Below are 63,786 nucleotides of genomic sequence, written 5' to 3'. Positions count from 1 at the left end.
TCGGTCCGGTGTAAGAACATAGCATTTTACCAGCACATACTGTACAGTACAGTGTGCTACTGTAAGGCACCCGAGTACATAACACTACTTGACTGCCTGTCTGTTGTGAACTTTAAGTATCAAACTGTGCCAAGCTGACTGAATCAGTCAGGTCCCCTAGATTAAGGATTTTTGTTCCAAACAATCTGAGAAGATATGAAGAAATATCTCATACAAGCTAAAAACTGACTACTACCACTCATTGTTTCTACACACACCATCATAAGTAGGCCATCCAAGAAAAGCTTGGAGGGCCCCCTTAAGGAATTCGTAATGGAGGGTTAATGTTCATAAATTTTTTCAATTAGCTTTCTCTGCTAAACTTATTGTTATATTATGTTTAATAAAATTTATCAAACATAACCTTTTGATTGTTTACTGTTTATAATAAATTTATTACTTGTTGCTCTATTCAATTTTGCAATTTTCTAGATCTTGAATGTTGAGAGGTCCCTGAGCCTATCCAATCTTACTAACAATAAGACTCTGGTATACCTGGTTGTGAGGGTTCCTTGGTATTTTGGTTACTTCCCATAAGACAAAGATTTTATCTCACAAGTAAGTGGTTTTACAAAACCACTTATTTGTAGAGATTTGTTTAAAACCTGTCAGGTCTAAAACCCAAATTGCTGCTCTTGCATGTACAGAACTGTGTATAATGTTTTATTGAAATTTTCAACTGTAAAAAAACAAAATTCTCTACATTTCTGTGGGGTGTGTCATTTTGTACCTTCTTATTTTTTAAAAGAAAGTAACTTTGAAAAAATTTTAGACCTATAATTATCCAATGTTTTTTTATTGGTATCATTTTTTTCATTGAAGTTTTACAAATTGTAGCCCAAATTTCCACTGTCGTCCATCTGTCTTTCCTTAATATCGAGAACGGAGTTAGATGAAAGATGAAACCAAATATGGGAGTCAGGTCTCCGGCCCCTAAGGTTAACTATATACAAACTTCAAATGCAAACCGGAAGTCACATTACTTCAATTCAAAACGTTTCCCCTAAAAGTAGTTTAGATGACCGGCACGATTCTACTGTTAAAGGAAAAGTATGATATACAGGGGTAAGACACTACTAATTTGAGTTGGAGAGCATATATTTTAAATTAAAAATTTCAGCACAGTATTGTGATGTCACAATAGATAAATGCTTGTTTTTACATATATTTTTGTTATTACTGGCAATTAACTTACAGTATTTCCTAATATAAATTATAGTGTAAAACATTTATCAGCACTTATAAATGTAGAAATTATTAGGATAAATCCATTTTATATATACTGTATATATAATTCTTTAATTTGATAAGACTGCCAGATAAAACTGCACTACAAATAAACGTAACCATTATTTATTAAAAATTTAAATTGTCCTTTTAAAAGTAGGGAGTCCAAGAGATCAACTGCATAAAAATATTAAAACATACAAAATACATAATTCGTTCCTATCTTAGCCTGAATTAAATAACTATACAGCTCTTAACAAAATATGTCTGTATAAACAATTAGAATTTTTTAAAATTTGACGTCCCTACATAATTTGATATGCCATACTTTGCTCCATCGATCAATATTCAACTTGCATCGTGTAATATAAAAAATTCATAAATAAGACACCTGAAAATTTTGTATAAATTTATGAAAATTTGCCATCCAGTTTGCCCATATGATGCTACAGTATGGGCAAACCTGATAGGTAAGGTTCACTGTACTGGTACCGGTACTGTCAGGCAGTCACGTGCTTCATATGCTGTCTTGCTTCCAACATTGCACTTACTTCCATTTATAATCATTGAGCTATCTTATGGGGTTGCCACGTGTCTTTTTGGTAGGACAGTCCTACACTTACAACAGATGTCCTACTTTCTACATTATGTTCAAAAACTTAAGTAGGACAGTGTTTTTGTTTTACAAATCTCACTCTATAAACTTTTTAAACAAGTTTGCAAAGAACATTCAATTAATTTCTGAACACATAAGATTTTGTGAACACAGTACAAAACGTGATCTTGTGTGACAGTGCTGGAGCAATGTCATTCAAAATAACATCACTGATTTAATTTGGCAAAAAAAGTAATTTACAGTTAAGTACTGTATTTGGGTATTTGCATTTTTTTTGTTTTGAACTATGCCACAGGTTGGTAACTTCTGTCTTTGGTCAATGCCCCAATGCAAATTTCACCTGTAAAATTTTATAAGGAACATTGATGATTTCCATCTTCATATACTCTCCACAAACAATTTGGTACAGAGCAAATTCTTCTCACAAACATCGTGAAATGAATGTTACCATGCAATGATACTTGATTTTGAATGCATTTACAGATGATGTATATTTATAACTTTATCGCATAGAACCAATCGCCTGTCTGCTTTCTCGATAATTAATTGAAAATATTTTCAGTGCTTCGAAATTTCAACATACACCTGATATCTCTTAGAAATTCTAGAAAAATATTCTTAACAGAACATATCCTGTACGACAGTTAAATGCATCTCGTAAAGGACATCTTGACACTTCACTTAAACAAGCAACTGGAAATAATTTTAAATATAAATCTCCTCGCTACTAACACTTAAAATCAGCATTAACCTTCAGAGAATTCAAACCAGTATTTATTCATCAATCCGCAACCGTGGTTAAATACTTTTACTTTGATTTACAATCTGATTTGACCGGTTACATAGAAAATTTGCAATCGTTTCAACACCAAAAAAACTTTTGCACTTAAAAACATGTTTTAAAAAATAATGACCCAGTAAGCAAGCATTAAAGGAGTAAAAACAAACTTCACAGAAACTTGGAGATTTTGTGCTGGAAAATAACTCCAATTTAAATACTACAATAGAATATTGTATAAAAACTTTTTTTTTATTGCACTTAAAATCTTGTGTATGCCAAGACACATCATTTCTTCAATGTGAACTTATAAAGAAAATTAGTTTCCACAAGCATTCCAAAAATATTTAATCACCAATAACATTTTTCATTTAACATCACAAAAATGAAGGCAATGTATTGTACTATACACACAGTTTATTTTCACTCCTTTAATATAGTAAGCAACTATTTATACCAATTAACTCTAAAATGAAGGCATTTTTTGAAAGATTCTAATTCAATTATATTTTACAATGGATAAAATTTCCTCCTACAATTTTAAATAATAATAATTATGAATAAATGTATAATAGAAATGCAAATAAACTGAATAAAATCCAGGTTTTAAGAATTTATTTTAATGAGTTTTTTTTTTCGTTCTTATATTCAAACATATCTGCAGGTATACTCACATTGAATTGTCTGAATGTTTTTTTTTCTTTTTTTTTTTACCAAAATAAGAATTTAAACACAATGTATACATGATTGAAATATAAACATAATATTTTACATACATCCACAAAATTAATTCATTATATATAAAATGTTATTTGCTTTCTTCTATAAAATATATACTTTTGTCAACGATAGAGAAAGCTTTCACTTAATCTTATTCAATATAATATTGTATTTCTGAATAAATTTGATTAAACTATTTTTATGCTTGTTGGATCCATGAGATTAACAGATGCGAATGAACGTCTTTTCATTCTCGAGTCTGCCGTTGCTATGGATTTTCTCATAATTTAGCAGAAAATAAATAAATAATACATAAATTTTTTTACCCAATTAATTTGGCATTTATTGTATTTGATAGATTCTGTACTCATTCCTATATTTTAACAGTAGAAAAAATATTTTCCATGTATTACTAATGTAATTTAAATATTCTATTAATATTTAAACACAAACCTTTCTATAGTAATTTACCTGAAATTCAATTACCAATAATTAACTTAGAACGACCACTTCAAAAATACTATTTTGAAGTCGTTATTCTTTCAATAATTGCTCATGTTATAATACAAAAACACTTCTATATCTTAAACATCAATAATAATATTTTTTTAGCAAAAAATTCTTAACTTATCCACTCAATCCTTGATATGGTAATGATAAGAATTTAAATAGTCAATCTCATTCTATTAATTTTTTATTTTTTCAAGTCAATAGAATAATTTATTTGGGTGCACGTGTAATATTCCTATCCCCAAAACTTTAAAGACAAGTTAAAAATATTAATCTGTAAAAATCTATTAACCATAAACTAAGAAATGATTTACTATTATTTTTTTCCATCACTTTGTTGTCTTACTTATGATCGGAACAGATAAAACTTTTTTGCCATTTCTAACTAGAAATTTAAAAATTTTAAAATACAATACCTGTAACTACCTTGTTATGAAATTCATAAACAGTAAAAAATGTAAAAAATTTTAATATAAAAGAAACCTTATAAAGTTTTTTTCAAAGTAAAATAAAGAAATTCACTTGGACTTTCAAACCTTTAATCATAGAAACTTGACAAAGTAAGAACTTCAATACAACCCACCCTTAGCTCCACAGTGTATATCACCTGGTGTTTCTGGTCTGCAGCATTGCTGACATACAACATCACAGTAGAAGTTCCAGATATAGTCTATCCCATATACAGAATATCTATTATTCGGATGTTACAAAGCAGTTTAATTGGATGAGAACATTCAAACTGTTTACCAGGTTTAAGAAAACCCTTATTTATTATCTTTAGATCACCGACATTAACTTTTTACTGTTCACGAGACACCACAGAGGTGCAATTGTGATAGCAATACTATCGAAAACAACTGAAGGGCTGATATTTGTATTTCTTGCCGTGTGGGAAAAGATCTGTTTGGAGACTTCTTCAAAATTTATTCAAATCATTTTATATTGGCACATCGCAACAAAGTTTTTGAAACATATTCTAACAGAAACCTCTTTATGAATGAAATGTATATAATGAAGAAAGAGAACCCTAAACGTCTAAAACAAGCATTCAAATTTATAGAGCAGGTTGTTCCTTAAACCTGTATTAATTAATATTCAAATGCATTAAAATATTAATTACATAGTGTTTGAATTATTGAACTGTGAAATATAGATAGATGCAGATAGATGATATAAATCCAATTCTACTCTGTCACTATTTAAATATATTTTTCAATTTGGTTATTATTTTTAAGGAACAGCCTGTGCAAGTTATTCAATTTTTCATTATTTTATCTTTCTTAAATTTTGACAATTTTTTTTTTGTTTTATTTAATGGAATGTGTTTCTAAGTGGAAGTAATGATTACCAAATTTGTCTGCAAATTGGTAAAAAGAAAAATCAAATTAATAAACAAATCAAAAATTATCAAACATTACAGTGATAATGCCAACTTCTTTTTTTTTTATAATTGTTTAGGTGCTATCTCTTGCACTAAAACTAAATGTATATTAACACCGAATTAATTCTGATTTATATAATTTTAATTAGCTGAATTTGAAACTCAGTTTTAAATTTTTTTTGCAACTATTGCAATCACAAATTTTTTACTTATTACTCTTTATATTTTTTTTTTAATATTTGAAAGCAAAACAAGTTAAAGCTTCCATCAGGCAATTAATTGTGGGAGAGGGAAGAGGAGCATCTTAACATTGCACATCCTGAAACTTGCACTCAGCTGATGTGTTTTGTCAGTAAAATAGGTTTTTTATTATTATTATTTTTTAATAATGTACGCTCTTAACAAGTGAAGCACCCAAATCTGTTTGCAAATGATGAGCAAGATAAACAAATGACAGCACAATGGCTGGAGATTGATGCTCCCCTATCCAAATATTACATTTAATGCTGGTGTTAATTGGCATTTTTGCACGTAATAATGGCTTCTTCTCCCACAGCTGCCAGAACTGTTACCTATAAAAAAAGAGAAAATAAATTTCAAGATCATTCCTATCTTCATTATAAAATTTTATAAAATGCTGTTTTTTTACTTTTAAAGCCAAAGTAGCATATGATATATACTCCCTTAAAGTTCATTCTAATCATATTATGTTAAATAATTTTCTGTTTTATTTTCTGTCAAGTCATCAATTATGCAATATCAAAATGTTATCACTTTCTGCAATATATCTAAAAGTATGCAATTGTCTAATATTTAATTTCATTTTTAACTTTTTTTTTAGTTTTTGTTACATTAAGTTATTTTCAAGTCATTAAAATTATTTAATTTTTGAATTAAATCCCAGAAAAGCATTATTTTTTGACATATATTGAAATTTTTAATAATATTTTACTTACAATAACAGTATTATCCTCTTTACCAAACTCCTCTCTGATTTTTTGTCCAAGATCGCCTTCAGGAATTCTTAAATCATCACGAGTATCTCCTTTGTCATTCATTAAAGTTGCAAAACCATCATCACTTATATCAATTAGCTATTGAAATGTTCAATTTATTTTTATTATTTTTATTTTCTGTTAATTTCTCTTAATAAAACAATTAAATACACATCAATAATTAGCACAATATAAATAATAATTTACCTGAAAGTCACAACGGCTTACATTTGGAACATCAATATTATGAGTAGAAGGACACAAATCTTCATATTTTTTGTTGGTAAAAATATCCAAACCTACCAAATGTACCTAAAATTTTTTATATAAAGTAACTATTAAACTTTATATTTGCATGATATATATCAAATATTACTAATAAATAAACATTTACAACTAAAAAATAGCAATTAATACATCAACAAGAACTTATTAGCATCATAATTACTTCTTAATAAAAAAGGAATGATAAGAGATACTTTATTTGAAACAGTTTGAATTTCAGATAATGTAATTTTTTAATGCTTTATGTATAAATAATTTTAATTTTTGTTAAATGACATATTGTAATATAGATGTAGCTCCAAAATAATTTTGCACTCACTGTTATATTTGTCATAAGAGAAATAAACAAGAAAATTTGATAACTTACTGATTTGTTTGTATAATACCAAGTTGTTTTTTAGTAGAGGAACCTTAAAAATATTATCTAATATTTGTAAATAATAATATTCAATGAATAGTTATGAAAATAGCTATTATAAATGTGAACTGAATCCAGTTTACTTGTGCAGTTGTTGTTTTTTGTATTATAAATGTATTTAATATGATTATTACATGCAATTTAACACTATTAAAATTATAAATAAATGTCTTGTTTTTGTATGCAACATTAGGTTTTTGTTCCTTTGTTTATAAATTTTGTATTTTCAATCAAAATTTCCTTTCTTCAAAATTTTTTAATGCTTTTAGAATATCTCAGTTTATTTTTACATGAATTTATGAAATGAGTAATGTTACATTTATAAATGTAAATTAATAAAGCTTTCATGAAGATCCAAAGTTTGCTATTTTGATTTTAAATGAAAACTTAAATTCATTTCTATTAAGTAGACTGCATACCTTAGCATGACCGTGCTTTCCAGTTTTTGAAGTGCTCATTTCCATAATTTTACAGGGACGTCCCTTTAACATAACAAATCCATTTTTACGAAGGGAAGAACACTGTACAGGATAAGTTGTTGAAGCACCTGCATTAGCTTCAGTATATTCCTCATCTCCTTCCATTTTTAAGAAGCTAGCTCTGAAAATAAAATATTTTATAATCAGTGTCAAATAAAAATTGAAACATTAATTTCCATGTTAGTTGTTTATGTAAATGATAAGACTATTTTGCATAAAAACAATCTAGCAACAAATCTATCAAATGAGAACTTTACTTATTTCTGCAAAGAAATCAACAAGCTAGAATATATCCTTACTATCTAGAGCAGTGTTCTGCAACTGTCACATGATGAAAGGTGTGATGTGAACTTTTACATATTCTGTTAATTTCAAATTTTATTTATATATTTATATCACAGTTGTTGTGTTTCTTATGCTTTTATTCCATTCTCTGTCGCAGCACTGATGAAATAAGATGATGTTTGTTTATTCTTTATTACAAGCAATAATAATAGGTTAATGGCATTACATAATTTTATTAATAGTATCATATCATACATTTTTGAGGGGAATAACATTTTGGTGTGCCATGTTGAGTCATGGGTGTGCCGCGAGTAGAAAAAGGTTGCAGAACACTAATCTAGAGCAATTCAATACTAATTAATTGTGTTGAGCAAGATCTAACTGGTCAATCCATAATTTGAACACTCATTACTCAAGGCAATCACTAAAAATTAAATCTCACATAAAGAGTATTACTATCTGTGAAAAAATTGCAAAATTAGTACTACATGCAAAGTAGAATTTCAAGCTTAGAGCATTTTTCTATTAAAATAATAATAAGATATAAAAGACTAGAAAATTACCAAAAAATAATTCCTTTATATATTATCATCAATAAAAATTAATTTTACTATCAAATGAAAATACACAATTTTATATTACATGCATATGCATATATTGACTTACACAATACATCCAAGTTCTTTTTTACGTAATTGGCTTATTATTCAGATTAGTGACAAGGTTTAATTTATTCCAGATGAATAATAACTTATTATTCAGATTCTGTAATTTAAACATAATTTAAACATAGTTTAAATGGTAACTTGGGCAATCAGCCCTAAGGGAATCAAGCATCACAAATAACCAATCAAAACATTTGTATGTGGTTTTAACTGTTATTTTGATGGCCAAAATATTCCAGAACTGAAAAAAAACTGTAGTAATCAAATTTATAAAAAAATTAGTTCTCAGTAATTCATGCAAAAAAGAAAAAATCTGACAAGAGCTCTTGTACACTTTCCCGGCACTCAAATACAACATTAAGGAGAAAATTGTCCTTGGGTCAATCTGTTACAAAGTTTTATTAGAAAATAAGTTTATAATAACTATTGTAAAAAGCAATAGCCTTACTTTTGGGAATAGGAGCAAATTTTTTTAAAAATTGTAAATGCTAATCTATATATATAAAAATGAATGTGTATGTCTGTCTGTCCTTCATGCATTACTACACCATTTATCCGATTGCCATGAAACTTTGGGAAGTTGTTTAATATACTCCCGTGAAGGTTTCTGGCATAGTACATTTATCCTACGATAGATGGCACGCGTGTATACGAGCATTTCATCGTGAGCATTTTAGCACAGTTAGGAGTTGAAACTTGAAATTTTGTACACAGTTAAACTGGATGCACGCATGCGGTGCGGCAAGGAAAAGCGGTGTTGCAAACGAATCTTCATCACACGGTGGCAATCTGCTTACATTTTGGTGCATGCGTTCAGTATTCAAGATGGCGAGCGGTACCGATATTGTCGCTATCCACATGTTTACAAAGTTTGTTTTGTACGGCTTGCTTTATTTAGTTAGAAGATTTTGTCGAAGATTCGAACAAAGATTTTGGATTAAAGATATTTTCTTGGATTGATAAAGAACTGATGAACAAAATAAGCTTATTCCTCGATAAAGAATACTATTTCAAGTAAGATTTGGTTGTTCTGTTCTTTGAATTAAATTATATATGATTATTTGTGTAGAATTTGTGTTAAATTTATTATCTTTTCTCTTTATTCTGATGTTAGTTATCTCGGTTAACAGCGTTGAACTTTCCGCCATTAAAACACCACGTGATTGTATTTTCTCACGTGACTACCAGACGAACTGTTATTGGCTGATAGAAACATGTCTTGGCAGCGGTTGCTGCAAAAGATAAAATTCAACCAATTTTTGCGGCACAAAATCGACTTCTGTGGCGAGAAAGTGGCATCATCCTGCCGCTTTTCCTTGCCGCGCCACATGTGTGCATCCAGCTTTAGGGTACGTCACGAGAACGCACACTAACAAAGGATTTTTTGAAATTGTTTTGGGCATTATTTTTAGTTGTTATTTTCTTTTCAGAAACTTTTTTGTCTTAAGAATGGAAACACCCAATAAACCCCAAAATATACTAAATTCAAAATTAACAACAATGAATATTTATTTACACAAGTGACTGACCCTATAATGCTTAAATAAGTAAATAGGGTAACACAGAATTACACTTGTAAGCAGATGAAAGACAACACACCCATTCAATGGTGTGGCATTGCTCCCAAAACCTACCTTCCTTGAAGCAAATTTTCTGGCATTCTTCTGATAAAGTATCAACTCATAAGAGGTGTCTTCTCTGCTTTTTATTTTTAATATTTGTGGAGATTTAATTAATTGTACGTCCCAAGCTGGAGGAAAAAATTTCTTTCATTGATTAATTGCTTTTTTGCTTGTACATAATTGATCTTGACTTGTTTTGGATACTTGAAATATATATTTATTACTAACTTCTTGTTTATAATCATTGTTGTTTATTTATATATTATTGTGGATTTTTGCTTTCCCATTAAGTTCAAGCCTACTACTTGATTAGAAGTAGTAGGCTACTAATTTTGTGTAATCCCACTTTTTTGTGTCACACAGTATGTTAAATAATGACAGACTTCTAGAAATGGTCCAAAAATTTACCAATGATTGCAAATTCAATATTTTCAGCTCTGAAGGTAGAAAGATGGTATGGAAAAAGCAGAATGATGAGATTAATCCAAACATTCAATTTCTACAGTGAAACATGGAGGTGGATCTGTCCTTGTATGAGTCTGCATGAGTGCTGCAAGGGTTAAAAATTTGCAATGTTGACTAAATCATGGACCACAAGTATTACTTAAATATTCTACACTTTTAACCTTCCTAGTAGTGAGAATAAAATGACAACTACAGTTTTATGCAGGTCAATGATCCAAAGACAATCTGGGTCTTTCTTTTGCTTTACATTTAAAAATGTGCTAGAAACTGAAATTTCACAACACAGCAGGAAATTTAAAATGTGGAAAGTGGGCAGAAAATAAACACATTTTCCGAAAACAAATACTTCAGGTTCTGCCAATCAAAAATCTGTCAACATATTCATCAACAAATTTTACAGCTCCATGTGTCAACAGCAGCTGCCAAGATTACCACCTCCTAGTTAGAATGCTGTTATCTACAGGAAAACAAGCATCAGGGACTGAGTTCATATCATATGCAATTTGTACATTATTGTTCTTCGATTTCCCAGTTTAAAAAAATATATTTGATATTATATTATATAACTGTATTGCTGTGTGTTAGATCTTTCTATAGGTTGCGTGTACCAACCTGAAATGCATTTGTCATTTTTTTGAAAAATAAAAGTGAGTTCCTAACTGAAAGTTTGGCTGTGAGTCCGTCTACCAAATTTTTTTGGATTACAGAGACGTATTATATAGAAAGTACATTTGATATCCTGAAAGCAGAAGAACATGAAGGTACTGCACATATAAAATTATAGAACATGTACAGAATGAACACACAAATTTAGACTCTGATGATGATGAGTCATACTAAAAATCTACACAAAAATTTGTTCAATCTAATGCATATGCTATAATTTCTAGTAGTAAAATTATGGAGAATAATTTTCTCCTCTTGTTGAAGATAAGTTTTCATTAACTTCAACTTCTTTAATCCAAAGACTGTTTAATAAAACAAATAAAATATTAAGTATACACAAAGTAGAACTTTGCCTCCATTTTCTTATTTATTTACTCACAGTTAACTGTATTTATAACACTTTTACTTTCTGAATATCAGTTTGTCAAGAATATAAATATATTTATTGGACTCAAGACAGTGACCTTTATTATGATATTGTAGCAAAAAGCACAAATAGAAACAGAATTGAATACAGAAATTGGAAATATATATTAAAAAATGTTTATTTTCACAGATACAAACAAAATTTTAAATCACTTAAGGTTGTGACACACTAGGCAATTTTTGTGGGAGACATGTTGCCAGGTGACAGAAAAACCTATTTCTCAGTCAGTGGGAGAGCAGTTATTGGGGAGTCAAATCACTAACTTTTGGGAGACAAAAAATGTTTTAACATGAAATAACATGCTACCTAGTATAGGATAAATGCAAAAAATATAATAATACTGCATTCTGTAAAGTCAAGGAAGATGCTACACATTTTTTAAAAATCACTGTATATTAAAAGCTAATTATTTAAAATCTGAACTAAATGAGTGAGATGATGCAGTGGGATCTTCCTATTGCAGTTTTTCACCTGATTATCTTAGCTCTTATCATGGCAACTGTATTTGTGGAATAAAAGAATAACTATACACAAGGCTCATAAAACTAACAGTGAAAATAAGAGCACACTAGTTATTTTATTTGAAAAAATTTGTAAGTGCTTTCTAGTTAAACATGAAGGTACAAATAAATATAACTATGGTGTAGAGATAGTAATAATAAGCATCTACAATCAGCTAATTTCTTATTTTTAATGGCTATATGTTAAAAACAAGAAAGAATAGTCCTTTCAAAAAGACTTGGACAAAACAAATCTAGCAACAAGTCGTGTAACTTTCCCCAGTAACAATATTTAAAACTGCATATGGCACCATCTGTTATATTTTATTTAAAAACTTTTTATATTATAAATTAATATAAAATGGCAAAAAGCTTAATTTTCAGGGTAGAGATGAGTTTTATAAAAAAAATTGTAAATGCTAATGATGAGTAAAATCTTTATTAAGTCCATTCCCAATTGAGATATGACTTTCCTCAATCATCCCCTTGACCTTACCACCAAAATTTAATAGCATCAATCCCCAAATACACAAACCTCCCTGCAAACAAACTTTCAGAAATTTTCAAAACAAGACAAAGGAGTTATTAAGCTTCAAAATAGATGAACAAAATTTAATTTTAAGAGAGTGATGAGTTTTATAAAAACATTGTAAATGCTAATTACCAGTAAAATCTTCATTAAACACAAAAATTTACATCTTCCTCTTAATTTCCAGCAATTACTGTTTCAAAAATGAATGTTTTTGGCCATATTCAGGGCCCTGTGTCAGGTTAAGCAGTATTAAACATGTATAAAATCATTAAGTCTAACTTCTCGAGATATGACATGATCCTCTATCTCCCCACCACCTCAACCTTCAACATACACACATCCACAGAACTTTCCCCCCCTTTTTTTTACTTTTTTGGGTTCAGCAGGTCTCAAAATATGGAGATTTGAAAAAACTCATGGGTCAAATCTGACACAATTTCCTTGTTATGTATACATAGCAGCAAGGAAAGTAAAACTGTTGGTCTGAAAGAGTAACAAAAGAGAAATGGTATGCAAATGAGAAGTGCAAAGGTAAAGCAAAGTGTGTAGTAAGTATGGTGCTGAACTATCTAAAATATCATTAGGAATACCATAACATGATATATTTATTCTTAATTGCTTAATTTAAGAAACTATGAAAAACATTTTTTCTACTAGATTATGTGTATTATTACAGAAACTGAAAAAGTATTTAATTTTCATCTATAAGAAATGACATATGTTAATTACTGAAGCGAATTGTCTGATTTATTGGACAACATATAATCATGTTTAACATATAAACAGAACCTGTAATAATTTAAACAATATTTCCCACTATAAAGGCCAATTCATAGTCCTCTTGTTAGATGTTGCAGTTCTGCTGATATAAGTTGTTGAACACTCTATTACAGAGTTCAACAGTTCATAGCATGTATGACAGTTAATAAACATTGACTCAACTAGATACTTGCTTATAGATGACGAAATCAAACATTCCTAATTCTGCAATGTACAGTACATATTCAAAATTAGCTGCTGTTTATCTTTTGTTAAATCAAGAATAATATCTTAAAGTGAATATATTTGAATTAAGAATTAAATATATAAGACAGATGTATCTATTATTCCAATAAGCAAATTGCTTGCAATTTTTTGTTCCTTGTAAAACTTCTTAATCTTTTTAAACCTCTTAATCCAATATTATATAAAACTGAATGATTTTCTACAGCTTTTGTTATATGCATCAATGAGATATGTGCAACTGGATACAAAAACAAACAATGGACTATGACAAATTAGAATTAGGTAAACTTCAGCAATGAGAGTAAATTCATATTCATTAAAGACAGTAAGTCTGTTTGGAAAAACAGAACTAAACTCTACTTTTAAAAAGCACTGAGAAGTACTATACCTTGCCATTGTCTTCATTTGAGACTTGCTTGACATCTTGAGGTTACAAAAATTTTTCTTCTCTATCAGTGTACAGCACAATTTAATTAATACAGATATTCTATTACAGTATAAAGATCTTTATCATGTTCCTCTTCTTGTATTTAAAAATTTCATTTTGTTTAGTAAAATAAGCCATCTAATTGAATTAATACAACTGTTGGTGTGACATCCAAGTATTTAATATACCTAACAAAATAAGATGTCCATGTTTTTGGTTTCAGGATTAGGTGAATCTACAAATGTGAGTACTGCCATTATTAGAAAGATTTTGTAGCATATTTTCAAATTAATCAGTAAAAGTAATTAAAGTAGAATTTTTATTTTCCTGTTTTAGCTGTGTATGATAAAAATTGGCATTTACACCACCACAAAAGTGCAAAAACAACTTCCAACCACTTAACACTACATTGATAAATAACAATCCACGAAACCTTTTTTTACGCGTGTAAATTGCAAATATGTAAAGTTTGCAATTTACACATTTGCACATTGGTACAATGCAATAAACCAGACTCCTGACCAAACTTCACTCCAGAGTTTCTTCAGAAGAGCAGATGTGCCCTTTTGAACAAGAAACAAAAGCTAAACTAATGCTAAGGTAAAATGCTTATGTACAAAAAAATAAGCAATAAAAAATATCAGTGGATTATTTAATAAACAATAAGTTATAACAACAAATATATACAAATACAGGTATACATCACCTTACGTCGGTAATTGGTTCCAGGAGAACGACTTAAGTCAAATTTATTTGTCTCCAAATCTACTTGTCACTAGGCTAAACCATAAATTGCCAATTCCGGTTCTGTATTTTATTTATTAATGCATTTTTAATAATGTTTGGTTAATAAGGATCTATTTTAAGCTTACAAACAAATAAATTTTAGTTTTTAATATAGTACAGAAAAAAGTAATTTAAATTTACGAATGCATGTAGGCCTACTGTAAATACAGTACATACTTGTAAATGTATATATTTTAATATGATTTTATGTGCTTTAAATGCTTTTCTAGTGATATTACGACTTCAATATTTGTGGCGGACAGACGTAAGTCGAATAAAATGACTTAAACTTGATTTTTATTTTTCCATATACTTTTTTGACAAACGACGTATAATCGGGAACGACGTAACTCGAGGTATACCTGTATTATGCTAGTAATAAATTTTAAAAAAAACCATGTATTAATAATTAGTACGTCAACATAACAACAGAAATTAATAATAATAATAGTAACAACAACAAAAAACCAAAATTGCAGTTTGTTTTCTAGTAGTGCTAGTCAAAAAAACCTCTTCTGAAACTAGCCATGTTATGAATGTTTATTTGTACCCATCAGTAGTGATATGGACAGTTGATGCTAACTCATTTACATTTTCCATCAAGCCTATTATCAGTTCTCTGCTGGCAGCAACTTTAGTCTCCATAATTATTTATTTAATATTTTAGTATGTTTCTCTTCAATATGAATTTGTTTTGTTACTATTATTTCCCCTCTTCCTACATTATCTATTTAATGGTATCCAGCGTGACAGATAGCATGTGGTGAGTTTTGTTTAACTTCATTTTTTCGGTTTTCAAGTCAGACGTGTGAGATAGTAGCCTACTAAACATTCTCCAAAATAAACATAACTAAATATAGAATTATCAACTGAAAATTAAATAAATTTACAATGAAGATTGACTTGTGTTGTGTGTATGAACTATATAGTGTTCAAAAATGACAAAAATATAGAATTGTTAAATAATGATAATTGTATTTTCATACACAGGCCTGTTTTTGATAACTCTCAAGTCAAATTCTCATCAGCAAAGGTTTGAAACCACTACTTTGGATTATCCTCCAACATGTTGTACCATGTCAAAACTGTACACAATTCAAAAATAGAATTCAAATGTGTCATTTTTAACAAGCTACTTTTTTATATTAATCAATCAATCATTCAAACAGTTTTAATATGGGGTATCTTAGTAAATAAAGTATAACAAATATTTACAGTTATTATTACTGTAATATACAGAGTCTTTAAATTCTTAGTATGTATGTATTAAAAATATGGTAAATTCAAATTACATTATTTCTCTAAGTTATTTCACTCTTACATTACTGGCTTTAATAAAATGGCCACTTCTTATTAAAGCCAAATTATATCAGGTAATATTACTACTACTATTATTAATTAAATGCTAAGTAATTTGGCACTAGATGCAGGCATTAGGCACCATCTCTTGCTAAATTTAATAATTATAATTAAATTAATTTTATAATTAATTTAGAAGGTTCTTAAAGAAAAGAATTGACTTGAAGCAAGACTGAAACCTGCAATCCCACTTACCGTGCAGTCATGTTGCCCCAGTTACACCTACAGCCTATAACTCCCACTATGGTATTCAGCTGGCAACTGCTTCTACCTTGGCTTGGCATATATATACACAAATATTAACCAGTGCATATGCTAGCCTAAAAATTTGGAGTCACAGTGACTCACTAGGGTTTGTAAATGTAAGTCAATTTAAGTAATCCATGAGTCACATCAGTCAGTTTTGATAAACACATTTATTGTGTACTTTGTACAACATTACAAGCTGATATATATTGCTGATATTTCAACAGAACTGGTACATAATTGTGTTATTTTTCACAATTTTAGCCCTTTTGTCGCAAAAGTGAAAGCTTGCCCAGAATTCACCCACAATTGCATTGGGCATTTATAAAAATGTACGTATGGCTAAGCTGTCATTTTTCACCTAGAATTTAGAAATCTAGGCATGTGTGCCCAACCGACAGCCCTGATAAAACTCACACCCTTCAAGCCTGCTTACCTGTTGACAAGGTTACAATTTTGCAGAGTCAATCTGATAAACCTATACTCGTTCTACTTGTGACCACCTTATCCTTTACCAAATGGAATCAGCCCAACTTTGACTAGATTGGCCTATCAGGTTTGGATGGTTATATTTTGCTACTTTTCATCCAATTGTTTTCAGTAGTTCCCGAAACTTACTTTCCATTTGAAATGATCTTATGAATACAACGATATACCACTTTGTTTTCTTGATGTTCCATGCTGAATTTATGCCTGATTTGTACTTTTATGCTAGGTTGAATTTGCCACTTCCATCTATTTGTCCATATACCAATATCTCACATTTGTTTTGTTATGTCCACATTTTGGATTTTTTTCACTTTAAATATAACTTCATTTTATACCTCTTTTTGTAAAAGCTTTCAAAAAAAAAAAAAACACACACACACACACACACACACACACATTCCAAAAACTAAATAATCAATTCTCCACAACTGTCTCATCAACACAATTTCTCAAACTGAACTAATTTGCACATTAGGATGTAACATTAAACGGTATGTTTGAATTCTTAAAAAATCTAGTAATGAGTTGCATAACTTTCCTGGCTTTTATGAGATTTTATTTTAAAAATAACATTTGTATTATTAATTAAAAATAAATAAAATTATATGTGGTGTCATCTGTTATGAGATTTTGTTATTTATAAAAACTTTTGCTATTTTATAATAATTAAAAATATATAAAGACTTAATTATACAGGTAGAAATGAGTTTTATAAAACACCATAATGCTAACAACAAGTAATATCTTTATTAAGTCTGATCCCTTGTGAGATATTTCATGTGACCACCCTCTATCTCTCCATTCCCTTGACGTTTCACAATCAAAATTTAATAGCATCAATGCCTCTTACATACAAACTACCATGCCAAATTTCATTTATCTTCACCCCATCCTGAAATATTAAGCAAAATAGGTGCCAAAACACACATCCAGAATTTTCCCTCTTTTTTTTGTTTTGGGTTTAGAAGGTTCAAAACTTGGAGATTTGCAAAAAAAACTCGAGAGTCAAATTTGACACAAATTCCATTACTTTTCCTTGTTATGTATATGTTACTGTGAAAGACTGAAATTAGAGAATTCGATATTCTCCGGTGAATGTCGACACATACAAAATACGTCGGTGAAAGACCGAATATTTTGTTATATTATTATACATTCGAACAATCGCCGGTGTATGTCGATAAGCACAGATAAGCTTTGGTGAAGGTCGAAACGACACCCAAGAAGCCGATGTCGACGGAGAGGCGACAGTCTGTCGCCAAATTCTTCATCGTTTCCTTCTGCTCAAATTGGTGATACCATATGAATACAAGTCCCTGATGTTGACCATGGCCGTACAGATGCCCAAAATGTGTTGGCAGTTGTTGTTAGAATAGAAGACTCCGACTTTTATAAATTAGCAAACAAAAATGATACCCTCAAGCAGCTTTATACCCGTAATCAGTTTGTAATTTGTAAAGAAAATTTTCCTTAGGTAAGATTTCTTCTCAAGAAATATCGCTGAGAGAAGCAGCTGCAGCTAATTTGAAAAGTGGAGGGAAAGGCTATACACGCTGTCATTGCAAAAAAAAGTGTTCCATGAATAAATGCAGTTGTAAAAGCAAGGGACTCTTGTGCAATTCAAAATGCCATAACAGTTTAAGTTGTTGCAATAAATAAGATTGTATAATGTTAATCACATAATTTATATGTAAGTTTATTATTGTATTATTTTCTTTAATGATATAGAATGTACTGTTCGTTTTAGGTTCAACAGTTTATTTACATGTACTATTACTTAAGCTTTCTCCTATTTTGACATACTAAAAAGTTGCATTTTTGTCTTAACGTAATAAAAATATTTTTATTCAACATTCACCATCAGCGCATTCTGAATGTCGACATTTGCCGGTGTAAGTGAGAAATAACAATATTTAGCAAATATTTCGGACATACACGAAACGACTGTGTGAATGTTGACATTCACCGGAGAATGTTGACATTCACCAGATTTCGGTCATTCACAGTAACATATACATAACAGCCACGAAAGTAAAAGTTATTCTGACTTTCTAAACAAAAAATATTCTAAAATGTTATTGAAATAAATTAATCTTAATTAAATCTTTGATTTGTATTAAATTTAGTTATTTCATTCAGTCATCCATTCAAACTCATCTACATGTTTCTTGACAACAGGGTGCAACAGTTATGTGAGAATGGAAAGCAACATGACAACATGCAGGAGGATAACCTACAAATACCAAGAGTTGTATCAAATTATATCATTTGAGCATAGTCTGATGTGTATTAATGAAGGTTTCTTGCCTGTTTTTTATGTTATTGAAATAAAATTACCCAATTTTGTTCATTTTGTAAGTCAAAGATTGATGTTCATTTGCAATTTCCCCTGCCCCAGATACAGTTGTGGCCAAAAGTAGAGCTACCCTTGACATATGTTTTAAAAATGCAACCTCTATTTTGTTCACCACCGATTACATCTATACTAATATTATAGAGGTAAAGTTTGTAAGTTTGTATGTAGCGGGTAATCTCTGAAACTACTCATCTGATTTCAAAAATTCTTTCACCAATATTTAGAATGGAACTTCAGGGTGAACATAGGCTGTATATTATTCCGTTAAACATTCATATAAATTAAAAGATATCATCTAGGGTTAAGGCTTTTATGTCCAACAGATGGCGCTACGAGTATGACGCCCTAAGTTTGCTTTTCTGTGAGGATGAACTAAAGCAGATCATCCTCTATCTATTTATCTATCTATCTATCTATATAAATAAAAATGTAATGTTTGTTTTGTTCATACCGATTCCTTTGAAATTTTGACACAACGCAGCATTCGAATACGCACATGTTTTTATATAATATACATGTCGAAATTCCCCACTGGGGGAGATGGACAGGATTAAGGCTTACTGTGAAGAACTTGGCTTCTATTATACTATTTTAGATGCAATTTTTTGCATTTTTGATTGCATTTTAATAGGGTATGTCAAGAGAATGTACACTAAGAAGGGATTTTTTGAAAAATTCCCACCCCCCACGGGGGAAGTGTTATACTTTTATAATAGATACATTTTGAGCCACAACAACGCGTGGCGGGGTCTGCTAGTAATTAATATTATAATAGTTAAAAAAAAAAAAAGTCAAAATACTCAATTATCTCAAACAGATTTTATTTTAAATCTGATTTACAAAAGTAAAAACAAATTTTTATATTTTACACTGTGACAAAAGTAGAGCTACCAAAGGAAGTATGCAGATTTGTTCAGTATTTTTAGGGCAAAATATTAGTGTTTTGTGGCGTAATCAGAGCTGATCACTGCATCACATTCCATTAATTTACTTATCTACATTCCATGAATCAACTAAGTTGTCAAGCAGTGATTTGGGAGTCTCATACTATGTTTTTTGAATGGTAGACAACAATTCATCCAGATTCAAATATGTACGCTGGCATATATGGCACTCAACTTTATTCCAAAGATTCTCTTTAGGATTTAGGTCTGACGATTAGGCTGGTCATGTCATAAGATTCACCCTTTTCTGTTAAAACCATTGCTTTACCAAACTTGCTGTGTTTTGAGTTTTTGTCCTGTTGGAAGATCCATTTCTTTGGCATTGAATGACATGCATGAGTAAGCATTTGATTCTGCAATATGTCCTGATAAACAGTTTGATCCATTATTCCATTAATTCTTGGACCAATTCCCTTTTCAGAGAAACATCCCCATACCATTATGCAGCCACCACCATGCTTTATTATAGGAACTATGTATTTTGGGTCATATCTCATGTTCACTGGTCATCTGACATATTGTTTACTTGGTCATCTGACATATCGTTTACTATCACTAGAGAAGACACTGAATTTAGATTCATCACTCCATAACACCTTGGACCATTTTTTGTTTGGTCCAAGTGATGTGTTCATATGCAAACTCTAATCTGAACTTGTTTTTTGTACAGATGAGTGGTTTCTTTGCTGGTCATCTCCCATGTAATCCAAAATTAGTCAAACATCTTCATACAGTCCTTAAGCTTAAATCTGGATTACCCACTTCATGTCAAATGTGAAGCAGTCAAACAAGGGTTGGCTGCACTTGTATGCCTGATCAAACAATCCAACTATGATGGTTTTTTGTGGTCTACCTGACTTTTTGGCAGAAACAATGGTCCCATATATTTGAAAACACTTCACCACTTTCGCAACAATAGTTTTATGAATATTAAAGATTTTACCAATTTTAGTAAAGGTCTTTTTTTTCTTCAAATGCATATCTACCATTCTTTATTTGATATCATTTGACAATTGTATTCCTCCAGACAACTTAGTTGATTCAATGGAACGTTGATCAGAAGCTCTGGTTAGGCCACAAAATACTAATATTTTGTTCTAAAAATACTGGAAAAATCTGCATACTTCCTTTACTGCTCTACTTTTGTCACAGTGTAAAATATAAAAATTTGTTTTTACTTTTGTAAATCAGACTTAAAATAAAATCTGTTTGAGATAATTGAGTATTTTGACTCATTTTTTTTTTGGTGCTCTTTTCCACTATACAGATATTTTTATTGATAATATACCAAAGGTTTTCCACTATCACAATATTAATTATGTAGTAGGTGGTAAACAAAATAGAGATCAACATTTTTAAAAAATATGTCAAGGATAGCTCTACTTTTGGCCACTACTGTATGTTGATTCCTAAGCACAAAAACTGTGGGATTTACCAGGGCTGTGAAGTCATAGCTGAGAGCAATTCTTGAGTAACTGGAGTTGGAGTCAATAGAATGGACCAACTCTAAACCATAACAGGTTATGGCTCTAAGTAGTAGTCTGATGATTCACACTGACCATGATGAAATGCCTTGTATGTTGCATGCAATCAATATAAAAAGTATATAATTAGTATATTTATTATTTATATTCTATATTGATATATAAATAAACAAAAATCAAGAGTGGCCATAAACTGAGAAATCAAAGTTGGAGTCAGAGTTACAGCATTTGTGAAAAAATTCAGCTCTAGGACTTACAATCATCTCTCATAATAGTTAATTTACTTCACTTTGAGAAAGTAAATTTAAATGAGACTGTTTTCTGAACACTTTTTTTTTACCATCCTGGTAGAAATAATTACAGATGTGTGTGTGGTTTGTTATATGGTAACAAAGCCACTAAAAAATAAATAATCAATTGTGCTTTCTTAAGCTGCAAAAAATTGTAGAATGAAAAAAATCAACACCAACAATTACAATTACTTCATTCAACTCTATATAAGATAAAAGTAAATCAGCAAGACTTCAGACTAAAATAAAATGCTATATCTACTATATATATAATACTTAGCTTAAAATCATTGTTTTTCTCATGAGAGGAGAGGAAGAGTTATAAAACAGAAATAGAAGCACCAGTAATTGTCATAAAAGTTTTGAACAAGTGAGCTAAGTGAAGGGAGTGGTCTGAGGAGAGAGTAAAGTGAGGGGTTAGTTCACTTACAGGAGATAGAGAGAAGAAAGTAAGTGGAGGTTGGTCCATGGGGAGGTGTCCCTTGTGGGGAATGAATTATCACAAAATTTTATGAACAGTCCTTATTGGAAACATGGGCCTAGTGAACAAAACAAACCACATAATAGGAATGTTTTTCTGTTGGACATAAAAAAAAAACATGATGTTCAACTGTGAAAAAAAAATTTATTTGTTCTGGAATCTGAAAGTTGTTCTACGTTCAATTTTGATGGAGAAAATATGAACGGAAAGTTTGTTTGATTTGAATAAAAACTATTTTTTTTCCAATGTGTGTGGAGGTACATTTCAAAACAGATCCAAATTTAATTTACATTATAAAAAGCAAGAATTACATATAAGATGAAGGTATACATATTGAAATTCTTATTCGGAATAGTCAATATTGGAACAAGTGGGCTAAGAGAGCAGAAATTGGGCCATCGTAGGCAGCCAGGACACCCCTTAGTAAGAATATATATAATTTTCTGTAATACTGAAAATTGGATACATTCATATATTATTTTTTCAATACTAGTCCACAAACTATAGCAACCGATACACCAGTAACTAAGAGACATGTCAAAAGAGTACTAACTAGAATTTTCAATAGATGATAATTAAAAACAACGGCAAGATTCTAGGACAAATGTAGCAAAATTTTGTTCCCCCCAAATTGTAGAGCCCCCCTGTGCAAGCATAAAAGTCAAAAGGACCATGCCTGTACAGGCGACCCTAAGCGAGATATAGCCCTCCAAAGATGCGCCTACATCACATCCGGTCACGTGACTCCGCGCCCAAAAGGGACGGCGTCACGTGGGCGAAATTTTTTTTTTTGTTTTCCCCATCTCAGTGTTGAAAAAAAATCATCAGCTCTCCCTTCCTTAGCCCCCAGCGCACGTCTCCCCCTGGCACGCGCCCGGCGCCCCGAGTATCCCACCTGCAGCCTTCTGGAGTCGCCATCTGTTGCCTGTAAATACAAATATCTATTTTATTACACCTCTTACCTCAGCCGGGGATCGAACCCCGATCCCGGCAGGCGCCGATCCACTTCTCTCCTCACCGGCCCGCCAGGTTGCTCTGCCAGAAACACTTCGGAACTCATACTTGAGCCGTGCTAGGCCGAGGAGCTCACTGCGCATGACGGGCCCTCCGGGTGGCCCCCCTCGGCCACACAGATTAAGCGCGCCACGCCACGCGGCCACCTCCCGCCGTTCAGGTGCAGCGGGCCCGTCACGCAGCCAATGGCCGGGCGTTCGTGGGTCACTTGACCTACTCCCAGCCCACCGAGATTTCATAAGCCTTCAGGCCGCCTTCGGGCATTTTCGGCCGGTGTTTGTTACCGCATTAGTTAGGAGTACAAGTCAGTAAATATTCAACAGTTGTGATATTCCAGTAAATATTTGATATTTGGATACTTATGGGTTAAGAGGAGGCCAGTTCAGTGGGGACGCACTTTCTAACCTAACCTAACCTATTCTAATAAATTAACATAATTATTACCAATTAATTACCGAAGGATACTTGTACCCGAACCCTGGATTATATGCGATTGTTCGAATAACATCGGGCGATCCCATCTTCGTCGTCGTCGACCTCCTGGACATAGCCGAGGAGGAGGAAGCGGCAGCGGTGACCGGCGGTCTTACCCCGGCTTCTCCTAAACAAGATCAGAAACGGGCCAGTCGTCGTCGGGTAGCGAGAAAAGGAGACTCTGCCGAAGGTGAGTGTATAATCTGTTTTGTTGGCTTTTTCCGTCGTCAGTTACAATGTGTTAGAGATAGGGAAATAGAAGTGCACTCAGTACAGAGCGGCAGCGGCAAAGAATTAGCGGCATTTTTGGGGGCCTATATCTCGTGAAGGGTCGCCCGTACGGGCATGGTTCCTTTGACTTTTTTGTTCCTATTGATATGCTCTACTGCTCTGTCAAAGTCCCAATTTGCTACATTTGTCCTAGAATTGTGCCAAAACAACTATATTTAACGATTCATATAACACACATTTCTCTCTAAAAAATCAAAATTTTAATTTCTATAGAACATTCAATACTACTGAGCACTCATTAAATAATAGATAAATAAAATAACATTTGAATTATTTTTTAATCATGTCCACATTTAAACATCCCTGATAGTAAAAAAGTTACACTTCATGCTTGACTAATATTACAAGAGAGCATTTTATAAAACGAAATACAGTAGAGAATCAATTATCAGGTACAATTTGGGACCGGGGTCGTTCGAATAACCAATCATTTACGATCAAAAAAATATATTAAACACAAAATTGTACTGTATATATTTTGTATCACACTTCTTACAAATACATACCTTATGTAATGTAGTACATTACAGTAGGCCTACAGTTTAGGTTGTCAGGGAGGGGGGAGTGCTGCAGCACCATGGCACTAGCAAAAATTTGAATTTGCCAACCAGAAAGCTTTCGGTTAACCAACATTTCAGTTATTACAACCGTATTACAAAAAATCTGAATTTCATATCACACGATAAAAGTCATTTGTCATTTTGCATTCAATTTTTTCTGCATAATAAACAGTTCAATTGCATCAAGAAAATTACCAATCCACTCATTATTTCCATTCTTATTATTCAATTTTTAATTTCATTAACCATAATTATAATTATTTCCATCATTTTTTTGTGTTTGGGATGGTTATTTTTATCCATAACTTTGTATTTTGTTATGTGATTCCTCATTGTAACTTTTAACAATCACAAAACTCCGCTGTAAGCACCTAAATGAATATAAAGGAGTTGTGTCTGTTGCTATTTTAAATCTGTATTTCGTTGTGTGCAATTACAATAGGAAACGGCTTCAATACGTCAAACTTACGTGTGCAGATAGAAACCAATCGAAATCTATTAGCGAATATAACAGAACGAGCAATTAAATATAGAAAACAAGAGAGGAAAAGCAAGAATGAAATGGCGGAATCTCACGTCAATGGCGGGATTACTTTACCAATGCCAATTTAATACTTAACACGTGCGTATCACCAATTTAAATAGCTATTTATTCAAATTAAACCATATATTATTATTTTATCAAAAGTAATACGTTAAATTTATTATCTTAAAGAAACTAAACAATATCTGTTATGTACTTACATGTGGACTCTCCGGGCGCAGAACGGAAAGCGACAACTACGCAAGCGCCCCACGAATAAGTGTTGCCAGTTTGATTCTTGTTTTAAAAAAAAAATTAATAATAATATAATTTTTTAATTTCTTAAATATTTTAAATCAATAAAATTTTAAACATTAAGTAAATGCACATATTTTTTTATTTACTGAAATAAATAAGTAGATATAAAATCAATAAAATCATATAATTCTAAGAACAATTTAACAATTAATAATGTATATGAATACATTTTTCAGACGCTATTGATTCGGCGTTATCTCATCAGTGCGATGATGTTTTATATAATATTTTTTTATGATCCAAATAATATAATTTTAAATTTTATAAACCGAAATGCTTGTAAAATCAGTTTGCGTGTTAATTATATTTTAATTTCCATTATACAGTTAATTGTTTTTTTTAATTATAATCTTACTGCGGTAATCGATTCGCTGCTAGAATTCCTACAGTTCTGCGGTAATCATTGCAGCGTAAAATTTTTACCGAGTACAATCGATCTCATTGCAGATTTATAAAAATTTAGTATAACTACAGTATTTATATATTTATAATTCAAGTTACCGGTACATATTAACTATATGAAAATTTCCTTTACGCATTAAGGAACTGAATAATAATTGTGATTAAAGTTGCTTTAAGAATTGTTCAAAGTTTATATGATAATTTTACAATGTATTTTTATTTTTTTATATATCATGCTTATTTTTTATTGTAGTTCTATACAAAAAAAAATGACCGGATGGCCGAGCGGTTAAAGTGTCAGTCTGGGGACTAATCCGGGTGGATCTAGAACCCCAGGAATTTTTGGGTGATGGTCTATCCCTGATATGATGGGTCTCGTCACTTACTGCCCAGCTGCCCTATTGTGGGCCTGCTGAACCTACGATGGGCTTGCTATAAAAGGCCTTCTTAGTGCCTACAGAGCAGGAAAAGTTTAAAAACGTAAGGTGAGGAAATATTGAATCTTTAAAAGGTTTTGTTTTCCTTTTATGTAATAATTTACTATATACGTAGTATAATACAATAATAGTTTCATTTAATTTAGTTAATTTAATTAAATAGTTTTAATTGATGCTGTAGCGGTGCCCGCAGACTATAAAAAAGAGGGCACATGGTGTAAGGGGCATCGTACATTATGCAAGAAGCTTCGAACTGATTCTATGTCGAATCAGCGCTTCCGCAAAGTGGCGCTGGTTGCAATCCAGGCGAAGTTTTGGTCAACATGCCACGAAGCTACATGTGTCAATGAACAAATATCGTTCGTTAGTTTTTTTATATTCGCAGAATATTCTAGAAGTCGTGATTTTCTGTTGTATTTTGATAATGGAATTTGAGGCCCCATCCTGGGGAGTAGGAAAAAAGCAACCCAAACGAAAAAGAGACACGTACCCCAATGTACTGGCGCCCCTGCGATGCTGGCACGAAATAAATTTCGAGAAATTCTAAACACTACTTAGCTTGCCTTATAAATGGAAATATAATGATGATATTTTTTATGCCAAAGTTAAATTTCTCTAAATCTTAGAGCAACCAGATATGACGATTGTGGACACGATATCATAGGTACAGTATAACAAATTACGAGGTATATATATATATTTTTTAAATAGCGTTATATGTTACTATATCATTGGATGAAAGTATAGAAGCTATGCAATAGTACACCATTTGTCGCTGTTACATAGTTTAATTTAAAAAATAATTATCTATATCTATAATCTAGACGGGTTGATAATAACAATCAGCGCAGAGCCCAAACGGTTAGGAGTTGAAAGTTGAAATTTGGTACACAGTTAGGGTACGTCACGAGAACGTACACCAAGAAGGGATTTTTCGAAATTCCCCTCCCCCGGAGGGGAGAGAGACAAGGTTAAGGCTTCAACAATGGAAGTGTTAAGAGAAAGCAACGTGCAAGATTTACAGGTGTGCAGATGCGGTTTTCTGCGTTTTTGCGGGAAATCGAACATATTTTTAGACCCATCTAAAAATTTTTTAATTAGTCTGGAAACAGGGGAACCTAATTCTTGCATTCTGTGAAAACGGGTAAGATTGGCTGTAATGTAATAACATTACATTACAGCCAATCTTAATAATCTTATATCTTAATAATCTTAATCTTCGCTATCATTACTTTTTGCCCAAACAACGCCGGGCTTATCTGCTAGTACATATAAATGAGGATGTTTGTTTGTTTGTTCGCTATACAGGCCTAGGCTGTCGGACAAATTGTACGAAACTCGGAAGTTACGTTCACATACCTCTAACTTAGATAATAATGTCTTACATCTCAACCTAAATTATTGATTGGATTTCTACCAAGTACAGTGGTGCCTCGTATAACGTACGTCTCGAATAGCGGACGCTGCGAATAACGGACTTTCTGTTTGACCGTTACGTGACTCGAGCAACGGACTTGCTGCGAACAACGGACTTTCCGACGAACAATGGACTTTTTTCGAACAAGTGCGAATGATGTTTCCACTCTTTTGCCGTTGCCAATGACAATCTGCTATTTTTAGGATATATTAGTATTATTAGAATGTATTATTAGTATATCTGAAGTAGAAATGTAATGTAATATATGTTGATGATTTAAATAAACATTAAATGTAATGTAATATATGTTGACGATTCAAATAAACGAAATGTAATTGTGTAGATGCCGAGGTGGCGGGACGAAAAGAGGTTGTAAAAAACGGAGCGAGAGTAGCTCGTAGAAGTGTTTAGTGCTCTTAATTAATAAAGAATTATTCGTATCATATAATATGGCAAGTTAAGTCATTTATAATGCATCATGGCTTCTAAAAAAACAGAAAGGTGATTTCAATTGAAACGAAGCAAGAAATCATCAGGAGTGAAAGTTGACAAAACCTTTCTTGTCGAATGGGGAGAGGTTCAGGAGTTTACCAACACTCATTATCCAAACAGAGCTGAGGCCAACAGGATCAATGATCTCTACGATGACACCTTTGTCCGTCATTTCCGACAGGTGTTAAAGAAGAAAGAGAAACAGACCACCTTGGTCATGTTTTTCAAGAAGCCAGCGGGCAAAAAACAAAGGATGGAACAAGAGAAGTTGACCCTGCAAGTTCCGGTAGCCTCTCCTGAATCTGACTCCGATTAAAAAACAATAAAAAAAGACCCGCTGCAATGTGTAAAAAGTCTGAATCTGTATGAATGTGTAAAGAAAGTGTTCTTCCACCTCCTCCTCACAACATCTGACTACCCGGCATAATTGGTGTCTGCTCCATTTTCATTTTTTATGGTACAGTACGGTTATTTTATGCTGCGGAACGAATTATATGTTTTAACATGTATTTCTATGGGAAAATGCGTTTCGTATAACGGACGTTTCACTTAACGGACGTGCACCTGGAACGGATTAAGTACGTTGTACGAGGCACCACTGTATATACCAATTAATTTCCGTCTACATTCATCTGCGTTACTTGAAGCGTCATCTATTGGCAAAACATTTAAGAAAATAGTAAATTAAATATAATTCTTACAAAAAATGATATAATTTTTTAAAATATATAGTATATTCAGTTAATTACTGAGAAAATGATATAGCGTAAAATAGGCGCTCCATTACGCCTTTACTGAGACAGATAGCACAAAGCACTTGCACTGCATGGAGTGTTTTGTCCCTGTACTTCATACCTTTCTTGGAAGCAGATTAAAGACGACAGTGGGAATTTATATGGAATTTATAATTTATTTCAAATTGCAGCCCAATAAATACCCTCCAGTAACCGAATGAATAAAACCACCCAACACCGGTAGTCGATCGTCACAACGGACTGATCACGTGCAGTTTTCTGCGTTTTCTTCACGTTAGTAACAGCTAAATAATGTCAGCTTTACATAAAAGTCTTTCCGGGATACATCCTCCTCGACAGATCGCTCACGTAACCAAATAAATCAAACTACTGTAATTCTAATAGTTTTTCTATAAATGCGATATTTACGAGGACGTGCTTAACTACTACGAAACTTGGATACCTGCTCCTCCCCTTGATTTTATCTCCCCTTATTAACTCATAAGCCCATTACCCCAAACTTCCTTCACCGATACTGCTGAAGGATGTTCTACCGTTTAGCCAAATTAATGTACATGCAATGATTTTAAGGCACAAAGTAGAACTCGAAGTCTTTTTCTGTACCGATATTTATTTTTCCTATTTATTATATGGTGACATTGCTTCATCCAAAACTTCCTGTAGTTATTGTCCTGTGAAATGTTCACTTTATTCACACGTTGAGTCTTATAGTAGATTCAGTCTTATGTAGTAGTCGTTGACTGTCCTCTGTTCCGGGAGGAGGTCAACGTCTACTTTTGGTGGAATTACTTCAACCCCCTTCCGCAACAATCCCTTCGTTCTATCGGACCAGAGGAATGGTGGCATTCGAATAGGAAAATTGCATAATACAAGATTACCGGCGAGCACAAAATACTTTTTAAGTGATTTTAGAGGGTGCCGAGTTGAAATATTTGGTCTACTATAGTATTACACAAATACTATAATACTGTATAACATTATAGTATTTTATTTAAATAACTACAAAGATTTACGTAAGGGTTTATCATATCGAGTGACTAATCTAAGACATTTTAAATTAAAATTTCTTTATTCCTCTACAATACACAGTTTAAAGAAATTTTAAAATATGTTCACTTGGCGTGATTAATCTTTACGTAAGATAATGTTTGTAGTTATATAAATCAAATAGGGGAAGGTGGTGCAAGATGGGGCCATGGGGTAAGACGGGGACGTCTGTTTATTCGTGCTTAACGCGCTTTCATCTAGCTGTTATTTGGGGAAATAAATGTCAACCTCAAAAAGGATCACGGGACGAGAGAACGTCCGAATCATTCTCTTTGTTTGGAATTAAGACAGTTTTCCACGTTTCGGCAATACTTCATCTAATTTTATGCTTGCTACAAAGTTTCTACAAAGTAAGCATCATTGTAAACTTTTACATTACCTTTTAGATGAAAATATTATGGTATTCGAAGTAACCTTTAAGACTGAAATTGTTTAGTTTTGAAATAAAGTTGACCCGTGTTCAGGGCCGGATCATCGCATAGACAAATAAGACAAATGTCTAGGGCCCTGTTTTTAGAAGGGACCGGTCAAACTCTATTTTGAAAAGATTTGTAAAAATAAGATAGTTTACTTTTCTGTTGGACAACGGTATAATACTGGTAAAACTGGTATAATATTATATTATTTAAATATTAACCAAAAAGGTTAAATTAAACAAGTAAAACGGCAAAACCGTATTTGGGACACGACTATGTCTTGGAGACAGTACTAAACGGAATCACTTTGACGCTCAAAGCGGATCTCGTTCTGATTCTCCAATCTTTGGCATCGCTGCTTTTGGGCGCGATCGTTCAAACTTCGCCGGCCACGACCACGAAGTCGTCCACGATACATTTTCAGTGAAATTAACCTATCCAATTTCGAAATTTCTCTCCGTTGCAACCCGTCGGTTTTGTCGATGCTTAACGAAAATTTCCCGTTGAAATAAATAATCGTGGCTATCGTATCGTCCGAAATTATTTTTTTTTATTTTGCACAAACAGCATACAGTTTAACTCGATTATAACGTCATCGGATGTAACGACAATCCTAATATAACGTCAAATTTTTATCGGTCCCACGATTTTACTATACTGTACTAGATAATGTTAAAAGAAACCTACTTGTAACGACATAAAACCCTGTTTTAATGTCATATTTGAAGCACTTCCAAATTTACAAAATTAGATTGCAAATTTTATTTAACAAAGAAAATACTACGTGTTCAGTCCTAGGGTCAGAGTTCACTTCCTAGAACGACTGTGGGCGGTACTCTCACCACCTGACTTCGGTTTGCCTGTTTGTACAGAGAGTCGCCATTTTGTATTTTACTTTGACTCGGTTCTCGGTCCCCCGAGTACCTACAAGTCTGGTTTGTTTTTTTATGCGCACATGATTTGGGCACTTAATACTCTGTGCCAAATTGCAACTCCTGACATCTACTGTACTCCTTCATACCTCTAAGCTGGTAACACAGCAGGCAGTACGGTTTTATAAACAAGACATAGTCTTGTTGACAATTAATATTTTAAGGTAATATTGTTATTGTATAACAACTTTTGTTAGACATTTGATAAAATAAATTTCAATTTTTTAAATTTATAAACAAACTGTTCAAACTTTTCTAGAAGAACTAAAAATTATTGTTGTGTATTAAATATTTTTTATTAATAAAAATTTAAGATTTGTTTTAGTTTTTTTATATTATTTAGTTTTTTTTATTTATTGTTTTATATTTTCTGTGTGCTTTATTTCTTGTGAGAGAGGGAGGGGGCCCGGTAAGAAGAAAATGTCTAGAGCCCCAAAGTGGGTTAATCCGGCCCTGCCCGTGTTTACAGTCAGTATGAAAAGTGCACATTGGGGCAAGATGGCCATGAATTCTGCCGCTAGAGGCACTGCAATACCGTGTGGTGCAGCAAACTAGTTTTAAATTCATTGTCATTGATAATTCTATATAATTTTTTCGAATATATAAAATAATAAGTTTAAAAATGATATTTTTATAAAAAATGAAATATTCTACTTTTAAATCATATCTAACTGTAATAAATTTATACAGTATATACTGTATTATTTTATTATTTATGTTTTTACGTTTTACTTTATTTGTGAAAACATTTTTTAATTTAAATACTATCTTAACAAGAAATAAAATGTGAGATAACAATCAAAATAAAAAATTTTTTCCACGGAAGAAAATATCGTCTGCTTACAAAATAGCGAAACTGAGCATGCGCGAAGTGAGAGTATCGTCTGTTAAAGTAAATACGAGTAAGTTCAAACTTTTATATTTATTTATTCGGAAAATAATAATAAATGTAGCCGCTGTAATAAATGGGCACATCGTTCTTGTGCCAATATCGAAGTAAACGACAGTTTACTTCGATATTGGCCCATTTTAATTTGTTTTTCTTGTATATAAAAATAATATTCCCATCTTACTCCACGGGTGGGGCAAGATGGCGCATTTGCGTATAATTTTAAAATGTTCAATTTTCTTGTTTTTAAAAACGTTTTTCAAAAATTAAATCTCGTATTATATATTACCAAATGTTGTAGTTGCTGAGAATAAAAAATTATTGTTCTTATTAAAGTGGTTGCCATCTTATGACTTTTCAAACCTTAACGTCCTCATCCTGCACCACCTTCCCCTATTATAATATCAATATAATATAATAGAAAGGTTAGCAGTACGAAATAAGCTAATAATCTTAATGTTTGTTCTTATATATAGACTGTTATATTATAATAGTCTATATAACAAGTTTATATCTTTACAAAAACCCTGCAGGATTTTGTCTCGAGTCAGAATTCAGAAAAGAAGCGATACTTTAAATCTTCCTAGATCGAAATATTGCTTATTATTCTGATGAACTAAATAAATATGATAAAGTTTATTAGAAATTGTAAATTCTTATATCTTCAATCTATATGAATAAGATTTTAAAATTTTTTGTTTTAAATAGAGAAAGATTGAGAGAAATAAAAAAATTTAATAATCAGTTAAATCATACATTAATTAAATTATATAATGATCAAAATAATTAATCACAAATAAATCAGAAATAATAATTAAATATTAATACGATAGAGGTAATAAAATGAATATAATTTTGTGTTCGTTTTTTGAGAATTTATATAATATTATTTGCATTAAAGTTTTTTGGTTTCTTGACAAGTACAAAATAATGCAACTTATCAAATCTCCAAGATTCTTCAGAGTTTGAATATTCTCTAGAAATCCTCTTTTGAAATGAGTCCAAGAGATTTCTGTGTCCTAATTTAAAAGTAATCAGACCTTTTTCCAAATCGTTCGATACAACTTTATTAGAATGAGAATATTCCTCAAACATTTCTAAATTTGCGAGATCATTTTTCACATTAGAAGGATTATCACGAAACATTTTGTTGGTGACATCCATAGGTTCAATCGGTAAATTCTGTTTGACAAAGTATTTCGTGACGTTTTCGGATTCCATTTCAGTGTTTCTGATTTGTAACTTCTCCATTTGGAAGGACTTATTTTTCGTCCACATACAAGAGTCGCTTCTTTCAGCTTTGCTTTCGACTCCATCTTTCTTTTCTGCACATTCTTCAATTTTTATGGTGAAAGATGATTGTGGATCATCTTCACTTTGGAAGAATTTCTGACGCTCTTTTAACTGGTCTATAGCCAGAACAAGTAATTCGTCACTTTTTTCAGACATAGTTACTTCATTTAATTTTAAATACTCTTGTTCATTAATTACCACTTCGTCTAGATTTTGAAGCAGTTGATAGTCACCTAATTTGTCTGCCTTCAATTTTATCATCTCTTTTTTAAAAAAAGCTCTAAGAATAATAAAGTTAAACTTCTCTGCACACAAAAAGTAGTAGCAGAGGAACATTAAAATGACGACAAATATCCAAACTAACATCAGTATAAATACACTTAAATATGGGTTAATTCTTTCAATATATTTTCTATCTTGAACAGTTTTATCAGACTTCGGGTGTCTTCTATTATTACGAGATAACGAGGCAATAGAATTTAACGTCTCTTCCTCATTTTTTACGTCCATAAATTTCTTCCAATTTTGAATCCAATTAAATGGTATTGATGACGATGGAAATGTTGCAGTTTTATCGACATCATCTCCCGAATATTCAATTTTCCTTTTGGGATATGATTCTATCATCCAGGAATGAGTTCTTTCCTGTAATTGAAAGAAAAATAATGTTGATTTATTTTATTTAAATTTAGATAATTTAACATTAATATATAATTAGCAAACACAATATTAGAAATACAGGCCTATTTATTCGAATGCCATAATTGTTTTTCATACAAACCTCGACATTTTTCTTCGTGAAATTCAACAATTTCGGTTTCAATGTCGAATAAATGTAATTTCTTCCAACTAGAGGTTCAATTTTGTCATCTTTAAATATATTCAAAAGTAAAGTCATATTGACTTCTGAATGAATCATCTTACGAGGATGATTTCTCTCAAATCCACGTCCTCCACTCAGCAAGCAAAAAACAATAATCATCTTCAGATAAATCTGAATCATCTTTATCCTAAATCAAAAGAAATTAATTTAGATCATATGACATAATTTATTGCTATTTAAATATTTATACATAAAAAACTATTATAGTTTCTTATGAATAAAATTTCTATAGTTTTATTCCTAAACGTATAGCCAATCGACATGATTAATGGGCGATTCCATATTCTGATTCCTTCAATTCAATTCAATTTTCAATTCAATTCTTTTATTAAACACCCTGTAGGTGCATTCTCAGTACCGTTTAATACATAGCTGAGAGATATATGCACGTTATTTATCAAAATATATTTCGCAGATGAAGAANACCGGTAGTTTTTGCAGGATTAAATTTCAGCTTATGTTTAATTCCCCATTGATGAATCTTTGCAAGAGTATCATTTCCACGTTTTTCCAAAATTGCTCTAGACCGCCCGCCAATCATTATTAAAACATCATCCGCGTAAGCTGTTGTTGCATCTTGCCCAAAGTTTTCATCAAAAAAGGCATTGAATGTTAGATTCCATAATAACGGACCACAAACAGATCCTTGGGGGCATCCACAGACAATTTCTCTTTCTGTCGTGTGTCCACCGTATTCAAGAATGGATTCTGATTCCTTATAATTATTTAACTGTAACGAATACAAATACAATCCATATCGAAACAAAAAGAAATATAATACAACCCATATCATGTTTATATTAGCGGAGTGATTGCATCGCGCATCTGCTAGTTAAAAATTTAACAGTGAAACATTCAGTAATTAATACTTTAATGAAGATTAAAATACTTACAATATTCAATTTAAATTAATGCAATATCAATAAATCAAGAAAAATCGCTTTCCGTAACGCAGTTACTCGACTTCCAATAACGCAGAGCAACAATAAACTAACAATATTTCGTATTGCTCAGAAATACATTATTTAACAATAATGAAAAATCAAATATTGTTGACTTTATTTGTTCCTTTTTTTTAAATTTAAAAGTCTGATTTAATGGTTTATGAGGTGTACTATTTATTTTTCTTGAATAAACATTTTTGATAGTATATGAAATTGCAACTAACCACAGTGGCCGATTTTTTACTCTTTCCTCCCTATGGGCACTAAGCGGGCCTCTTTTAGCAAGCCCATTATGGGTTCGGCCAGGTGGTGAGGGACGGAGCTCGACATATCCGAACGAACCACCCCCCCGAAAAATTTCTGGGGATTATTGGAATTCGCCTGCCACCTTCACCGCTCAGCCGCTGTGGCTGTCAAAAGCCACAGCGGCTGATCAAGCACTTAAGTGCCCCAACTGCAATCTAGTTTTCAAGTCACCTTTGTTCTAAATACTAAATAATGATATAAAACAAATATACTGGTGTTGCTTAATAAAAAGATTCTGATTAATCAATCGTTTTTAATATTCAATGACATATTCTAATAATCTACTAAAACGCATTGAATTTTACTGTTTTGTATGGATCCTTTTGCTGTTAAGTCTAATAACCAGTGATCAAAATGAATAATGCTTGCTGTATATAGCATAAACAATAATATAATACACGAATACGTACTTGATAACGTTTCCTGTATAAAAAAATCGACACTGAAAACATTAATATGCCAAACGCAAACAGCTAAGAACAATGTATTCGTTTGCAGTTTGCAAGGGATCAACCGCGCTTATTTGGCAGGATAATAGATACTGTAAACGCGCATATAAGTTTAGATATTATTTATTACTTAAGATATTTTCTCACGATTGAAGAGGAAATATCTGTGCCTGAGGTTCGTAGAATATATCTCTCTGAAGCTGCTATCTTTAGGAGCCCCAAACGTGCACTTTTTGCGCCTGTGCCCACTGACAACCTTGAGAAACTGCGTGATTGAGAATGGCTTTAGTCTTAGTCCTTTGCCCTTTCAGAGGGCGTGGTGATATTATGAATTGACGGCTTTAATTGTATCACTCCACTTTTCATGGTCTTGTGCTATCTTGATGGCCTCATGTGTTGTATGTCCTGTAATCGCCATTACTTGGTCTGCCCACCTATTTCGACATCTACCTCTAGGGCGTTTGCCATTAATCTTCCTTTCTGGAATTTGTTTCTCAAATCCATTTTTGCATCTGGAAATATGTCCCAAAAAGCGAAGGTAGGATTGGTGGATTATAGTGATAAGGCATGTTGTGATCAGTTGATTTAGGATGGAGTAATTTGTTTAATGCTCCCTCCAAGAGATTCTTAGCATTATTCTATGTCCACATCTCAACGGAATCAAGTTTCCTCCGTGAAGTGTCATTTATGGTCCAGGTTTCTGCGGCATACGTGGCAATCGGAAAAATTAGCGTTCTTATAGAGTTCTCTCTTCTTCTTAGCGTTTTTTGAGCTTTAGTTTATTAAAGTTAGAAATTGCAGAATCATTCTAAATTCTATACAATTTAAAGGTTGAATTGCGAGCAAGGTAAATTCTGCGCTTAATTTCATTATCACATCCTCTTTTCGTGAGAAGTGAACAAATTCATTGACTATCTAGCCCGCGATTTCCTTAGCCTGTGTCAAGGAACGATCGATTATCATGACTTTCGTTTTATTTCTGTTAATTAGTAATCCATGGTCCCTGCTCACGGTTTCAAATCTTTCCGTAATATATTCAAGTTCTGATTCACTGGTTGCTATAATAAGAGTATCATCAGCATATCTCAGGTTGTTAACTTTTCGGCTCCCATTGGAAATGCCTCCGTCTTAGTCATCTAATACCTTTCTTATTATAATTTCAGAATAAGCATTAAAGAGTAAAGGGGAGAGAATACATCCNCTTGTCGTATAATCGTTGTATTTGGTTATTTGTATTCGTTTGTTTGAGATTTATTAAATTTACTCTTGTTTTATTTTATAAGAATGTCTCCTCAATTTATTTCGAATCAGATCGCAAACGCGTGTTAATCCGCGTAAAATAAGATTGATTAACTGGTGTCGGGAACCTGACGAACTTCTGAACCTCGCAGTTCGGATCTGATTTTATACGCTCTCCTATGTAAACTTTTTACGATCGGATCTTACGATTCGAAACTCGGGGAACTATTCTCACGGAATAGGCCGATTAAGTGGTACTAACGAATTAGTGTACCCCCGGCTAATCTCACACTCTTAACTCTTGCAGAGTTGTTCTCGTATAAATTTCTGATCATCGAGATACTCCCATTTTCTGAAGAGAAAGCCTTAATTTGTGCCATTTTACACAGTCAAAGACTTAGCATAATTTGTCGGACGTTCAAGATTTGTTCACGGATTCCTGGGAATAGCTATGGGAAGAAAATCTTTTCCCTACACTGTTAGTTTCCTACCCCTTCAATCCTGATCGATAGATTAGGAAATTTCCGAGCGTGATAATGCCGATCGTGTACCCGTGACATTCCCGATGTATAACTTTTATATGAAAATGTCGGAGGACTATAAGCCATTCAGAAGTTTTGGCCGCGTATAGAATCGAGAGGCAGGTATTTTAATCTTACTACCATAGATCCAGTGCACGAATTTCCTGAAACTCCACACCAATACTAAAGCTTCCTTCTCTATCGTCACTCAACAAAATTTACTTAATATTGACAATGCTCATTTACGATTAGCCAATAACAGCGTAACATATATAGCACCGCGATTAGCAGTTACTATATCAAGAATCATCTGAAGATAGCATAGGCGAGGTCCCAAGATATTGTATGGGGTCCAGAGACAGTATTAATGTGGATATAGATTCGTGTTATTTGAAAAGAGATGAAAGTATAATGAATGCAAATTATATCAATTAGATTTCAAGAAAAGAATTCGATTAATAATATTTTTATTGGATCGTGTTTGCAATCTCCAGCATTTAATTTCCACCTCGTAGAATCAATTTTGCTGTTTATAAAGAAAATTCAACAAAAATAATTGTAAGTGATTACAAATGTACTTGCATTTTTTCTCAGCAACGTTATGTTAAGTGAGGACTCGCTATAGGAAAAGATTACTGGAGTTATGTGTAATGAAAAGAAAAAAACGTTTAAGCAAAATCACTTCTAAAATAAATTCCTTTCATGAAAAGCAATGGAAGAAAGGAGAATGTTTTAAAACAACATCTTCAAAGATTAAATAAAGCAGAGAAGGTGAAAATCAAAATGGAATTTGGGAAAAGTTTGATTTCGGTTTCATTTGTATACAGCAACGTGGCGATGTGCCAAGAGGGAATGTTTCTCTAAGGTTCTTTATGGCCCCTATTTAGATGTTGCAAACGTGATGAAAACCCAGAAAACTCCACTGGCCAGCCCGCAAATCCACGACCAGTGGTCAGTAGCTTTATCCACTCGGCCATTGGTGACCATTTAGGAAAAGAAATGAAGAAACTAATTAAGAGAGAATCGGAAAATCTACTGTAGTTAATCTTAATATGACATTATTGTATGAAGTGATCTTTTTTATTTAAATTAAGTCTAGAAATTGGAGTAAAATGGTTGCCGAATTTCATAAACTTCCATTACAATGCTTTAAGTTAATAAATGTTAGTGTTAAAGAAAGAAAGAAATTCTAAATATTATCACGTTTCAAATCATAATATAACAATTTTTTAAATTGATATACATAAATACGTATTATTTCTCAAATAAATATGGGTTTATATGTAAGCATATATAAAATTCGTGTTTTTGTTGAACTGTACAAGTTAAATCAATAAATCTGTCACCGGAAGTTTAAATACTGAGAAGAGCTATCTACAATCTTGTGTTTTGATTCATCTTTAGAGGTAGATAAATCATAAAGTACGACATTCTTTATTTTATTTTAGTGTTTTTTCGAAGTTTACTTGTTTTATTAGGAAAAAAAACGATAGAATCCATTATTTACCAAGAGAGAAAAATGTCACATTGTCTTTCTAAGCGCACAATTTAAGATTTATGAGTTGTTTTTATAAAAGCAATTTGGGATATCATTTTATATTTGGATTATATATAATATAATATATTTTATTATTATATAAAATGAGTATATTACGTGATAATATATTGCCGTTTTCAATCTTTAGGTTTTTTCCCCTTAAAATTATCACTGTAATAAAATTTTATTGGACGTTTTTTTTAGCAATAAAAATAGGTATTTCATTTTTATAAGGATTTAATATTTAAAAAGTGTTTTTATCCCTCAGCATATTATTTCTATTGACAAATAATTGTATATCCGTATATCAAGACTTTGTCAGATGTACTGTCAAGTGGCAATAATAGCACGATACATTTTCTATCGTATCAGGTTATTTTCGCTCAATTTTTACTTTACTGACTTACTTTTACTCAGGGTGTCCATAAAGTCCGTGTGCAATTTTAAAAATTTATAACTTTATTGGTATTAGTGATAGAAAAATTCTGTAGAAAGTATTAGAAAGCTTAATGTACCTAGTTTTAGGTACAATTACAAAGCTTACAAAATTCAATTACATCAAGTGTTGTTAGAAGAAGACTATCATGCACGGCTTTCTGCCCTCAGTTAAATAAAGAACTTGGCAATGATGTTGCATTTTTGAGTAGTTTAATGTTCTCTGATGAAGCAACATTTCACATTAATGGCAAGGTCAACAGCCATAATTGCCGAATTTGGGGAACTGAAAACCCCAAATTCGGTATTTGGGGTTTTCAGTTTCCCAAATTCGGCAATTATGCTTGTTGACCAAAACTGTAATATTAATAATGGTGGGCACGTAAAAACTTAATAAAATACAATAAAACAATAAAAATTTATAGATATTCTTATTTCCAATACATTTTACATAATTTTTCTATTACAAATACTAATAAAGTTATAATTTTTTTAAAATTGCACACGGACTTTATGGACACCCTGTATATAAAAGAGAGAAAGTATGGCGATCGGTCAAAAATCGACCCTCTAAGATTTTTTATATTTTTGGATTCGGAGGACCTTGGAACGTCGAGGGTATGCAGGGTTTTTCATTAATACGGTCTGGTTAAGTCGAAATTGTCTGTACTTTTAACTCGTACTTATTTTTCTGTGTATCTTCCTCCCTTTGATAGGTCCACCATATTCATTTTCTGTTATATTCTGTGTGAATACAAACGATTAAGATGAACAACACATGGCATCGACTTTCTTTTACTGGTACAGTATGTTACCGGCATTATAATTGGGCCGTCATCGTGGCAAACCGTCACAGATCCTACGAGTGCTGAATTTCGATCTTTTTAATACAGATTAATATGCAGTTTGCATTATGATGCTTTATACATACAAATAATTGTATGTAATGTACAGTACTTGTACAATCAGAAGTGTTGCTGGTTTGTACAGATTCGGAGGCTGAAATCTATTGGAAACACTGGATTGTCTCAACAGTTCAACACAGTGGATAAAATGTCAAATTGAAAATATAACTGATATTATACATTAGTTTGTTGAGCAAAGTTTCCTTGAGAATTTCAAAAGCAGGAGTGAAGATAGAGTGAGTAAAAAATAGATTTGAGAAGACTTTGGACGAAATTTAGGGGGCTTCCAGGAAGTTTTATATGAAAATTCTATATCTAATTGATATTTAAATTTTTTGATGATGTTGTCGAAACCGTGTTGTATTTGCTTATTGTGTACAGGCACAATGAAGTGACGTTTTTTTCAACACTGGGCTAGTTGAATCTTTTATTTAGTTAGATAACTAAATAAAAGATTCAACTAGCCCAGTGTTGAAAAAAAACGTCACTTCATTGTGCCTGTACACAATTTAAATTTTTCTTTTCCTCATTCTATCAAGGAAGAGGAAGCTCGTGGTCAAAATTGTACTCCATCGAACACGTTGAATAGATTGACGAATTTATTGACATGGAAAATCTCCCGAAAGAAACCGAACAGAAACCGAAATACCACTTTTTTGTATATTTTTAATAAAAGAACACGTAATTAGTGCATGGGAAAAATTTGTGGCAAGCTACTTGATATTTAAGGTTTGGTTTGATTTCATTTGTAACTTAAATATTGTTTTCTTGCAATTTCACAAGCTAGTCCTAAACTTTTCAAGAGGAATATATTAGATGGAATACCATTTTTGAAAATTCTTCAAATTACAGTTAAAAATCGAGAAATGCAAAAGAATTCAGGGATTTTTTCTGTATGTATGATGTTAGTGTGTATGTTGGGTGGCACGATTTTGTTCACTTTGAAACTTAATAACGTCTGTGCTTTTTGTCGAAAATTTTTGAAATTTTGCAGGGAGATTTGTGTATTAGGGAGATTGATCATATTAAATTTTTGTGGTTAAAGGTCGAGGTGAGGGGTGGGGGGATAGAAGAGACGTGTGTCATATCTCGAGTATGGTCGGACTTAGTGACGATTTTACTTGTTATTAGCATTTACAATTTTGTTTAAATAAAACTCGTCCTTATTCTGAAAATTAAGTTTTTGACATTTTATAATAATTAATTTTATAAAAAGTTTTTATAATATTATAACAGATGATGTCACACGCAATTTTAAATGTGTTGCCTGGAAAGTTAAGCAATTCGTTGCTGGGTTTTAAACAATTTTATTAGATATTTCCTATTGATTATATTCTGTTGATGCACTTAATCGTTGTAAAACTTACCATTATAAAATGTATTTAATCATTTTATAATTTAATTTCAATTTTTTCTTTCTTTATCACAGAGATAAAAAGCATTGTTTAAGCTACTTATAGAAAACTTATTGTAAGAAGAAAGCACAATAAAAGAATTATTAAATACGGATTTATCAATACCATCGTCATTCAATGACGGATTGAAGTTTAAAAAAGAACTCGCAATCCGCCAATGAATGGAGCCATCTTTTTATAGAAGGAAATTTTCTAAAAAGTCTTTCATTTCCTAGAAAAAAATGAATTATCCTTCCTTCTATTGATAACTATAATTGTTATCGAATAATCTTTAAATTATCTGTTAAATTTTCATCCTAATAGATATTTTTCCACGTTTATGGTTTCTGTAGTATTAACTCTCGCAAATACTCAGATCGATAAAAAATTTCATCACTTACTATACAATAAAATTCGGATAAAATATAATATTTAAAACAGTATTATAACATTTTCGTGTATAAATGTAAATACTGTATTACTGTATTACAATCCACGACTTGATTTTTACCTCCGAAGAAATAAAGGTGGTTTCTTATCGATTCCGATGCATACATTTCGGAAATCAGCAAGAAAAAAGTCATATCACGTTACAGTTTTCAGATATCGAAGCCTGTACATCATGTATCTATACATAATGTAACACCATCAATATATTTTTTAACTCTCCCCACCTTGCGGGTGCCAAGATGTTCTTTTTTCAACAAGCCTCTTGTGGGTTCGGACAGATCCACAATGGAGCATTTGGGTGTAGAGGGACGGGGCCTCATCACACCCGAAAAATTCCTGGGTCTTTCGACCTGTTCGGATTCGATTCGAGATCCCTCAGAGCGATAGGCTGCCATCTTAAATGCAAAATATATAATACAAGATCCACCGGATTATTTAATAATTAGTTTTAATATAATACTAATTGTCAATAGTAATTGAATTGGATTGTTGTATATGTTGTTATCAAATATGCATTCCAAAACACAGTTGCAGACGACAAAAAGCGACGCCTAGAGCCTCGAAGATCTGGTAGTAGGCCTACAGTATATTATCGTATTTCAAATTAGTAATTATTGAAAATATAATTATACTGTTGCATCTATAACGATCATTTTTACAGTTAATATTGATCCAGAACGATTTCCAAACAATAATATATCAACAGAGACTTTCTTCGCTTTCGATCGTGTCCATTGAAAGAGATATTGCTACAGAACTGGACTTTTTTCTACAATTGGTTAATTCAGCCCTGCTGAAAGAAAGAGAGTAGTTTGTGAGTGAATTTCTGTATACCTATTAAATTTTCATATTTATTTTAAAACCATCGTACACATTTTTATTACTTCATTTTGTGTTTTACTGTATGTTTCTATATTTAAAATGTTTATATTATAATAGACAAATAAATCGATCTCTACCTTTATCGCTCTTTTTAATGGGCCTCAAAAATAAATTTCGTCTGAAACCTCACAAAACTTAGAACCACCTCTGTTTGTATCTTTTTGACTTGTTTCCAATATGGCGTTGGAGCAATTTCGATCATGTAAAAAAAACTATATATTATTGTTTAAACGCTTTAATAATTGTTTAAAGCATAATTGAATAAAATCGTCATAAATTTGTTTAAGTTTACATATGATAAATTTTGATGCATCGAATAAATATACTGATATATCAGTAAATTTTTATGTGTAGAGATATCAATGTTTTGAATTGAAATGTCAATAGTCTTACAATAAAGATATGTCACTCCCATTCTTATAATAGTCTCCCATTCTCCCTGTCATACAATACATAATCTTTTAGTTTTTATTTAAATATATATATTTTTTATTGTGTTTATTGATTTTTATTCTTTATTATATATATTTTAATCTTTTGTTACGTGCGCTATTTTCGGGGGGAAGATATCAATTGTCTTATGACGTTTCCTTTTGTATATACAATAAATAAAATAAATACAGTCAATATAAAAGCTTTAGAGTTACTAGAAAACGTTTTTCTTATTTTATAATAATTTCGATTGGAATTTAATAGTTTAAAAATGCATAATTAAATTGAACTATATAAGTATGTAAATCCGATCATTCTATGGGATTTAGAGTTAATTTTCTAGATAATCTACTACATTGTTACATTAAATTAAATGTATTTACGTAAAAAAATAACTAAATTTTGAGAAATATAATGTCCTTATACTATATTTACATTTAAAAAAATAAAGCTCTGTAAATTATAACAAGCAATTTCATACTGTATATCGCCTATTACAGCCTGTAAAATTGTTGTATATAATTTAATAGTTACTTATTACGTATAGGCTATAATTTAGTATATTAAATTACATTATATTAATGTATATATACCTGTATAATGAAAACTTTTAATTTTTCCATGGTAATAATCATTATTCATTAGCATAAAAAATTCTAATACAAATGATTGAGTCTAGAAATACATATAAAATATTCATTTATTAGACATTTATTTATGAGTGTAAATAATAGAATTAAAACACTATATAAATAGACATTTCAGTACGTGTATGTATTCAGTTATATGTATAGGCTATATATAACAGCAGGATTGCAAAAGGGTGAGACCTTTCCTTTCTGAAAGGTATGAAAATACACACAAAAAATTAATAAAATAAATAAAATCAGCCTTCTATTATCGAAAGTTTGTATTTATATCGTTTTCCTATTGTTTCTTTATATAAAACATTAAATTTTGTAAGCCTTCTGTGTTCGGATCCCAATCCCATACTAAAAGACACCCTAATGGCAACCTGTCTTTAGAATTTCTTATAATATTTAAAACAGTATTATAACATTTTCGTGTATAAATGTAAATACTGTATTACTGTATTACAATCCACGACTTGATTTTTACCTCCGAAGAAATAAAGGTGGTTTCTTATCGATTCCGATGCATACATTTCGGAAATCAGCAAGAAAAAAGTCATATCACGTTACAGTTTTCAGATATCGAAGCCTGTACATCATGTATCTATACATAATGTAACACCATCAATATATTTTTTAACNTTATTTATAAAAAAATAAAAATAAAAAACAGAAAGATAAATAAATAAATTTAATATATTTTAGTTTAAAAGATATTTTTTAATGTTTAAATATATATAAATAATTTAAATTTAAAAAATAAAATTACATTCAGACGGAGAAGGGACCGAATATAAAAATCAATTTTCTTTTATGAAAAATTAAATTTAAAAAATTCATATTAATGTTACATTTTCTGCAACTAATTCGCAAAACTCCTCTTACTTTAAAACAATAAATCTCAATTTAAAAAAATGGAGAAAATCATAACAACTCGATTGGAATATTCAGAATGGAAATTAAAGTCTACTTTTATTAATCTAGAATAATAATTTTAGAGGAAAAGGATAAATATTTCATAGGCTTTTATCCAGACTTGATGTATCGGAATAGAAATTTCTCTTCATAAGGCTACAGAGTGTCAAAATCGATGCTACATCACTCTCTTGCTATAAATTCAATTAGAGAATCTCTTGGGATCGATGATAAGTCTTACTCTATTTATACTTATTATTAATGATATACTGACCGGTATGAATTCTTTCTGTAATTTATATATAGTATAATGCAATATGGTTAAGAGGAAACTATTAGTTCTAATGTGCTTCGGTACCGAAGATGAAAAATTGATAAACGAATGATGATAGTTCGAGTCGGAGAAGTGAACAAGAAATATATGATCTTATATTTATTAAATGGAAGAAATGGTGATGCTTCTTATGGAAAAAAAATATTAAAAAGAAGTCCTCATCTACACAATTTTCAAAAATTTAATAACCTTTTTGGATGGTTCTTAATATAAATTTAAAACTTGGATACTCTTTCTTTAATATTTTTTTTAATTTCGTGTGAGTTATTTATGAGAAATTTAACCTAAATGAGGTCCTTATATAAGTTTGTTATAGTTTAAATTAGAAAATTAATGATATAATAATATATAGTATTTGTTAATATCAGATGAAAAAAAAGATATTCTGCTCTTCTTTTTGCTAATTAGAAACTTCATCTGTATAATAAGTCCTATTAATAAACGAGGTCTAAGTAGACAATATTATATGTACCATTTTATTATATAGCCTATACCTTATGTACCTTATTATATGTACCGGTAATATTATTGATTCAGTCATGTATGAGGACATTTTAATTAAGGGATAGAGATAATTTCCCCAAATAAAAATATAAGTACTAAATTTTAATTTGTCATCACTGATAATTTATTACTTTTGTTGTTTTCTCAGATTTTTTGTTAGAATTTTGGAGGAAGTTAAACTTAGCTCTCTCGTCTCTTACGCCTATTTATTGTATAAAATTAATTATTTAAATCTGTAGTTTTGTCTCGATTATAGTACTACAATCTTTAAAACTTCTATAAAACAGTTGTTAAAGATAACATTCCATTGTTTTTACCTTATCATTACTTTGATGGACTTTAAAGCTTTACAAACAGTAATAAAACGAGTAAATATAGCTAATATTATATAAAATATTGATAAAATGTATAAGTATAATTAAATTAGATGAGATATAAGATGTTTTTAATATAATAAAGTGATATATACTTTGAAATTTTCAAAGATTATAAATTTTTATAAGAGGAAAAAAATAGTATATATAAGCTTATAAATGTTTTATTTATAAAATTCTGTTGTCAATCTATTGAATAATCGCCACATTTTATCCAACGTGAAAAATCTTTATCAGATTTGAAGGATTGTTAGAAATTTTTATTATTGAATTTTTTAAAGACTGTGTGGAAGTTCCGAAAGAAAAAATATATAACAATCATTTTTGTTGTATCAACAGGAAAAAAAAAATAGTAGTAGTTAAGTAAACTAGGAATTTAAGAAAAGAAAAAAGGAAATTGTTGAATAAGAGCAAATATTTCTTTATGCATTATTCTGTGTTTGGCATCTTACTGTGATGCTGTAATTCAGTTTTGTACGCGAATTTTCTTGTAACTGTTTTCAACGTTTACTCATCCTAATGAATACTTTAAACATTTTTAAAGTAAGAAAAAGGAGAAAAACTGATAAAATATAAATCTTCTCGATACGTAAAATGTCCAAGAAATATAATACTGTGCATTGGGATGTGCTGAAGAATTTCCAATGGGACTAGCAGTTTACATGTTATCGGTATATCTTTACCAACGTATTCACTGCTCTTTAAAGTATTTTTTATCCTTTTCATACGTATTAAAATCAGGTGCAGATTACTTAGAAATGAACGTGGATCTTTTTCCCCTCCTCCTTTTTTTTTTTTTTTTTACTTCGTTTGCAACTCAAAAAGGGGATTATAACCCCTAGAAACCTCCTTCCCTCGAGTATATCTAGGCTTTTATTATAGACTATAGGGTGTGAACAAATCTCTTAAATAGCTCTACTCATACTTTGAGTAGGATAAAAGGCATTAATCTAGTATAATTGTCAGGGACGTGATATACCGTCACATCATATCTGTTAGAAACAGTATAATTTTACTTGTAAATCACTTTATAAAAACTCGAAAAATAAAAAATATATATATAATATAATGATTTATCCTCCCCTTTAAAAAAAGGAAAAGAGAAAGAGAATATGATGTAAATTTTTAAAATTAATTGAATCAAAAATTGATTATGTCTACAAAAGAGGAATTTTTTGAAAAAATTCGAATATTTTCTTATATTAATGAAGGGAAGCTAAATTCTGTTATTAGAGAATAACTTAATTATGCTAATTTAATATTGAATTAGAAAATAAAAATGGCGTTCCTTACATTCCAGGAAGTGCGCCTTCAAATTTGAAAGAAGTTGTCAGTAATAAATTGGTAATGCCATCCAATCTTCAGGAGGAGAAGACTGTCAAGTCTTCTCCTCCTGATGCTGATGATACAAGATTACAGTTTTCAACTAAACATATGATCCAAAGTGATAAATATAGAAGAGAATTTTTTATAAATGCGCCAAATATTTTTAATTTATCTTATAAATATATTAATTTTATATAAAATAGTCTGGTATGAGAAATTCTTTTTTTCTTTTTTTTTCCTATGTTTGTTATGGAGGAAAATTTTTAAGAACAATACTTTCTAAAGTGTTATTCTTTTCGTAATAATTGGTAAATTTTTATTGAATAAACATAACTGGAGAGGAAATGATTTCCATTCCAGTCAATTCTTAAATAAATAAAGAAAAATCTTGAAGAAGACAATATCTGAGAAGAATTCTGTTTTCTTAACACTCTTTGAATTTTAATATTTCGAAATTTTCTTCATTGTTTCCAAAACAAAAATAATATCTTCTTTTTCCCCTTCTCTTCTATCGAATTTTTACTTCTAAACCGAATTTAAAAAAAGGTAGTTTTAATATTCAAAACTAATAACACACGATAAAATACAATTAAGTTTTTTTTTCTTTAGAATTTCTTTTATTAACTCCTTTGAATTTATTCTAAGTTACAGCTCCTAAGTCGAGTTTTGTTTCGGTAATATTATTGATTCAGTCGAGCAATTTAAAGAGCTTTATTCAAAAGGGCTACTTTTATGTTTCGGCATTTCCGTTCTAGTATGTGATTTCGCACGTGCAAACGATAAATCGTCGACGGGGGCCACTTCTACAACCCACGTGGTCACTTCGTGTTCATTATCTGATCAACCGTTAGGGAAGACATTGAGTGGCATTATCGCAACCAGACACCTTGCTTTGTCCAATTCCCATAAGAGATCGTTTCCTTCTCTTCTTTTCCTTTTACTTTCGTACTTTGCTAAGAACCGAGTCAAAAGTTAAGTTAGAAATTCTCTTAATAACTCCTTCCTGTGTTAATTCGCCGCTCTAAACGCCATATTTTATATAGAAATCTTCTCAATTATACAACTAAATAAGTCGCTCTGTTAATCAATTTTTATACATTTAAAGCTTGTTTTATCGTTTTAAAGTGGCTTAGGATCTATTTTATTAAGCGAAAATTATAATTATATAAGTAAAAAAATAATTAACGAAGCTTAATTTTAATAAAATTTGCATATTTAAAGCTTATAAAGAGAGACTCCGTCCGATTTAATCGCTTTAAAAATTACTTCGGCATGTGTTAATTAATTAATATATATANTATATATATATATAATTTTTTAAAATAAAATTCGCATATTTATGGAAGGAAGAAGCGATTTTATCTCTTTAAAATCACGATATATTTCACGTAGAATTCCAATATATACAGTATATATATATGTGTGTGTGTGTGTGTGTGTGTGTGTAATTTGTATGCGCGTAGAATATTTCTATATATTAAAAAAAATTCAGGCAATTCTATAGAACGGGTAAGAAATCAAAATTCGTTCCGTTTCCTATCATGTTTTAATAATACAGATATCGAGCCTTTATTGTCTATTAAAATGGCGGGTTTGTAAGTATATTCGGTGTGATAGAGTAGGCTTTTCGTTTCACAGAGTTATCCCATGAAATTACCATTTATTTCTTCTGCCCTTCTACTTGAACGGCCAAGTCAGTTTTGGTTTCGGATATTAGGTTTTGGAAAAGTCTCGTGCCCAATATTACTGTGGCAGCATCAAAAAGGCGTCCGAGCGCGAAATGTGTAGGGCGTATGACAGCGCCGCCTGGCGGTCCAATGACAAACTATGATTTATGAATGAGATACATGGCTGAGCATCTTATCAATCGTGTTTTCTGCTGGCTTATCTTATTAAACGCCATGGTTACTTTTCTCTTAAAATCTGCTTTATTATTCAGGGAAAAAAATTAAAAAAAAAATATATATATATATATATCATTCCTTCCTTCCTTCTTTTTTTGTTTCTCACTCTACTACAAAGAGAATTTTTCATTTTTGAAGTAAGGCACCGTGTAATAGCCATAGGTGGGAATTACGTTCCCCCTTTTTTTATTCCCCTGTTTAAGAATGGGCTTATGTGACTTTCGAACTGAATTGATCACCTAACAAACGGTTCCACTCCGAGTAATTTCGAAATTATAAATATTTGCATAGAAATTTATTGGTGAAAATGACACTCGGCGATTGATCCGAACGAGATGCGAAGGTTGGAAGTAAATAAATTCGTTTTTTTCGGCTTAATCCGTATCGTAATTTGTTCTTCGAGCTTGTAGTCAAAGTTAAATAGGAAAAAATCGACCAACCGTAAAAGCTAATACCGTGTCGATGCCTTACGAGGACCTATTGTCACTTCATTCTTTAATAGCCGGCACCATAGTATAGTTTAGGAGAACGGGCTAGTGGAAACGTTAGAGAAGGCAGAGGCTAGCAACCCTATTCCCAAGATACCAGTAAAGTGTGATAGTGCTGCCATTGGCATCCAGAGACTCATTCCCTTTTCCGGTTTTATGATCCACCTAATCTCGTCTGCTCATCTGCTTCATATACCTTCATACATTTTCTAGAAAAAGTCATGGTTTTTTACTATCTGACCGCTGCTTGCTGCTTTTCTCCCATAGGATCTGTCGCCCCCTTCTACTTCCAGGACACACAACTCCTGCGGTCGTCATGGCAACCGCCACTTATAGTAACATTTCCGTGATTGGCTGATCTGTCTCTGGAGAGGCGGTGGTCCTGATCTTCGCTTTGGTATTCGGCCGGTGATTTTCTGTTTACAAGACCTGTATGAAGTGAATAAACTTATTTTATATTGCCTCAACTTCAAGTAGCTGAAGTACAAAATTGTCGAATGCTTCGGATACACCTAATCATTGTCGATGACTTCCTCCAGCATCCTCCGCATCTTAAAGAAGTTTTAAACTTTAAAAAAAATTATTTTTACTTTATTCTCATAATTCATATACGTTATAATTTTTTGGCAATGGATATAAAAAAAGTAATATTTGTCTTCGTGATAAATGACATTTTCTTAGATAAACACGTCAATGTATCTTTGGTCCAGCAGGCACTAAATTAGTTCTTTGGGACTGTCATTCTCTCCTTGTTGACGCTCGCCCCTGGGACGAAACCAAGCGGAATACCGAATTTCAACAGCATCCAACCTACTTTATTCTCTTTATTTCTTGAAAATTTTCTTTGAAGTCAAGCAAAAGAAGAAGTGTTTTTCCTCCGAATCTAAATTTAGATTTATATACTTTTATTATACATTCGTTCTATATTTATTATCAATATTTACAGCGTAATTTAATAATAAATTTTTTAAAAAAACATCTTAAATTTAAACTTCAAATTCTATAATTTTGGGAACTTATCAAGAATCGGTTTAGCGTTTAAAGTCGAAAAGTAAAGCGCGGAGGGAAGAGGGGAAAAAATCTTTTTTGATCAAGTCAAAATAATATTTCCGAAAAACAGATGATGAATGACCTGCGGTGATAAGATCTGCTGCATTTTCTGAAGCCAAGAAAATTTTCAATATAGTGTCTTCTTCTCAGACAAGTCCAATTGTGTGTCTGTCCCTTGGGTGATTGGGCCAACTTTGCCGAATCTTTACTTCCCTTAAGCTATACGGTAACCAGAGAGAGAATACTTATAACTGGAAAGACAGCAGTGGGGATGAAGATGAAAGGTAATAAAGAAAGGACACAAAATGATTGCCAAATATTTGTTCTATTCATCAACTTGTATTCTAGATGACGAGTTGTAACTTCTGTTATCGAATTGATTTATAAAATCGAAATTTAGAATTATTTAGGATAAATTTATCGCCGAATTTTATAATAAATTTGTTTATTTTTCCACACAGGAAAAAAAATGCATTCCTTAATAAAGTAGTTGGAAAACTTTAATATTAAAAAAGAAACTCTAGTTAAAAGATTTATATAATAAGCATTACTCTGGATTTTCTTTTATATTATGTTTAAGAAGGAAGGAGAAGTTTAATGGAGTCCTCGTCCGTTAACAGATGCTGACAAAAAGCTATCAAGACAGGATTATAAAGAAAAAAGCAAATACAAGCGAGGAATAAAGAGAGATGAGAATGAAAAAGATTACAGGATGAAAGCTTCCTCTGATATTGAATGCGATGTCTGTTACTATAGAGTGAAGTGTGGGCATGCACAATTCGCTCCACACACGCCTTTCTTATTACCGCCACCAAAACCTCCTTTACGCAACGAAAGAAAAAGGGGACTTCACTGAACAACACTTAATTTGTCGCCATTCACTAGATGATGTGACAGTCCACGGTCTCAAGACAGCCTCCGGATACCGAATGGAAAATTTCTAACTCCATTCTCTTCGCTATTTGTCAAACTTCCGGAAGATGGAAAGTGGTTTTACGTTATTTGCTAGTGTTTGGTTTACCAAAAGCGTCACTCCAGCCCAACGGAATCTGAATATAAGAATGGAATGTATTCAATCACACTTTTAAGTTCTTATATTTGATATAAGAGCATTTTTGCTTGCCAATTTTAAAAAATATGTTTACATAATTCTTAGTTAGAATGTTTTTTTTTTTTTTCTTTCTTTTTCGTGTTGAAGGAGAGGTGGCGATTTATTTTCTGTTTAAGTATCTCAGGAATATAATTTTATTTATTTATTTTTTCTTGAATTATAGGAGTGTTAGAAATTGCATCATTCGTCAAATAATAAAATGGTTTGGTGAAAATTTTATTGTAAATAAGAGAGGAATGGCCTGGAAGAGTTTGTAACATAAAATTATATGAAACCATAACAAGCCAATTGTGTTCAATCAAACCCATCTCGTATCCCAAAATGATTCAATTCCCCAAACGCCATAAACTCCATCCAATCATAACGTTTTATTTGTTAGAGATAAAACTTACTATTTAGCAATAACTTTGTCAACTAAAGTTACCAATGAGTAGTCAAAACGAGATAACCGGTTCCCACGTGACTAACTGCTATTTGTCAGCCTGTTCACTTATTCCGCTGTCTGCCATCTGATAGTGCACTGTCGTGCACACAAGTGATGAATGGACTGGAAATGGTGAACCCGATTATGTTACGCTAGGCACAACCCATCACGTCGACTCCTAACACCATCTGGTGGCCACTAGAGGAATTAAAGTTCTCTATGTAAGGTCCCTAGTGTTGCCAATCTCTCGTAGGGAATAAGTACTAAAGGCATAATGTGTCGCACGCATTTATACCGGCAGAAAAGAGAGATTTCGAGTCCAAACTCGATAAGATTGTATTACATAAAAGTTGGAAGCATTTTAGTCCAAAAAGTAAATTCCTTACGTTAGAGAAGATCGCAGCTTTAAAAAAACAAGCAATTAATTCTATAAATTCAAGCAAAACATTAAGTGTTAATAAGTATATCCAATTCATTAGTTTTAGGAGAAGGTCGTTAATTATTTAATAAACGTTAAAAAAAAGCAAGTAAGAATGTTTTTTTTATATCGGTAATATAATTGATGATTAACGATAATGTAAAATGTGAGCATAATTTCTACTTAAAATCGACTAAGCTATAGGGAAGGGACTACAATGTGTTATAGTCATTTTTATTATTATTTTTTTTAATATTAAATTTAGGTGCAATGGCGTTTATTTCTTTTCCATCTGCATTAGGGAAAGTTTAATCTCCATATTAGATTTTAAATAATCTCCATCTCGTATCTATAAATTGCAAGCAGGGAGAGAATGACATCTTATATCGTTGATTGCATCAAAGCATTTTGTTCTAGCCCAGATAGAAATTAATATATATATAACTATAAATTTATAGATATCTTAAAACCGTAATGCCAAAAAGACAGCTTTTATGGACGTAATAAAGCTAACACTTTTTCCATTCCTGTCTGTCCGATGAGAAAAACAGAAAGACATCAAGTCATCTGTTCCAATTTTATGATAAGGAAATGTTCCAACGCATTCAACTTATAGGAAGATGTTCCTTCAAAGCACTTCGCTTTATGGCTCTATGCCTAGGTAGTTTTTCTCTCCAATGGGATTTTGAAAACAGTAAATACAGCCTTTACAATGATGTGAAATGAGTCAGACTTTTAGTCGTCAATTTTAATGGCTAATGATATTTATTGGTGTTTGCTATATATTGAGAGTTTTTAAATTAATATAGAGGCTGTTACGATTGCGATAAAAAATTATAACTCCGACTTAAAAAGCGGATAAATTCGTTGGATTTTAAATTGTTATTATTGTAAAAGGGACAGTGAATTATTTTTTTAAAAAAACGAGAAGGAATAAGGTAGGCGGCTTGTCCGCAATACATATATTAAAGCAGTGAAAACCGTTTTACAGGAGCTAGTATATTATGCAAAAGTATGGCAAAGACCGCGCTTAACAAAAAAATAATAAAAAATAAATTCAAAAGAACTACTGAAGAATATTAACATTTTTCTGGAAAGAAAATACAAAGCTAATGCTACTAGTTTTGTAGAAGAAGAAAGTGACTTAATCAATCAGAAAGTTTCTGCCGTTTTTTGAATGGAAAGCAGTTTTTGATGCAGTCTTTAGTCAACAGGTATTCATTTACATAATTCGCACATCTTACAGTATTGTTAAACAGTTCAATCAATAAACATTTACCTGCATTCAAGGACTTTTTAACTTCGTGAGCTGACTGTTATAGCTAAGTGATTACAGCCTTGGTATTCCCGGCATGCACTTCTGTTCGAAGTTTGCCAGAAGGAAGTAATGAAAGTCACTAGTAACATCCCTGTCTTAGAGTCATTAGTACAGTAGCAACTGTGACATGTCACTGGGTGCACTGATAACACCATTTTGCCCCGGGCCCGGTTCTACGTTTTACCAACTTCCATCTAAATGCGCTATTTGCCGTCCACTGATGCTGTTGGCAAATTTCTACTTCAGCAACCGGTTGCCATAAATTAGATGGAGAATAGAGATACCTCGGTATCCTAGCTTTCTACCTTATCTATTCTACCAAGCTGGTGGTCGGGTGCAACAACGTTGTTCATATTGTTTGATATTTCTCTAATGGTTGATTCGCGTTTTTTTCTTCCCTCCAGCTTCGGTATTTTCGCGCAATTAAGGAGGCTTCATTTTCTTATTTTTATATTTACACTTTTAATGTCGTTCAATTTGATATTTTCGATTAATTTTACTTTAAATTTGTAATTATTTCACTGTTTAAACATTTAAAATAAACGCAGCCAGAGGTAGGAATTTTTCTTTATCGTACACCTCTTTGACTCAAATTGAAACTGTAACCTGTACGTAGAAAAATTCTTTAAAAATGCATTATTTATATAAAAATTTAAATAATGAAAACTTTACAATTTATTTTTTAATAAATATAAATTGAGAAAATAAGTAGTGAATCGATTGAAGAGAAAATTATAATATTTAACTCAATAAGTATCCATTAAAGAAAATTATAATATGAATTCATATTTTATCTATCTTAAAAAAAATAAATAAATAAATAAAATCGTATCATTCGTTACAATTTTAATTTTATTTCGGAAAAAAAAAACTAAGGCAAATTTCTATTATAATGTTTGAAACAGAGTCAATTTTTTAATCTGTTAATTTTCTTATATTTAATTTCCCTAGCCAAACGAGTATTTATTTATATAACTCTTGACAATTCTGCTATTTATTTAAATGGAAGAATTAACATTAACACAAAAAAGAATTTAATAAAGTCTCTATTTGAATAAAAACTCATTTAAACCAAGCATTTCTTCATATCTTTTGCACTTTACACTTCACTTTCCCTTCTTTATATCGAAAATTAAAAAGAAATTTCAATTTTTTTCAACTCGATAGCGTTATTATGCTCTTGATAACAATTTCTATAATGATTTTTTTAAACATTTAAATTAATAAAATAATAATTTTCATAAGTAATCTTCGATTACTCTTAAAATAACATTTGCTTCGAGATCATTAAACACTATTTTTCTCGTCTTAATATCTCAATTATGTTATTAATTTCGAATGATTTGTACTTTGTGTTTTGAGGAAAATTCTTATTGACTGGCATTTCATATTAATATGTTAATTTCACATACTCCTGCTGATAACTCTACTTCAGCATTCCACATTTATAAACTATATCCGCTTCCAGAACACACACTCTCTCTCTCACTAGCTCTCTCTGTGTCTTATTAACATTCCTACTCTACATTAATTTGCCATAGTAGATTTAATTGAATATGGAATATTATTTGCACTTATATATATATATATACAGAATCCTTTACATTTATAACTAAAGATATTTTTAATTGCAATCAATGGAAAGGCGAATGAGAAACTTTTATTTCCGTTCTTTGATTGCTTCACCATTGCAGATTTATTAACGATTTTCCTACGAAAACAACACTATTCTTTATTTTATTGATTGTTAAATTTGAAATATTGTAATATAAGAGACTTGCGACAATTTTAAAGACCATTTTTACATGTTTTAAGTTTTAAAATTACCTATAAATTAGCAAGCAATAGTAGTTTTTTGCTGTTTGAGGATGCTGAATTGTACGAAGTCGAAGCTTTCTTTTCTCTTATTTTTTCCCTATTAATAATAAAGTTAATTTATAGTTAACACTTTAATTAGATAATTTTCAACAAGATTTGTAAAGCAATTTTCTTAATTTTTACATCAAAACAAGATAAATATTCATTAATTAATATCGTTAAAGTATAAATTTGGCATAAAAATTTAAGTAAAGTCTTCAAAAATTTGATGCATCTCGCTCGATAGAAACATATTCTACTACAAAAAAACACTTTTTCTTATACGTATATATTTAAATTCAACTGTCTGAAACGTTTGAATAAGCAGATATCACTTTGGAGTAAGTAATATTTTAAGTGAAGACACTTAGAAATCTCTGTTTATAAATGGTAATAAATATATCCTGAATAATTTTACAAGAAACTCAACAAAATCAGAATACGAAAAAAAGAAAGAAAAAAAAAATAGTACAAGTACGCCGCTTTACAACTAGCAGAAATCAAACCAGAAAAAAAATGGCGTGGGGAGAGAAGAGAAAATGTAAGAAGGGAAAAGAAAGCTTTTAAAAATTCCACTCCGTACAATTCAGTCTCCCCACACAGCAAGAAATAAACTGTATTTCCGTGCTACGAATGCAAAACAGCCAACTCACACGTACTTGGTATTCTAAGCGCCATTTAAACTCCGAGATTGCACGCAGAAATCAATACACATTCCACAACTCTTTATAAAGACCTAATGGTCGAGACTCTTTTGAAAATATATCATTTACAAGATTTAACAATGGTGAGAAGAGTTATTAACATTTCTGCTGTCTCCGGAAGTAGATTGATTGTCCGAAACCCAAGCTGTTTGTTCTGCCGGACAATTTGTCCACTTTTTTTGGGTGACACTGTATCTTTGGGTGATGGGCTTTCCCTGGCTCTCTTGCTCTCTCTCTCTCTTACTCCTCTACTTCCCTTCAAGATACGAGAACGGAGTGGAGGCACATTTATTTTCTACTTGATAACACATATTTATATCCATTTGAGTGTCAGTTAGCCTATAATCAGAAAATTGATAGGAATATGTTTGGACAGGTAAAATATTACTACAGCCCTTGATAAAGGTGAACTCTTGCTTGTAACGGTGTATGACGAAAATTTTAAAAGAAATATTACTATGGAGGGGATAAATTGACGGGGCAGAGAGTTTAAACGATAAATAAAGCATGATTTCCAAGATTAGAAATTATTGTTCGATAAATTAATAAGTGGTCGAATTTTCGAGTTTCCACCAATAAGAGTTTGCCTTTTATAATCGCCCTCTTTATCGGTAAATGATAGGAATAAATTTAAATTTTTCACCCCCTCTCCCTTTTTTTATTCTGTAATAATTGGGCCTTTCGATTTAATTTTTAGTACAGACGACAGAGGGCACGGCGAGCGAAGGGCGCCATTTTTGCGAGCAGCCAATGGCGCGGTGTGTTTTCTTTTTTTAATAAGTTCCTCGATGCATATAATGTAATTTTTTTGTGCGGAAAAAGTTTCAATGCGACAATCGAATAAGTAAATCATCCGTAAGAAAAACAGAAATCAAACACTGACCATGTAAAGAAGCCAAGGGGCATTTTTCGTAACAGAGTTTAAAAAAGTGTGAGTCATCGCAACTGATGTATTCCATTGTAACAGTTTTAATGACGTCATGCGTAATAAAATCTTGCCTGGGGTAAACGTGGACTCTTTAAAACCATTCACTTTTCATGCGTGTAAAATGGGAAGAATTTTCCTCATAAACATGTCGCTGCTGTTGGTGATAAATGTTAGATACCTCTACGCCCTCACACTGGGAGAACATCGAAGATTTATTTGGAATGAAAATAAATTTCAAGAATGTTTTTTTCTTTTAAAAATTTCTTAAAAATTCTTACAACCTCTATCGAAATGTCTACGCGATTTAATACATAATCTATACACTTCCGCACATATTTCTTTTACGCATTTAAAAATTAAATAATCCTTGGATGTATTTTTAATCCTCTTTTTTAGAAATTCTCGTGTGTAACGTCAGAAGCTACGTGTTAGCAACGGAATGTCAAAATTAGGTATGACATAGCCTAACATGGGTTCACTCGCCCCGAAGCTGTGAATATCCCATGAGGAAGGCAGAGTGAAGATCACGGATCTGCAGCATCAAATATAGCTATCTAAGCGGGATCTCCTCTTCTCTCTCTTGTATGGAGAGCGAAACTCTTTTCTGAGATTTTTGAAAGTTACAGATGACAAAGAAGAAAAAATAAAATAAAGATAAGAGAGAGTATTGAAGTTTCCAAGAAAACAATCGAAAGAATCGACCGGAAAAATAAGAATAAAAAAAAAAACAGGTTAAATTTACTTAATTTTTCTTCAGATAAATTTAAAATCTCACTCGTAATTAACTCCGAGAGTTAATTATTCTAATTCTATAAAGAGTAAATTATCCATTATAAATTAAATCGATGGAAATGTAATTAAAGAAAACGAAGATCTTCTTCTCTTCGGTAACACTTTCCAGTTACGCACTTTACGAATTTATTAAATATTAGGAATTATCTCCCGTAACTTGTTTGCCTTAAGATAGCACTAAATAATTTTAACACCGTTGCTGTCACTAACAGCATTACGTCACCCGTTCTAAGCCAATCATGTAGAGTGTAAGTCTTTTCGAACCAATGGCAAGTACAGTGTGTCAGGCCATCCATAACAGTTATTATTGATAACCATATTGAAAGGGAAAACGTGTCTTTAAGGTCAGACGGACCATTAAGAAACACACAAAACGTAATCAACTAGACAGGTTGTGCTAAGAAGTGTTTCCAAGGGGATCATAATTCTTTTGACAATTAATGAAGTGTTATGGCTGAAGTAATTATTGTCTCGTAATGTAATCGAAAAAAGAAAAAAATAGTAATAAAAAAAATTTGATTACTTATCTTTGCGGTGATGAGTGATAACACTACAGGAAACAAGTAAAATATTTTTTTAATAATAGTAAATATGTAAATTTATATTTTATTATTATTATTTTTAGTGATTTTAAAAAATCTTAGACAAACTTATAAAAAATGGCTCCTCTATAAGGAAGGAGTTTATATTTTTATCCATTTTTTTTTATTCAACACAGCAAGATTTAGTTAAGATTTATTGTAAAGAAAACTTAATAAATGTCTGATGTTCCTGTACATTCTTAGTTGTTCCTGGCTATTCCTAAATATTCTTGATAAGTTATAAAAAAAATACAGCATAAAAATTACAAGGATGGAATAACGAGTTCAATTAACAATTAAAAAAATTTTAAATGATTTTTTCCCCTTTATCGCCGGCCATAAATCACCTGAAAGGAAAATTTCTTTATATCTGGATCCAAATCCATTTTTACGATTATAGTGGGAACCAATCAAATCCTTGATTTATTGCGGCGTGATTAACATCCATGACGTCAGAGAGGCAGAAACTGGGGAGAATGTCCAGTCGCAAAACGCTGTCCGGCAATTCCCATCATTTCAGATTATTTCGAAGGACTAGCAGACATTAAAATTGAGTGAGTCACGCATGACAATTAAAACACCTTCTCTCTGATGAACTATACGCTATTCATGGCTTGTTCTATCGGCTCTGCCAGTCATACAAGATAATACTCTTTTGTTTGCTGGAAGTTTATGAGTTCTTCTTGATATATGGCTCTGTTAACTTTGCTGCCAATGACGCACGTTGCATCAGATTTTTTAACTCCGTTACCCCAAATGGTCGCTTCAGAAATTCGATTTATTTATCTATAGTTTATCTATTTATCAAACATTCTAAACATCGTAGGCTTTTATTATTATTCTTTTAATAATAAATCTTAACTCTTTAAGATTTCTTAAGCTTGTTGAATAGACAAAGGATAAAAGGGGAAGATGTATATACTCTCCTATAGAACAAAGCGCTGTTTCTAAACACCTTTAAGCTTTTTAAAAACGTAATTACATTTTTATTTAGGTGGCATTTTGTATCATTAGCAAGCCAGGGATTAATGAACTCGACTAATAACTTTATATCCGGATAGTTAATAGAGCCTTTTCCTTTTCCTACTGTGACGTGATAATATTCGTGTATGTATTCCACGTTCAGATAAATTCATAGAAACGCATTACTAATCCATTTAATCGAGTTTAGAAGACAGTAACTGCTGTTTCACCATGTAATAGTTACAATTATGATTATAATAATTCTGCTCATTAAGTTAAATTAAACATTCTTTAAATTATTCCTCAGCATTTGGATTTCGTCTCCACAATTTAAGCCTCTATAATTGTTAATTTAATCATATTATTAGGTACTCTATACCAGACAACTTAACTGTGGTTTCTTTTTTTTTAAGAAACTAAAATTCTTCTATTAAATGGTAGAAGTTTCGGTGTTAGAAGGTGGGAGGAAGTAAGAAAACGCCCAAAATATTGACCTTTATGTGTCCTTCTGACATTATCCTGGGTGTAATACAGCGTTGACCAGTCGTAAACCAGTGAAAGTAATCTTTTAATGATTGACCAGGGGTAAGTTAAGTGACGCAGAGGTTGTAAAGAAAGTGGAGATGCATTCGGTGTTTGGAGTTAATGCACACGTTGGAAATTTGGCGGCAGAAAATAATATATCATATTTATCGTTTAAGCAATGGATTATAGCATATATTGGTTTGATCACGAAACTAATTGCTGTAGAATAATAGTCGTTATTATAATTTAATGATATGAGGTTGTTTGTTGACAGTGTAGCCCTACAGGGACTCGTTTAGTTATAATGTAGCATGGCAAATGACTTAATGAGCTGTTATGTTATGGGGACTGATTTCTAGAGAAATAGCAAAATGAATTGATAGCATTGCCAATATTAGTGTTTTAGTGTTTCGAGTACGTCTTGCTTATAGCTGTTATTAATTCGTCTTATGATCTCTTTTGTTCTGCTTTCTACTATATCTTGGGATATTAAGCCTCTCCCAAATGACTTTGGAAAATGTTTGTATCAAGTTTTAAAGTCTCTTTATGTCTCAATTGAAATTTATGAGCCGAATTTGTCACAAGTTTAGATAACGGCGAGATAATTGAAGTTTGCAATAAGTAACCAAATTGTGACGTTGCATTAGTAAAATTATTAATGTCAATAATTGTACGTCACGCATTACCTCAAATTTCATATTCGTTTTATTAAGTAACTAAAGTATTAAGACTTATTTTAAAAAAAAAGTAACTAACGCGTGCCAATTTAATTATCTCTCTTTTTTTTTAAATAAGAGCAAACTTAAATCTTCCTAAGAAAATACTCCAAGAGATTTACTAACTAATTAATACTAATGTATAATACTTAGGTTGACAAACAAGAATTAAGATCGTAAATCAATAAAAATAATAGCTAGACATTAAATAAGGGGATAAACAGGTGAAGGGTGAGTAAGCGGATGTCCTGCTATTTAAAATTAGTCATGAGCAGGAGAGATGTCGCAGCATCGATGGATGCAGATTACCACACAACTCACGTCTGCAAATATAACAATAATATTATATAGCTGAAGGAGAATGTTGTAGCATCCAGGAATTTAACGCTATTCATTGTCTTCCTTTTAATAACACGCTTCAGTCAAGCGTCAAATTTACTTTCTCGAGTTTATCTTCGGTGATCATCTGCGACGCAACCTGTTCTCTTGGATAACGACCCTGAGAAAAAAAACTCAAACTAAAAAAAAAGGAAAAAATAGCAGAAAATTCGATTAGATTTTTCATCAGATAAGTCTGTATTCGGTGTCCAATCTTTGATGTTCCTATCTCCGGAACTTCAAATTACTATAATTATTTTTTCCGAAACTAAATTTTAAGAATAATTTTTAAAATTCTTCCAGAGAAATTTGATTTTAGAAAATTTAATTTGTTTGTAAGATTTTAAACAATTTTTAAACAAGAAAAAATCATTATTGTTTGTAATTATGATAACAAGAGAGAGAGGAGAGAGAGAGAGAGAAATATATAAATATATTTTCTGAAAATATTCTCATATGAAAGTAAGGAAAACACTTAGAGATAAAGAGAAATGTGAGTAAAAATAATTCCAATATTTAAATTTTTATCAGTAGCGAAGATGTACGTCAATTTTTCTATTAATTTACGTTTAGTGTTATTGTTAGACAATTAAAACGGAAGTAATGTACCTCATTACAAAATACGCGTCGTTAAGTAAAGACAGGGAGTGTATGTGATGCTAACACGAGTAACAATCATAGGTAGTGTATTGATTATTTGCCTGTGTTGTTCACACGAGCAATGGACTGAAGTCTTAGCTTTTTTCTCACCAATTACATTCCTAGTGAGGCAAGGAATTCCTCTAGGAGGTTCCAATTTCACAGCCACCGGTAAAACCAAACGGGAAAAAGTGATGAAGATTTATGGGTAGTACTTCTATTACAGGGGCCTTTTTTTTCGTATTAACTTATTCTCGTTAAGTCATATATATATACAAGTATATATATTTGGGCTAAATCTAAAGATGCACCCTGTAAATTTATAGAATGGCTAACGTCGAGGGTGTCAATAAAAAAAAAACTTAGCCATTAATATAATCGCCTACAGAATCACTTGATCCTGCCTATAGTGATGACGTGTCGGAGGACTTCCAACCAGTATGTGTGTGTGTCACTAGTATGAGGTGACACAGTTGAGTCATTGCCAAGAAACTGACCAGTCGCTGACAGTACCTAATATCGGAGGAAGTGTTGTCGCCGATAGACTATATTGGAAAAGGCTAGTGATATATGGCATTTAGGTTTTGGCCCGGGATGTCACCTGATTCAGAGACCTGACACACAACAACTGATTGATGGATTAGGTATGTCAGGTTTATAGCTAATGGTGCAGATCCCTTAAATGTCAAAAATGTGTCTGATTTATGATTTATTGAAGTTTAGATGTTACCTACCGCAGTGTTCCATATGGAAATGTACGTTGGAACACCCTCGGTGTTTATGTGGGTGCC

At 31.5% G+C, this 63,786-nt stretch overlaps 2 protein-coding genes across 3 annotated transcripts; both read right to left on the bottom strand.

Annotated features, from left to right (window-relative positions):
- Positions 1-3,258: 3,258 nt before the first annotated feature.
- On the bottom strand, positions 3,259-25,629 carry LOC111622722 (eukaryotic translation initiation factor 5A-like). Of its 2 annotated transcripts, none has more exons than XM_023365141.1 (5): positions 25,561-25,629; positions 7,389-7,569; positions 6,474-6,578; positions 6,228-6,365; positions 3,259-5,843 (listed from the first exon to the last, which is right to left on the bottom strand). In XM_023365141.1, exons 2-5 carry the CDS (start codon positions 7,551-7,553, stop codon positions 5,784-5,786), a joined length of 468 nt encoding a protein of 155 aa, XP_023220909.1. In that variant the 5' UTR covers positions 7,554-7,569; positions 25,561-25,629; the 3' UTR covers positions 3,259-5,783. The 2 variants fall into 2 exon arrangements, with proteins under 2 accessions (XP_023220909.1, XP_023220908.1); XM_023365140.1 differs by lacking the exon at positions 25,561-25,629 and adding an exon at positions 16,383-16,408.
- Positions 25,630-33,282: 7,653 nt separating this feature from the next.
- On the bottom strand, positions 33,283-35,713 carry LOC111622711. Its single transcript, XM_023365132.1, has 3 exons — positions 35,514-35,713; positions 34,519-34,747; positions 33,283-34,382 (listed from the first exon to the last, which is right to left on the bottom strand). The coding sequence occupies exons 2-3, from the start codon at positions 34,738-34,740 to the stop codon at positions 33,321-33,323; spliced, it is 1,284 nt and encodes a 427-aa protein (XP_023220900.1). The 5' UTR covers positions 34,741-34,747; positions 35,514-35,713; the 3' UTR covers positions 33,283-33,320.
- Between the last annotated feature and the right edge of the window lie 28,073 nt (positions 35,714-63,786).

The sequence above is a fragment of the Centruroides sculpturatus genome, unplaced genomic scaffold (genome assembly GCF_000671375.1).
Source record: "Centruroides sculpturatus isolate CEXI.00-Female unplaced genomic scaffold, Cexi_2.0 scaffold307, whole genome shotgun sequence".
Taxonomy (NCBI): Eukaryota; Metazoa; Arthropoda; class Arachnida; order Scorpiones; family Buthidae; genus Centruroides; species Centruroides sculpturatus.
The sequence above is the reverse complement of the archived record's forward strand: the minus strand, read 5'-3'. Positions and strand labels throughout refer to the sequence as shown.

What these genes read in the sequence shown, in the direction of transcription:
- LOC111622722 (XM_023365140.1), bottom strand. An exon ending in GAAAGCACGGTCATGCTAAG is followed by an intron (nt 6,579 to 7,388) that starts GTATGCAGTCTA and finishes AAAAAATTTTAG; the next exon opens with GTACATTTGGTAGGTTTGGA. An exon ending in AAGAGGATAATACTGTTATT is followed by an intron (nt 5,844 to 6,227) that starts GTAAGTAAAATA and finishes CTTTTTTTATAG; the next exon opens with GTAACAGTTCTGGCAGCTGT.
- LOC111622711 (XM_023365132.1), bottom strand. Translation starts at nt 34,740, where the DNA reads ATGATTCAGATTTATCTGAAGATGATTATTGTTTTTTGCTTGCTGAGT. An exon ending in TCACGAAGAAAAATGTCGAG is followed by an intron (nt 34,383 to 34,518) that starts GTTTGTATGAAA and finishes TTTCAATTACAG; the next exon opens with GAAAGAACTCATTCCTGGAT.